The sequence below is a fragment of the Phacochoerus africanus genome, chromosome 6 (genome assembly GCF_016906955.1).
Source record: "Phacochoerus africanus isolate WHEZ1 chromosome 6, ROS_Pafr_v1, whole genome shotgun sequence".
Taxonomy (NCBI): domain Eukaryota; kingdom Metazoa; phylum Chordata; class Mammalia; order Artiodactyla; family Suidae; genus Phacochoerus; species Phacochoerus africanus.
Window position 1 is genome coordinate 62,170,935 of NC_062549.1, and position 60,948 is coordinate 62,231,882.

General features: G+C 41.8%; 3 protein-coding genes and 1 non-coding gene across 8 annotated transcripts in view; 1 reads left to right on the forward strand and 3 right to left on the reverse strand.

The window, feature by feature from the left end:
* LY96 (lymphocyte antigen 96) overlaps positions 1 to 23,129 on the reverse strand; it is a 24,399-nt gene extending 1,270 nt beyond the window's left edge. The window contains exons 1-5 of one of the 2 annotated variants that reach the window (XM_047783729.1): positions 22,843 to 23,129; positions 13,451 to 13,540; positions 11,979 to 12,107; positions 1,067 to 1,098; positions 926 to 949 (exon numbers count right to left, since the gene is read on the reverse strand). In XM_047783729.1, coding sequence (XP_047639685.1) covers positions 926 to 949; positions 1,067 to 1,098; positions 11,979 to 12,107; positions 13,451 to 13,540; positions 22,843 to 22,954 — 387 coding nt within the window. In that variant the 5' untranslated portion in view covers positions 22,955 to 23,129. The remainder of the gene's footprint in view (positions 1 to 925; positions 950 to 1,066; positions 1,099 to 11,978; positions 12,108 to 13,450; positions 13,541 to 22,842) is intronic. The other variant, XM_047783728.1, reaches the window with a different exon arrangement.
* Positions 2,008 to 2,115, reverse strand: LOC125130187 (U6 spliceosomal RNA). Its single transcript, XR_007135683.1, has one exon. It is a non-coding gene; the product is annotated as a U6 spliceosomal RNA (small nuclear RNA).
* Positions 23,130 to 31,312: 8,183 nt separating the features above from the next.
* TMEM70 (transmembrane protein 70) lies at positions 31,313 to 38,435 on the reverse strand. 2 transcript variants are annotated; one of them, XM_047783731.1, is made up of 3 exons: positions 38,150 to 38,435; positions 36,591 to 36,696; positions 31,313 to 32,055 (listed from the first exon to the last, which is right to left on the reverse strand). In XM_047783731.1, exons 1-3 carry the CDS (start codon positions 38,321 to 38,323, stop codon positions 31,598 to 31,600), a joined length of 738 nt encoding a protein of 245 aa, XP_047639687.1. In that variant the 5' UTR covers positions 38,324 to 38,435; the 3' UTR covers positions 31,313 to 31,597. The 2 variants fall into 2 exon arrangements, with proteins under 2 accessions (XP_047639687.1, XP_047639686.1); XM_047783730.1 differs by having other exon boundaries at positions 38,138 to 38,435.
* Positions 38,436 to 43,118: 4,683 nt separating this feature from the next.
* On the forward strand, positions 43,119 to 59,587 carry ELOC (elongin C). Of its 3 annotated transcripts, none has more exons than XM_047783733.1 (4): positions 43,119 to 43,312; positions 55,827 to 55,880; positions 56,225 to 56,368; positions 59,353 to 59,587. In XM_047783733.1, the coding sequence occupies exons 2-4, from the start codon at positions 55,877 to 55,879 to the stop codon at positions 59,541 to 59,543; spliced, it is 339 nt and encodes a 112-aa protein (XP_047639689.1). In that variant the 5' UTR covers positions 43,119 to 43,312; positions 55,827 to 55,876; the 3' UTR covers positions 59,544 to 59,587. The 3 variants fall into 3 exon arrangements, with proteins under 3 accessions (XP_047639689.1, XP_047639688.1, XP_047639690.1); XM_047783732.1 differs by lacking the exon at positions 43,119 to 43,312 and adding an exon at positions 43,396 to 43,488; XM_047783734.1 differs by lacking the exon at positions 43,119 to 43,312 and adding an exon at positions 43,785 to 44,006.
* Positions 59,588 to 60,948: the final 1,361 nt, after the last annotated feature.

Sequence of the window (60,948 nt, forward strand, 5' to 3'; positions counted from 1 at the left end):
TAAAGAATATGCATTATTAATGTTTATTTTAAAATAGTCCCCAAAAGTGAAATGTGTAAAATTTCATTGCTAGATATCTAGAATTACACATATCTAAAATTATATCATTATCATTCATGGTGGCAGTTACTTAGTTAAACACAGTGTTATATAATGTCTTTCACCCAAAGATCATTCAACATTTAACCAACTGAGCATTTGCATTACTTTTTTTTTTGGCCATGCCCACCACATATGAAAGTTCCCACAAGAGAACTCCAATTTTGCATTAATGTATGTTGGAAGAAAAAAATAAAAAAGGGTTTTCTTGGAGTTCCCATTGTGGCTCAGCAGATTAAGAACCCAACTAGTATCCATGAGGATGGGGGTTTGATCCCTGACCTCGATCAGTGGGTTAAGGATCGGCGTTGCCATGAGCTGCGGTGTAGCTCAAAGATTGTGGCTTGGATCTAGCACTGCTGTGGCTGCGGTGTAGGTCACAGACACGGTTTGGATCCTATGTTGCTGTGGTTGTGGCTTAGGCTGACAGCTGTAGTTCGGATTTGACAGTAGCCTGGGAACTTGCATATGCTGCAGGTGTGGCCCTAAGAGGTAAAAAAAAAGGGGGCTTTCTTTTGTGCAAGTTTTCTATTTTTCCGTATTTTACAGAAAGGAAAAATAGCAAAATATCCAAAGCCAAAAGAATCGAAAAAAACTTAAATATCTTAATCTTGAATCAATATTTTTAGAAGTTGTGAATTGCTTGTTTCAAATTCTTAGCACATCTGTTACTGCCAAAGGTTAAGAAAGTACAAAATGAGGGAGTTCCCGTCGTGGCGCAGTGGTTAACGAATCCGACTAGGAACCATGAGGTTGCAGGTTCGGTCCCTGCCCTTGCTAAGTGGGTTAACAATCCGGCGTTGCCGTGAGCTGTGGTGTAGGTTGCAGACGCGGCTCGGATCCCGCGTTGCTGTGGCTCTGGCGTAGGCCGGTGGCTACAGCTCCGATTCAACCCCTAGCCTGGGAACCTTCATATGCCGCGGGAGCGGCCCAAGAAATAGCAACAACAACAACAACAACAAAAGACAAAAAAAAAAAAAAAAAGTGTATTCACAGTCTCTGCAACAAAAATACAAAGTACAAAAAAATTATTGGCCAACAGTTAGGGGAATTTTTTCTTTCTTTTTTCTTTTACTTTTGGTAGCATGGAATGAACCCTTTATAATTTTACTGCCAGCAGAAGCAATCCCAAGCAAAATTGAAGAGAAATAATGAATCTTATACCCTGGTCACCATTCTCCTGTGGCTTCTTCAGCCAGCCCTTCTCAGCACAAGGTTACATCTCATCCTTTCATGGATACAAACTTGCAAGGCCCCCTGAATTCAGTAATGAATGAATGATGAACAAGCTAGTGCAAAAGGTAGAGGAGAGATTGAGGAGGCAGCCAAGATAGCAAAACTCCTTCCAATCCCCCCACTGAGAGGCCTAGGGAGATAGTCACTGTTGAAAGGCACTGGCCGTGGGCCTGGCCCTGCCGAAGCGGTGGAGCACAGAGTCAAGTGCAGAACAAAACCACACTCCACTGATCCAGTCAGAAACAACAAAGGCATGAACTTATAGGGTCAGGGATACAAAGACATAAATGTTTTCCATCTCTAGTAAAAGCAATAGAGACCAAAATCATTTTTAAAGGTATATAAATAGTCAAATGCCAAACTAGAATGGTTATTGTTCTCCAGACTGGCTAAAGATGATCCTAGCAAATGAATAGACTGTGTCTGCATGCATACCTTCTTTTCTCACAAATATGCATTTCCTTATTTCCTGCTGGGTACATTCTTTTTTTCTTTTTCTTTTTTTTTTAATAATTTTTTTTTATTTTCCCACTGTACAGCAAGGGGGTCAGGTTATCCTTACATGTATGCATTACAAATTACATTTTTTCCCCCACCCTTTCTTCTGTTGCAACATGAGCATCTAGACAAAGTTCTCAATGCTATTCAGTAGGATCTCCTTGTAAATCTATTAAAAATATGGAACGCTTCACGAATTTGCTGTGTCATCCTTGCGCAGGGGCCATGCTAATCTTCTCTGTATCGTTCCAATTTTAGTATATGTGCTGCCGAAGCGAGTACCCTGCTGGGTACATTCTTATTAGGAGTGCCAATACACTGACATGATCATTCTTGACCTTAGTAAAGTGATCATATGCTCATGATCTCAGGATCTTTTGATAGGGACAGAGTAAAGGGCCAAAGTAGGTGATTAAAGAGTTAATCCCACTAGAGGACTGTAAGTAGAAAAGAAAATGGGAGACCCCTGTGAGCTGAGGCTCACTCAAGAGAGCAGACTTGCTTGGAGTTTCCATTGTGGCTCACCAGGCTACGAACCCAACTAGTGTATCCATGAGGATGTGGGTTTGACCCCTGGCCTTGCTCAGTGGGTCGGGGATCCAGCATCGCCATGAGCTGTGGTGTAGGGTCGCAGATGAGGTTCAGATTCTGAGTTGCTGTGGCTGTGGTGTAGGCAAGTAGCTGTAGCTCCGATTCAACTCTTAGCCTAGGGACTTCCATATGCCTCAGGTTTGGCCCTAAAAAGCAAAAAAAAAAAAGAGAAAGAAAGAAAGAAAGCAGGCTTGCTTAGCAACAAAACCAAGCAACAGAAGCGTAAGACATGTTCTGAGCCATAAAACAATGGTGGAATAAGACCCATATCATGCCTAGCGAGGTTAATAAGTTAATGATTCCCTAGGACATACCAAAGGCAAAAAATATAAGAAAAGGTGACATTATACTAAAATCTGAGATGATGTACCATATTTTAGCTATATGTTACCGCCCTTTTGCTCATTTCCATTGTGCAATGACGGTCCCAGGTTGACCATGTAGGGACAAGAAAACTCCCTGCCTGACATGAAGGAGGAGCTGATGAGGGATAAGGAAGAAGGGGGTCTTCTCCTCCTCCCCACTTTTCCTTTAATAAAAAAAACTGTAACCCACTAAGTTCTCGGGGCACAGCACTCCCCACCCACCTGCTTGTATTTCTCCCAAGCATCCTACCTAATGAACTCCTTCCTTACCTGTCACTCTGCCTCTTGTTGAATTCTTTCTGCACCAAGAAGAACCTACACTTTACTAAAACCTAAGATGTGTTCTGTCAGGTTCACTTTCATTCAAAGCTAATCCAATTCAAACTTAACAGTTCAACAAATATTTCCTGAAAGCTTACTAAATGTACCAGAGACTGGGGAGACAAGGTTTGGTAGAACATCCTTTCCCTGGGCATATAGACATGCAAAAAACAAAACAAAACAAAAATTCCAAATAAAATGTGCAATGAAAAGATACAGTAAAGATAAGGACAATGGAGTTCCCATTGTGGCGCAGCGGAAACGAATCCGACCAGGAACCATGAGGTTACAGGTTCGATCCCTGGCCTCGCTCAGTGGGTTAAGGATCCAGCGTTGCCATGAGCTGTGGTGTAGGTCGCAGGTGCAGCTCAGATCTGGTGTTGCCGTGGCTCTGGCATAGGCTGGCAGCTAGAGCTCCGATTCAACCCCTAGCCTGGGAACCTCCATATGCTGCAGGTGCGGCCCTAAAAAAAAAATAGAAAAGAGGGAAAGGAAGGCCCAGGATATACAGGAGTTTTTTGCAAAAAACACCAGGTAGTTGGAACATCCAAAGACGGCTGTTCATTAAAAAAAAAACAGACATCTCAAGGTAATGAAATTGGCACTTTTCTCTGTATAGGAAGATGCAAGAGTTTGGATTCAGTGAAATCATTTCTTTGATATACACCTTAATTATCCTGGGCCAGTATTCTGTTTTCTCCACCCTGAATCCTCTCAGGCAGGGAGGGGTAGGGACAGGGGATGCAGTGGCTGATGGCTTGATGGTCACAACATCCCTCTGTTTACTGGTATGGCAGGTGACCTACTTTGTCCACAAGGGCTATGTAAGTTAATTCATGTAAGTGCTCAGAACAACGCCTTGGAACAGAGCACTCGTTAGCCGTTATTAAAACACTATTTATTATAACATTAAATGTTATTCCTTTCCAGACCTCCCTCCATTGGCATCTTGTGAGTAATAAAGATAATGTGATTAATAGTGTCATTGGCATTAATGCCATTTTTATTTTGACCGTGGGAACTATCATAAAGGATGGGAAGGAGGGCAGGTGGCAAGGGCCGGAGACAGGGGTGGGGGGGACATTCTAGGCGGCTGGAAAAAGAGGAGCAAAGGCAGAAAGAACATCAATGTGCCTTCTGTGCATGCCTGCAAGGGACTCAATGTTCTTAGAGCAAAAGGAGCGCTAAGAAGTAAGTTTGGGAGTTCCTGTCGTGGCTCAGTGGTTAACGAATCCGACTGGGAACCATGAGGTTGCGGGTTCAATCCCTGGCCTTGATCAGTGGGCTAAGGATCCGGCGTTGCCATGAGCTGTGCTGTAGGTTGCAGATGTGGCTCGGATCTGTCTTGCTGTGGCTCTGGCTTAGGCTGGCGGCTACAGCTCTAATTGGACCCCTAGCCTGGGAACCTCCATATGCCATGGGAGCAGCCCAAGAAAAGGCAAAAAGACAAAAAAAAAGTAAGTTCAAAGAAGTAAATGTGAATTGGCTTAGGTTCCACATGTAAGAGGATGGAGGTGATAGGAAGATATCCAAGGATGTAAAATGGTTGGGTTTTGTTTAGAGAGATGAGTCACATGACTGTACTGTAGCTGGGTTTAAGGGGGGCACTGAAAGTCAAGGAGACCAGTTAGAGCCCGGGAGGCAGTGATAGAAGTGGAGAAAAGAGGAAGGAAAGGCTTCTCGGGATCTGCATCTCAGGGACCCTCCCCTGTCATGCTCTAGTCTCATTATCCTGCTGCTTTCCCTGAGAGCACTCATCATAAGCTGAATCTTATTTCATTTCACCTTCCTCTTATTTCAAGACTTAACTCTCTTATTTCCTCAACTCCTCTACAAGCTCCATGAGAATAGGGCCCTCGCTTTGGTTGCTTCTGAATTTCCAGCTCCTGGTACCACCTGGTGCCTGCACACCTTGGCTCTAAGAACTGTAATTTGTAAGGCCAAGCACAAAATGAAAATGGGGGACCACTGATTCAAAAAGTAGGGGAAATATCCAGTAGAGAACTAAGATATAAAGTTTTTTCCTTTCTCTCTCTCATAGTCTCTCCTCCCACCCCACCTCTCTCTCTGGACTTGCTATATTTTTAAAACGTTCTTTCTTTCAATTTTATTGAGATATAAATTGACATATAGGAGCTCCCATGGTGGCTCAGTGGAAACAAATCTGACTAGTACCCATGAGGACACGGGTTCAATCCCTGGCCTTGCTCAGTGAGTTAAGGATCCAGCGTTGCCGTGAGCTGTGGTGTAGGCCAGCAGCTAGAGCTCCAATTTGACCCCCTAGCCTGGGAACCTCCATATTCTGCTGGTGTAGCCCTAAAAAGACAAAAAAAAAAAAAAAGAACTTTTAGGATCTATTCTCTTAGCAACTTTCAAATATACCACACAGCAGCACTAACTACAGTCACTGCCATGCTTTTTATTTGATATTTAACATATTCAAAATAAAACATAAATTTTAATTATTAGCATGAATTTCACCATTCTTTTTTCCATGGTACAATGCCAGTTTTAAACAAAAATGTCAGGGCATTTAACTCTGAGGTAGAATCACTGAAGTTTCACAGTTTATATTTTGTGGCTCGTCCCCAGAAGGTACCTGAAGCTGGTTGGAGGAAACTGACACAGCCAGACTAGGAAGGAGGAAGAGTAGGTCCCCCCAAGTGTGGAACAACCTGAGGGAATGTTCCCTGCCATAGGGCACAAGGTGAGCCTGGAAGTTCACAGGTACCAAGGGGCTGCTCCACAATGGCAAGGGACACCTGTGCAAAGTTTGGGCCTGACAGGGTCCCCCTCTCACATGCTATCAGATGCCCCAGAGGGGGTCAGAGAAGTCAAATCTGGCATCTTTCTTTCCCACAGGACTGCAGACCCACGAGTGACCCTCAAAGGTTTTGCAACCTCCATGCAATACCTCCACAAGCTACCTGTTGTGTGGGAGGCCATCTTGCCCCCACCTAGTCACACACTGAACAGTACCATGCTGCTGCCAGCCCAGGTGGGCTGGTCACTGCATACCCCACCCCTGACACTGCAGGATGCCCAGGCCTGACCCTGACCCTCCCTGCTGCAGATGTCCACCAGGGACAGAGGGCAGCAGGTTTCACTGGATGGGACTAGAGGGGAGAATGCCCCCCAGGACCCAAGATGCCAGCAGGAGAGTGAGCAGTAGGAAGCTAAGAACCCGTCCAGGGGAGGCGGGCACATGTCCTACTATCCCATCACACTCTGTGTACAAAACACACACTCAAAGATAAAATAACTAAGAATCTCAAGGCTGTGATCCCAGAATATGCACCCCCAAATGTGAAGCCCTTCTGAGTATGGGGCCCTGCTTGTGAAGCCAAAGCTGTCAACTTTTAGGAGGGAGGGAGGGAGATGGATGGGACTTGGGTTTGAAGAAGAAATCAAGAGTAACACCTAGATTTCTATTTGGGGAAGCTGTCCCAATGTTTCCCAGGTCAGGTGAGAAGAAACAGCTCTCAGCTTTTCTGCGGGATAGCCCTCTTTTTCAACTGTTTTGACTCTCTTTTCTCTCTCTCTCTCTCTCTCTCTCTCTCTCTCTCTCTCTCTCTCTCTCTCTTTGGTCTTTTTAGGGCCTCCAGCCTATGCCACAGCCACAGCCACATGAGATCCAAGATGCGTCTGCAACCTACACCACAGCTCACAGCAACACCAGATCCTTAACCCACTGAGCAAGGCCAGGGATTGAACCCGTATCTTCATGGATACTAGTTGGGTTCGTTACCGCTGAGCCACAACAGGAACTCCCTGTTTTGACTTTCTTGGAAAGCTCATGTTTTGCTAATATCTCCCATTCTCCCCTTATAGGAAGTTCACCTGAAGCCTCTTGAAGAAGCCAAGAGAGACACAAGGCAGAGTCAGGAAAGGAAGACAGAACCTCTGCTTAAGCCCTTCTCTGCTCTTCCCAAAAGGTATCCATGCAGCTCCCAGTGGTCCAGTCCAGTTCTCCTGGCAACTACACAGGATGCAGAAACCAAGTCTCAGGGGGTGCTACCGGTTACATAATGTCCCAAAAAGATAGTCAGGTCCTAACCCCCAGTACCTGTGAACATGGCCTTATTTGGAAATGGGATCTTTGCAGATGAGGTGATTAAAGTGGGCCCTAATTGCATATAACTGTGTCCTTATAAAAGGGGAAGTGGGACATGAGAAGGCTCAGGAAGAAGTGGCCATCTATGCAACAGTCTCCTGGGGCCCCCAGAGGCTACAGGAGAGACCTGGAGCCTTCAGAGAGGGCACAGCTGGATCTTGGACTTCCAGCTTCCAGAACTGTTAGACAACAAATTTCTGTTGTTGTTTTTCTTTTGTTTGTTTGTTTTGCTTTTTGGGGCTATACTCATGGCATATGGCAGTTCCCAGGCTACGGGTTGCATCGGAGCTTTAGCTGCCAGCCTACACCACAGCCATAGCAAGTCAGATCCGAGCTGTGTCTGCAAACTACTCTGGCAGGTCACAGCAATGCCAGATCCTTAACCCAATGAGTGAGGCCAGGGATCGACCCTGCGTCCTCATGGATGCTAGTTGTGTTCTTAACCCACTGAGCCATGATGGTAATTCCAATTTCTGTTGTCCTAAGCCACCCAGTTGGTGGTACTTTGTCACAGCAACCCTAGAACAAACCTGAAAACAGAACTAACAGACTTAATAAGTTTAAAACATTTTGGAAATATCCATTTATTATTCATAAGTGTGTTTTTGAAAGAAAAGAAGGGGTGTGTGTATGTAAGAAGTAGTACAATTATGGGCAATTTTTTTAATTTTTAAAAAATTTTTAAACTTTTTTTTTTCATTTTGTCAATTTTTGTTGAATGGGTAATTTAAATTTTACCTTTACTTTTCCATATTTTCTAAATATCATCTCCTAAAAATGTATGACCTGTATAACAATAAACAGGAAAATTATTTTAAATGAGTATGTTCCTTACTCATTTGATTCCCAAATTTTCAGGGGTCCATCGACAGTTTCAAAGCTTCTTAAATCAGAATGTCCTGACCTCTGGGCCCTGATGGACATGTTTATTGGAATGTTCCAAAATTGCCCTGGGGAGTTCCCATCGTGGCTCAGTGGTAATGAACCCAACTAGTATCCATGAGGACTCAGGATTGATCCCTGACCTCGCTCAGTGGGTTAAGGATCCTGAGTTGCCATGAGCTGTGGTGTAGGTTGCAGACAAGGCTCAGATCCCATGTTGCTATGGCTCTGGCATAGGCCAGCAGCTAAAGCTCCAACTGGACCCCTAACCTGGAAACGTCCATATGCCACGATTCTGCCCCTAGAAAGACAAAAAATAAAATAAAAATCTACTTCTTTTGGCACACCTCATTTCAGATAACGGCACTTCCATCCATCCAGTCAACGGCCCCGGAGAAGTTCCTGATTTATCTAATATCTGCCTGACACATCGAATCAGTCAGCATGTCCAGCCAGTTCTGTCTCCCAAGACATTCGCTTCCATCTCCTCTTTACTCCCAGGGCCATCATCTTTGTTCAGCCCTCATGGCCTCTCACTCAGCCTCCTTTCTATCCAAGTTTCTTGCCTCAGCCAACCCCCACCTCCGTCCGTAGGGACACTAGTTATCTGCAGAAACGGACATCTCAGTGGGTCATCCCTACCCACGAATGACAAGATGCAGGCCAATGTTTTATGCATGACTTACATGTTGGCTCCTGCTCCCTTCTGTAGGCTCATCTCTAGCAATTCCTCACAAGCACATTCTGCTCCAGCAACAAAAAAAAAAAAAAAAAAACTGTTCTCCAAATAAACCATACTCTTTCATGGCTAGGTATGTTTGCCTATGCTGTTTATTCTCCAGCGAGGGTCCTTTTCCCCTTGTTCTCTTATGTTCTAAGATTCAAGACTCTAATAAAATGCTCTCTGAAGCCTTATCAGAGTTCTCCTGTCCCAGTAAGTTGATAACTATGCAATGAAAACTAAGAACATATAATCTATTTGCATTTGTGACATTTCACTGTAACATTTCTTCCCACGACTATCTCTCCCAGAACCTTCTGGAGAGGGAGACCCTATCATTCAGCTTGGGATCACCACAAGTTAAATCATGATTTGTTCAAATTAAGTTCCACAGATGTTTACGGAAGGAAGGGCGAGAAGGAGGGTGGGAAGAAACAGGCAGGCTGGTTTGAGTCTGATACAACTCGAGAAACTAAAACTTGGAAAATTCATATAAATCTCAACATAATACCACAGAAAGTAAGTGAAATAATTGTTAAAACAGTTGTATGAGAGAAATGGACACTTTTTAAACAAGAGCAATCTGCCAAGAGGATTTCTTTCAAAGAGAAAGAAAACAGGATACAGCGGAGGAGGAGTTCTTAGGAGACAGGTGACTACTCTGTAACCAGAGCTCCAAATAACCAAGGGCTCATTACTGAACCATGGCAGGTATTTGTTTCCTTGATTATAAAAAATGACAGCACTGTCAAGTCAGGAACAAAAGAAGGGGCCTAATAGCCACATGAATATTTAATGTCTATTCACCATAACTCACAAATTCTTATGCTAAGTACCAAGCTTTTTCACACACATTCTCTAATTTAATCCTGAAGACCATGTGAAGCAGGTTTCACTGTTCCCATTTCACAGAAGAGGAAAATGAGGTTGATGAAGGTTAAATAACACGCCAAAGTCACACCGCTGGTCAGTGGAAAAACTGGGACACGGATTCAGGTCTTATGACTCTGAGCGTAGACTCTAAGGCAATGCCAGCTCCATGACTAGTAGGGGATGGCAGGCAAGTTTGAGATGAAAGATGGTAGGCTGGGAGACACATCTTGAAGTTGCCTTTGCAGAGCAAGCACACTGATTTACTTTAGAAACTATTTTTTAATGACTGCTAGAAAATGTATAATCAAATTGATGCACCTGTCAAAGTATAAGCCTTTCTGTTATGAATTTTCATATTACTCTCATTCCATTAATTCTTGACCCTTATTTTCAAATTTTGTCTCATCTATTTCTGTTAAGTTGCTTAAATTAATTAATGCATATAAACTACCTGAAATCTTTTTTAAAACAAGAGAGGGCACTGATTAATGGTAAATAATTATATGGGAAAACATTCAACTTCAATAGTAATAAAAAATGTTAATCAAAAAACAATTAGGGAGGAGTTCCCATTGTGGTGCAGTGGAAACAAATCCGATTAGTATCCATGAGCATGTGGGTTTGATCCCCGATCCCTGGCCTCGCTCAATGGGTCAGGGATTCAGTGTTGCCATGAGCTGTAGTGTAGATCACAGACATGGCTCGGATCCCGTGTTGCTGTGGCTGTGGCGTAGGCTGGCAGCTGTAGCTCTGATTCAACCCCTTGCCTGGGAACTTCCATATGCTGTGGGTGTGGCCCTAAAATAAAAAAATAAATAAATAAATTAGGGGAATTCCCTTGTGGCATAGCAGTTAAGGATCCAATATTGTCACTGCAGTGGCCTAGGTTGCTGCAGTAGCATGGGTTCAATCTTTGGCCCAGGAGCTTCTATATGCCACGAAAGTGGCCGAAAAAAATTAGGCATAAGTTTTTTACCCAGTAAAGTCTTTTTGGGTTTTTTTTGGCCATGCTCCCTGCATGTGGAAGTCCTTGGGCCAGGGATGGAACCTGCACCACAGCAGTGACCTCAGCCACTGCAATGACAATGCTGGAGCCTTGACTTGCTGCCATATGAGGAAACTCCCTTACAAAGTCTTTTTTTAGTCCTTTTTTTTTAAATGAAAATGCCCAGTGTTAACAAGACAGAGATTAAACTACTATACATATGCACTGCTGGTGGTACAATGTATAAATTGATACAATCCTTTAGAAAAGCAATTTGGCTTTATGTAAACAAAACCACAAATATTCAAACCATTTAAGCTCAGAAATCTCCCTGGGAGTTATATGCACTCCTTCTTCCAAATATAGGACTCTTCAAATCTAAAATATGATAAAATGTGTATAATACTACTTACAATAGTAAATACATCAGAAGGAAACTGTCCAATAAGAGAATGAAACCAGAGCACCCCACTAGGGACGACATTTCATTATGGAACGTCTATACTCTGATTTTCAAATCACATGGATTATTGGTCAAGGAATTAAATTAATTAATTTTTAAAAAGAAAGTAATTCTATAGTATACTTACAACTATAGTCATTATATACTATGTAGACTACAGTATATGTATATGTAAGTATACTATATTATATACCATGAATAGTATAGTATACTTACAACTACTAAACAATATGTACAAGTTTTAAAATGAGACGAAAATACTCCAAAATATCCTTAGAAGTATGATTCTGTGACTTTTTCATTTTATATTTCCCAATTTTTGGTAATGTGACAATATGATACATAGAATTTTCTAACTATTTAAAATGTTAGCTTAAAATTATTAAGGAAAAATTCATAGGTTTGCAATAAATGACCTTTAAGTCCCTAAACTTTGAAATTTTATGAGGCTGTGAATAATTCCAGGGTGGAAAAAAAGGAGAGAAAAGAATTGAAGGAATCAATGTAGCTGCAAAGAAAATCTACTGAGTTTTTATGAAAAATAATAAATTCAATGTTTATAAAGAGGGAACCATAACCAAGGATAAACATATGCTATTAATCTGAACAAGGTAAAATGCTAATATCCCTTCAAACTTACCCAAATGTCATCTTACTAATAACCCAGTAACATAAGCAAAAAATGTTTAAGCTGCTAAAAGAAAAACTTTGGATGGGAATAAAGAATTATATCAGAAAAGGAACTTCACATTTTCAATGTATTTAATTTTCAGAGCATTCTCATAAGGTATTACACTTGATTCTGAGAGTAATTTGACTTGAAGGCTTACCTCCCTTCAGAGCTCCGCAAAAAGAATAATCACCACCATATTCTCGGCAAATAACTTCTTTGCGCACTGGTAAAGTCATGGACTTAATAGATATATGGAGGTTGAGGTATAATTTTTGTATGTCTCTTCCTTTAAAAGAAAAAAATTTTATTAGCTCTACAAACAAGATATTCTTTTGTAAATAACCAGTAACATTTAGTGTATACTTAAAATATGCCCTGTGCTTTTCCTACGTTATTTCATTTAATCATCACAACTACCTTTAATTGTGGATATTGTTATTCTTGTTTTGCAGATGAGAAAACTGAAGTTCTGAGAGGGCTTACTGGTTGATTGCAATCAAATAGCAGGTTCCGGAGTTCCCATTGTGGCTCAGTGGTTAACGATTCCGACGAGCAATCATGAGGGTTCGATCCCTGGCCTTGCTCAGTGGGTTAAGGATCCGGTGTTGCCTTCAGCTGTGGTGTAGGTTGCAGACGTGGCTTGGATCCTGCATTGCTGTAGCTCTGGCGAAGGCCTGTGGCTACAGCTCCAATTAGACCTCTAGCCTGGGAACCTCCATATGCTATAGGTGCGGCCCTAGAAAACACAAAAATAAAATAAAGTAAAGTAAAGTAAAATAAAAAAAATAAAATAAATAGCAGGTTCCACAGTGAGAATTATGGGTGCTACGCCTAAAATACAGGAACCTGTATTTTTGTGAAAACTATCAAGTGAAGATGTGAAGTGTAGTGTCAGTTCCACTAGGAAATTCAAAAGAAAGGGAAGGGAAAGGAAGTGATGATAACCAACTCATGCCCACTTTTTAGTAGTTTTGATGAAAGATGCCTTAGAGAATGACATTGAACCCTTCAACTAAAAATAAAGTAAATGAACTATTTATTATTTCCTCATGATCTCCCTATTATCAGTGAACATGGAAAATTCCAGGAAGAAATGCATTTTGCTCAACTCTTTTAAGTAATTCTGTTGGCCCAGCTGGAAAAGACACATGATCTTTTTTATAATGAAAACAATTATTGTAACTACTAATTTACAGAAACTGTTTTCCTAATATGATCACTAAGATTCTCTGTAGCCATAATAAAAAGAAAAAAAAAATGTTTTTCCATGTTTCCCTTGAACTTGGCTATACTTAACAAAACTGCTACTCCTTCCTCAAAATCCTGTCCTTCCTTTGGTATCAGTGTACCACTAAAGAAAGAAAGAAAGAAAAAGAAGAATCTGAAAGAGAATGGACATGTGTCCATGTATAACTGAATCACTTTGTGGTATAGCAGAAATTATCACAAACTTGTAAATCAATTATACTTTGATAAAATTTAAATTGAAAAATTATAAGCAGCAAAAAAAGATTGTGAAGTTACATAGCAGCAGAAAACGAATATGCATACATTTAGAACACCATCATTTATCATGGAGATTTCTGTAACCCTTTTAATTGATCTACAAAAACAAAACTTTGGACTTACGTGCAATGTAGTAAAGATGCAATTTCCCCTTGGTTCCCTTAATTGTTACACAGGGCTCGACCTTTACTGAAATAGGGAATTTCAGGTCATCTAAAGGGAATAAAGAAAATGTCAATAAAATTATTATAAATCATTTACAATAAGTAAGAGTATTCTTAACATTAGCCCTTCCCCAAAAAACCTACCTTTGGCACTAAAATTTTATAACGAGAAAAATTGAGGGTAGTTAAAAATACCTCCCTCCCAGAGATGCAAAATACAATAACTGAAATAAAAAATTCACTTGAAGCAGCTAACAGCAGAATACAGGAGGCAGAAGAACAAATAAGTGAGGTGGAGGACAGATTAGTGGAAATTATGGATGCAGAACAGAAAAGAGAAAGAAGATTGAAAACAAATGAAGAGAGTCTCAGAGAACTCTGGAACAACATGAAATGCAACAACATCTGTATTATAGGGGTGCTAGAAGGAGCAGAGAGAGAGAATGGGACAGAAAAAATATTCCAAGAGATAATAGCCGAAAACTTCCCTAACATGGGAAAGGAACCACTCACTCAAATCCAGCAAGCACAATGAATACTATACAAAATAAACCCAAGGAGGAATACACTGAGATACATATTAATCAAACTAATCAAAATTAAAGACAAAGAGAAAATCTTGAAAGCAGCTAGGGAAAAGAAACAAGTAACATACAAGGGAACCCCAATAAGGTTATTGGCAGATTTTTCAGTAGAAACTCTACAGGCGAGAAGGGAGTAGCATGATAAACTTAACGTGATGAAAGGAAAAAACCTCCAACCAAGATTACTCTACCCAGCAGGCTCTCATTCAGATTTGAAGGAGAAAGCAAAACCTTCACAAATAAGCAAAAGTTGAGAGAATTCAGCAACACTAAACCAGCCTTACAACAAATACTAAAGGAACTTCTCTAGGCAGAAAAGGAAACAAAAAATCCACAAATGACAAGGCTCACCAGTAAAGGTATATATACAGTAAAGATACGAAATCATCCATGCACAATTATACCATCAAAATCAGAAATCATGAGAAGAGTGGGTACAAATGGAGGACACTGGAGATGAACTTGCAATTGAGAACAACAGCTTAAAACAATCTCATATACATATAGACTCATATCGAAATTTCAGAATGACTGCAAACCAAAAATCTACAATTGGATACACAAACAAGGAATCTCTGAAGAAGAAATATACCTCATATTAAATAAGTGCATAATCCACCATGAAGGGGGTCATTTGACATCATTCTTGGAATGCTGAAGTCTTCTTAGAACTGATTCTGATTTCCTCTCCATCAAAGAATTTGTGATAATTATAATTAAATAATGCAACAGTATGATTAAATAATACAGTTCTACAATTGTATTATTAATAACCATTTCTCTCCATGGTACAATGTAAAGTCTATAATGTCTTGTTTATCACATCACCTAGAATGGTGTAATGCCTATATTGAAGAATCAATAAGATGTAACAAATTGTGAGGACATATTTATATAGTTACACTGTTTTTTAACAAATTTATGCATTTTATATTTTACTTATTTTCAGAGGGTGTATTATTTTTGTTATTCTTACCAGTTAAGTTATTCTTTTTATTATGCTATATAAAATATTTAATGGTATATAAGGCTTTCTTCTTTATAAATTTTAGTTGCATAATATACACAATTTTAATATAATGCTAATTTTTAAAGAAAAATTGAAATGTAATAGATAATACTAAATAGTAAGGATGAAAGCCATACAAAATGGGATTAAGTATAGAATAAATTTCCTATTTGTCTCAGCATATTTTCTATTCCACTTCTCCAGAGGGAGCCACTTAATCTGTTTCTTAAGATCCATGATATAATAATCTATGTGAATGTAATTGTGTTTAAATATATGTATTTTATTTTGTAAAAAAAGTAAAAATTGAAAAAAAATATCTCCCTCCCAGGAGTTCCCTGTTGGTCTAGTGGTTAAGGACTCAGCATTTTCACTGCTGTGGCTTGGATCACTGCTGTGGTGAAGGTTCGATCCCTCACCTGGGAACTTCCGCATGCAGTGGGGTGTGGCCAAGAAAGAAAATCCCCCTCCCCAGAGGAGTGAAATCAGCCAAGTGGCAGAATAGGAGGCCCAATGGAATCCAACCAAAAGTTTCCTGCATCCAAGAGAATGTAAAACCTGACTCACTGAGTCAGTAAGGAGATTCAGAACACCCTCTCACTAGAGACACTGCTCCTGGCTTGGCTTAATTTGGAAGAGAGACCCTACACCTCAACTTCATTTAAAAGGGAAGAGATTGATCCAGGCATGCAAAGCCTCAAATTTTCCAACGGGATCTCCAAAGGATTAAAGAAATGGTCTAAACAGTCCTATAATTAGTAAGGGGATAGAATCAGTAATCAAAATTTTCCCAAAGAAGGGAGTTATGGCTCAGAAGTAACAAATCTGACTAGTATCTATGAGAAAGTAGGTTCAATCCCTGGCCTCACTCGGTGGGTTAAGGATCCGGCATTGCTGTGAACTGCGGTGTTGGTAGCAGACACAGCTTAGATCTGGCCTTGCCGTGGCTGTGGTGTAGGCCAGCAGTTACATCTCCAATTAGACCCCTAGCCTGGGAATTTCCATATGCCATGGGTGTAGCCCTAAAAAGACAAAAAAACAACAAAAAAAAAACAATTCCCGAAGAAAAGTCCAGGACCACATAGCTTCACAGATGAATTCTACCAAAGACTTAAATAAGAATTAACACAAATCCTTCTCAAACCCTTCCAAAAAAATGAAGAGGAGAACACACTTCCAAACATCTTATTAGGCTAGTATTACCCTGATACTAAAGCCAGACAAAGACACTACAAGAAAAGAAAACTATAGGCCAACATCCCTGATGAATTTAGATGCAAAAATCCTCATAAAATATTAGGAAACTGAATTTTTTTTTCTTTTTACAACCTCACCTGTGGCATATAGAAGTTCCTGGGCTAGGGGTCCAATTGGAGCTGCAGCTGCCGGCCTACACCACAACCACGGCAATGCCAGAACTGAGCCACATGTGGCACCCACATCACAGACTGCAGCAATGTCAGATGCTTAATTTACTGAGTGAGACCAGGGATCAAAACCCACATCCTCATGGAGACTCTGTTGGGTTCCTAACCTGCTGAGCCACAGTGGGAACTCTCTCAGAATCCTTCTTCGTTTTTGTTTTTTTGTCTTTTTGAGGCGGGGTCCACACCTGAGGCACGTGGAGGTTCCCAGGCTAGGGGTCTGATCGGAGCTATAGCCACTGGCCTATGCCAGAGCCACAGCAACAAGGGATCCAAGCCGCGTCTGCGACCTACACGAGAGCTCACGGCAACGCCAGATCCTTAACCCACTGAGCAAGGCCAGGGACCGAACCCGCAACCTCATGGTTCCTAGTCAGGTTCGTTAACCACTGAACCATGATAGGAACTCCTCTCAGAATCCTTCTTAACCCAGCATTGCAGATAACCGCAGTTGGCACTGGAAATGAAACCAGTGCTACTCTAAGTGCTGGCCTTTAGTGCTCTTGGTGGTTAACAGAGGAAGCCCTGGCTGGAGTTGAACCACCTCAGCTCTTTGTTTTGTCTCTTCGACAGAATTTCCATTTCGTAAATAGGCAGTTCCATCTGACAAGAATGCCCTTGTCCTCCTCAGTCTAGAAACTCCTTTTCTGCCTTCAAACTGTACCGAGAGATCAACAATTCTGTTAAATCTTCTTTGATTCTTCCATGCCTCCCCACCCCCACAACCATAAATTCACCATCATTCATAGTTCTTTTTTTTTTTTGTCTTTTTGCTATTTCTTTGGGCCGCTCCCACAGCATATGGAGGTTCCCAGGCTAGGGGTCGAATGGGAGCTGTAGCCACCGGCCTACGCCAGAGCCACAGCAACGCGGGATCCAAGCTGCGTCTGCAACCTGCACCACAGCTCATGGCAACGCCGGATCGTTAACCCACTGAGCAAGGCCAGGGACTGAACCCGCAACCTCATGGCTCCTAGTTGGATTTGTTAACCACTGAGCCACGACGGGAACTCCCATTCATAGTTCTTGATCACCCTTCAGTGTTCATTCAAAATGTGCACTGTGATGCTTTGCTTACATGTCAGGCTTCACACAAACAGCACAAGCCTTGAGGGCAGGAAGCAGGTCTCATTCATTTTTCACGTCTCTGGCACACAGTACACTGTAGATAACAAATGTGTGTTTATTCACTCCTACTTAGCACCAAATATGTGCCAAATGTTGCTCTAGGCACTAGAGAAACACTGAACAGGGCAGTCAAGGGCCCTGCTCTTGGTAAATGTACACCCAGGTAAAGAAATCAAACCAGGTCATGAGAGACGAGGGAGTGTACAGTGGGGATGGAGGAGTGGGGTGTGGCAGTGGGTAGACATAGCTTGACTGGGAGTTCCTGTCGTGGTTCAGTGGTTAACGAACCCGATTAACATCCATGAGGGCGTGGGTTCGATCCCTGGCCTCACTCAGTGGGTTAAGGATCTGGCGTTGCCTAGAGCTGTGATGTAGGTCGCAGATGTGGCTTGGATCCTGCGTTGCTGTGGCTGGGGTGTAGGCCAGCAGCTATAGCTCCAATCAGACCCCTGGCCTGGGAACCTCCATATGCCATGGGAGCGGCCCTAGAAAAGGAAAAAAGACAAAAAAAAAGATTTCTCAGGAATATCTGTTGTGGCTCAGCGATAACAAACCCAACTAGTATCTATGAGGATGCAGGTTAGATTCTTGGCCTCGCTCAGTAGGTTAAGGATCCAGCGTTGCCCGTGAGCTTCAGCATAGGTTGCAGACGTGCCTTGGATTTGGCGTTGACTGCAGCTGCGGTGTAGCCTGGCAGCTGCAGCTCTGATTCGACCCCTAGCCTGAGAATTTGCATATGTTGTCGGTTCGGCCCTAAAAAGCAAACAAAACAAAACAAATTTCTCTGGTCTCTATGGCGAGAACAGATTGTATGGGGGCAAGAAGTGAAGTGGAACAAGGACAATTTAAGAGTATGCTGCAGAGGCCAGAGACCAGATGAGGGTGACATGAGCAGTAAGCAGAGGACAGTGAGAAGTAGTTGGCTTTAGAATATATTCTGGGAATAATGAAAGCAGAATCATCCATAAGGTGATTGTGGGCGATCAGAGAAAGAGATAATTAAGGATACCCCTAGTTTTGGGGCTAAGGAATTAGATGAATGATAAGATGGAGAAGATTTAGGAAGAAATAGATTTGGAAAGGAGTCCAAGGCAAGAGCTCTGGCTTCAAATGGCCATTAGACTTCCCAGTGGCCATGCTGAGTTTGTAGAATAAACAACTGAATCCTGGTGTTATATCATTGTCCTTCCTACTACACATGCATGAGACAAAAGCCAGATGTTCCTTGAGGATTCCACTCTATCTCATGTAATGATTGCATTCTCAGTATTTCTCAGCATAACTAAACCTAAAGCCCATGAAAGACTTATTAAACTGAATTAAATTCAACTGACTTGACTAGGTTCCGGAGGGCAGGTAGGTCTTTGAATGGACGGCAAAAGGTTTGCATAAAACAGGAAGATGGACAAGAATATTTCAGAGAAGAGTAAGACTCTAAAGGCTGGTAAAGAGGCTGGTCTACTTGGCGCTGGGGGGACACTCCAGATGCCAAGACAAACACACTTAGCCAGGAAGACCACGCTGCAACCACCCATCCAATCAATCAACAAGTGCTGTCGACTCATTTTCAGAACACTTCCAGAGTCTGACCCCTCTCACCACCTCACTGCCACCCACCCCGGTCCAGGTCACCATTCTCTCGATCACCTGGATTGTTACAACAGCCTCCCAAAATGTTGCCCACTTCCACCTTTGCCACCGCCTTACAGATTATCATCAACAAGGGAGCCAGACAGAGCTTTTTTTTTTTCTTTTTGTTCTTTTAGGGCCACACCCACGGCACCTCCATATGCAAAAAGCTGCACCTGCGACCTACACCACAGCTCACAGCAACGCCGGATCCTTAACCCACTGAGCGAGGCCAGGGATCAAACCCGCAACTTCATGGTTCCTAATCAGATTCATTTCCACTGCACCATGACAGGAACTCCTTTTTTTTTTTTTTTTAAATAATGATTTTTATTTTTTCCATTATAGCTGGTTTACAGTGTTCTGTCAATGTTCTACTGTGTGGCAAGGTGACCCAGTTACACATATGTGTGCACATTCTTTTTTCTCACATTATCACACTCCATCATAAGTGACTAGACATAGTTCCCAGTGCTACACAGCAGGACGAGCTTTGCTCACAGTAAAAGATAGGTCCTCCTGAACCCCATCCCCTCCCCACTTCCTTCTATGATGTCGTCTTCTACCACGTCCCCTGCACTCACTCCATGGCAGCCATATTGGCCTCCTTGCCATCTCTCCATCACCAGCCATGTTCCCACCTCAAGGCCATCGTATTTGCTCTTTCCTCCACCTCTTCCCTTGGCTGTCGGCGAGGCTCACTCCCTCAACTCTTCTGGTCCTTGCTAAATGTCACCTTCTCAGAGAGGGCTTCCTTAGCCATCCTAGCTTTTTTTTTTAGGGCCACAGATGCAGCATATGGAAGTTCCCAGGAAACCAAACCAGCTGACCCTTGATCTTGGACCTCCAGCCTCCAGAACGATGAGAAATAAATTCCTATTGTTTAAGTCGCCTAGTCTGTAGTGTTTTGTTATGGCAGCCCTAGCACATGACTGTACTGTATGTGCCCGGTAGCCTGTCCAAATGGAAATCATCCTCACAGAAAGGACTGGAGCACCAACATCCTGACAGTAATATGGAGAGGAGTCAATGCTTCCCCACATGGTGTGTTTCCATCTCAGCCAGGATGGATTTTATTTTACTTTATTTTGTTGTTTAGGGACACATCCACGACATAGATGACCAGGCTAGGGGTCAAATTGGAGCTGCACCTGCCAGTCACAGCTAGAGCCACAGCAATGCCAGATCCAAGCCATGACTTTGAACTACACCACAGCTCACGGCCGCTGGATCCTTAACCCACTGAGCAAGGCCAGGGATCAAACCACATCCTCATGGATACTAGCTGGGTTCATAACTGCTGAGCCACAAAGAAAACCCCCAGGATGGATTCTTGAAGGCAGGGAAGAGATGCCTTGGTGGGGGGTGGGGGTGGGGGGGTGGATGGCAGCAAACAGAGTCTCACTGTAGCCCTGCACCCTACTTGCTCCCCATGGTCCCTACATCCATGGAGCAGCTGGAAAGGACCACAGAATTTCTCAGCATTTCAGAGAAACAAGTAAGATCCCTCCTCAATGATCATATCAAAAGACAAATTGGATTACTGTTACTAGAAGATTAAAAGCTAAATAATAATAGGGAGTGTTATATAAGTTAAAGCCAGAGGAGACACAGCACAGGGAAGGTGTGTGGGGAAAAAGACCAAGGGCAGGAGAGAAGAGGGCCAAGGGCACCAGAGCCTGGAAACGGGGAAAGGAACCTGACATTGGGGATGGAGAATCCTCAGGGGTAAGCTGAGAGGGAATTCAGCACAACCACATACAGGAAAAAGCCACCAGCACGAGTCTGGCCATACACCTAAGTCTTGTTTCACATCTGGCAGTTACCCTACTTTCCCAGAAGTAACTTCATATTAACATTTGTCACGGTTTGCAGGACTGTAAACACACACTCAAAAAATAAAATGAAATAAAACAGGAGCTCCCTTCATGGCTCAGGGGAAACAAATTTGACTCGCATCCATGAGGACCCAGGTTCGATCCCTGGCCTCGAAGAGTGGGTTAAGTGCCATGAGCTGTGGTAGGTTGCAGATGCAGCTGTGCGTAGGACAGTGGCAACAGCTCTAATTCGACCCCTAGCCCGGGAACCTCCATATGTCACGGGTGCGGACCTAAAAAGACAAAAATAAATAAGTAAATAAATAAATAAATCTGAAAATTGGGAGATGAAATGGGTTTCTTTATTACAGAACTTCTCAGAACACAAAGTACATTTGTAAATCTCCCCCAGACGATTAGACCATAAATCCTTGTTCCCCAGAGAGTCTCAAAGAACTAGTATTTTCCAAAGGATTCCATTAAACCTTCTTGATATCACTAGTGGATAAAAAAGACCAACCAATCCATGGAGAGCACCAAACCAAACAGGCAACCCCCAAGCAGATATTTGTAGAGAAAGAGGGCAACACAAAACAAGACAAAATAATAGTGATCCAACCAGTTAATAGCATTAGAATGTGGCTGATTTTTCTTTGTCTTTTTTTTTTTTTTGGCTGCATGCAAGGCATGTGGAAGTTCCCAGGCCAGGGATCAAACTCATGTCACAGCAGTCACTCAAGCCACTGCAGTGACAAACCAGGATCCTAAACTCATTGCACCAAAGGGAAGTCTTGATTTTTTTTTTGTCTTTTTGCCATTTCTTGGGCCGCTCCTGCGGCATATGGAGATTCCCAGGCTAGGGGTCCAATCGGAGCTGTAGCCGCCAGCCTAAGCCAGAGCCACAGCAGCGCAGTATCCGAGCCGCATCTGCGAACTACACCACAGCTCACGGCAACACCGGATCGTTAACCCACTGAGCAAGGGCAGGGATTGAACCCGCAACCTCATGGTTCCTAGTCGGATTCGTCAATCACTGCGCCACAATGGGAACTCCGATTTTTTTTTTTTTTAAATAATCAGTATTAGTATTTCTCTGTGGCTCTGTGCCACAAAGAGAGAAAAATCTGCTTCAAAACAATCCACGTAAAAAAGGTTCAGAAATCACTTTCAGGAGTTCCTGTCTTGGCTCAGCAGAAATGAATCTGACTAGTATCCACTAGGACACAGGTTTGATCCCTGGCCTCGCTCAGTGGTTAAGGATCTAAATGACAGAATCAGGCTTACATCTAATCAGGGAGGCAATTCCAAGAGTCTTCAAAAACCACAGGCTGAAACACTTACAGAGCCCCTGTTACATGCCCAACATTGTGCTGGGAAAAAAAAACAAAAAACAAACAAACAAAAAAACACAGCCCGGAGCAATAATCAATTCTGGGAAGCAGCTAGGACCCTTCTACCTTCTCAAGAAGAACCAGTCAGCCTTACAGCTGAGGCAAAATGAGTCCGAAGCAGGCAGTTCTACCAAAACTGCAAAGAATTTGAAACAGACGCACTTGGAGGTCAAGTACAACGAAGTTCAGACTCGTGAGGTCTGTAAAGGATCAAGAAAATCCACCCAGGGCAGTAACTAGACATCGTTTTTGCTGCCAGCAGCTGGAACAGGCAGTCATTTCCTGTGTCCCGCCCGGCAACAGCAGAAGGTTTTTGTGAAAACGTACCCTGAAAACAGTTCTTCGTCCCTGCTTTGCCCTTTTACTTACCACAGTAGTTGTACCAAAGACTTGCATCAGAGGAATTGCAGATCCACATTTTCTCCCTAGGTTCAGTAAATATGGAAGAAAACAAGGTGGAAAACAGCATAAATGGAAACATGCTTCGATATCTCCAAAATGTTAAAAATGTAAGGAGAATCAGTAACTAATCATCAGACTCTTCCCTTTTAATAAGCAGAAAAGATTTAACTTAGTCATCAGTCACATGATTTCTGAGTCGCTACCCGACTGTTCCTCTTTTGAGTGTGTGTGCATGTGTGTGTTGAATATTTGAGCACTTCCTGCAAGAGGAGAGGAAAATGATTTGTAATGTACTCTTCAAACACGTGATACAAAGGCGAGCACAGCGCTTTAAAAACAAAACCAGGTACTTCCCAGTCACTACTAACAAAACCAGTTTGTGGGTCTTTTTTAGAAGCTTAAAAAACCAGCATGCCCTGCAGCAGCTTGGATGGACCTAGAGAAATCATAAGATATCAGTTATATGTGGAATCTCATTTTTAAAATGATACAAGTGAACCTATTTACAAAAAAGAAACAGATTTCAAAAATCAATTTATGGTTACCAAAGGGGAAATGTGGGTGGGAGGGGGTAAATTAGGAGTTTGGGATTAACAGATACACACTACTATATTCAAAATAGATAACCAACAAGGACCTACTGCATAGCTCAGGAAACTCTACTCAATATCCTGTAATAAGCTATATGGGAAAAAGAATGAATATACCCATATGTATAACTAAATCACTTTGCTATACCCCTGAAACTAAAACAACATTGTAAAACAACTATATTCCAAAAAAAAAATCCCCAAAAACATTAGCACTCTTTATCCCTCTGAATTGCTGTTCTCTCCCACAAGTTTTTGTTTGTTTGTTTTTTGTTTTTATGTCTGTTTAGGATTGCACCTACAGCGTATGGAAGTTCCCAGGCTAGGGGTCAAATCAGAGCTGCAGTTGCCAACCTATGCCACAGCCACAGCCAACACCAGATCCCAGCCGAGTCTGCAACCTACAACACGGCTTGTGGCAACACTGGATCCTTAACTCACTGAGCGGGGCCAGGGATCAAACTTGTATCCTCATGGATACGAGTTGGGTTCATTACCACTGAGCCACAACGGGAACTTTCTCCTCCACAAGTTTGTTATACAACAATTCTCTGGACCCAGAGAGCAGGACCTGTAGATCTGAACTGAACAGTCTCGTGCTATTTCTGCTCAGAGAAAGTTTCAGCCAAAGGATGGAGCTCAGCTGGAGGAGACTCTAAGCACAGGACACTAGCTGTGGTTCTGTAATTGCGGGCGGGGGTCCCACCAGGCGTGAGATTCACTCACTTTAGCAAACCACAGGTCCAGGGGCTACTTTGAGCTCTAGTAATGAAATGGTCATTATTTTGTGAGTGGAAATATTTCACTGTTATTTCACTCTGTTCTAGAAAAACAGATAGCCCTTTAGATGCTTTGCTACCTGAAATCCTTTATAGGACGAGGTTTGGGATTTGTAGCCAAAAATGGCATGGAGTTCAAGCTCTAAACATCTACAAGTTTAGAGGAAAATAATATTTGTAAAAGGTTTGACTGAAGATCCGTACTACTTCACCATTTTTTTAAAAGGTGAAAATCTATCGGGGGGTGGGAGAATCTGGGGAAATGGGGGGTTTCTCGATGGGAGTGAGTTTCAGCAAAATGAAAAACTTTTAGAGAGCTGTTGCATACCAATGTAAATATAATTAAAACTCCCGAATTGTACACTTGGTTAAGATGGTAAATTTTATGTTATATATTTTTACCACAATTTAAAAAAATATTTTAGGAGAGTTCTTGATGTGGCTCAACAAGTTACGAACTAGACTAGTATCCATGAGAACGCAAGTTCAATCCCTGGCCTCCTTCAGTGGGTTATGGATCCAGTGTTGCCTGAGCTATGGTCTAGGTTGCAGGTACAGCTTGGACCCCATGTTGCTGTGGCTGTGGGGTAGGCCGGCAGCTGCAGCTTATATTAGGCCACTAGCCTGGGAACTTCCACAGGTACGGCCTTAAAATATATATATATATATATATATATATGTATATATATATATATTTAGGAGTGACTGCTGTGGCCCAGTGGTTTAAGAATCTGATGCAGCAGTTTGGGTCACTGCAGAGGTGTGGATTTAATCCCCAGACCAGTGCTTTGGGTTAAAAGATCCAGCCTTGCCACAGCTGTAGCTCAAATTCAATCCCTTCCATATGGGGGACTTCCATATGCTGTGGGTGTAGCCATTATATATATATATATTACGGCAAAAAAAGGAGGAAAACTCCATGAGTGCTCCTAGTAATCTCAAAATACCAATTCTCACTAAAAGGAGCAAAGACTCTAGAGAAATTGCTGCTTCCAGGTCGGAGGCAGAAAAGATGAGCCTAGAACATCTGCTCACACTGAATTACCAATCTGAAGACAGTCCCATTGACCAAAGGTGGGTTTCCTATTGCTGCTTTAACAGATAACCACAAACTTAGTGCCTTAAGACAATACAAATGTAAGATACAGTTCTGGAGGTCAGAAATCTGAAATCAGTTTCAATGGGCTAAAATCAAGCACAGCTGGGTTTTCCAGAGACTAGGAGAAGAATCCATTGCCCTTTTCATTCCTTCATCTTCAAGGTCCAGCACTCCAATCTCTGCTTCCATTATCACATCCTCTCCTCTGATCTCCTGCCTCCCTCTTATAAGGATCCTGTGATTACACTGGAACCATTTAGATAATACAGAACAATCTCCCTCTAATTCAAGATCTGCCTGTAAAATCCCTTTTGCTATTTAATGTGACATTCACAGATTTCAGACATGAACATTCCAGGAAACCATTATTCAGCCTACACGTAGACTATTCTGAACATTTATTTATTTATTTATTTTGTCTTTTGTCTTTTGTTGTTGTTGTTGCTATTTCTTGGGCCACTCCCGCGGCATATGGGGGTTCCCAGGCTAGGGGTTGAATCGGAGCTATAGCCACCGGCCTACGCCAGAGCCACAGCAACGCGGGATCCGAGCCGCGTCTGCAACCTACACCACAGCTCACGGCAACGCCGGATCGTTAACCCACTGAGCAAGGGCAGGGACCGAACCCGCAACCTCATGGTTCCTAGTCGGATTCGTTAACCACTGAGCCACGACGGGAACTCCCCTATTCTGAACATTTATAAGAGAGTAACTGCAATGAATTGAAATACATCAAATATATTCCAATCCATGAGCTCATTTTTTTTTTTAACTTGAAAGAGCCTAGGTTTATTTTTTTTACTCAATGAATTTTATTACATTGATAGTTGTACAACAATCATCACAACCCAGTTTTATTCATAGTATTTTTTAAGTCTAATCATCAGATAACGCTAGGAAACCAACTCTATTTTGAAAACTGTCAAAGGGAAAGAATCAAGCATTCATCACGACTTTTCTATAGAAACTGAACTAGTGGTAACCAAATAGTACTAGTAAAGTTCCCCTTGCCTTCCTGTACTCTTTTCTCTACTTTTGGAAATATTTCGACTAATATATGAAAAAAGAATAATAGAACGTAACCATTTTTTTGTTGTTGTCTTTTGTCTTTTTAGGGCCGCACCTGCGGCATATGGAGGTTCCCAGGCTAGGGGTCCATTCAGAGCCGTAGCTGCCGGCCTACACCACAGCCACAGCAACGCAGGATCCGAGCCATGTTTGCGACCTACACCCCAGCTCATGGCAACGCCGGATCCTTAACCCACTAAGCAAGGCCAGGGATCGAACCCACAACCTCATGGTTCCTAGTCGGATTGTTTCTGCTTCGCCACAACAGGAACTCCAGACATAGCCATTTTTCAATACCTAATGAATTAGTGGACTGAGATGCTAACAACAGTTGCTAACATCATAAAGTGAGACAGGTGCTTCTTGATGGATGAACACTGGAGTAGCCGCCCTCTAGGGTGGCTTTCAATGGTCCTTACTTCTTGGTATACAAATCCCTGTATAATCCCTTCCAAAAGCGAATAAAGGTCACTGTGTCACTAAGAAAATATTGCAAATGACAAAATGAAATTTCCAAGGTAGATCATAAATGACATTGTGCCCTCTACGTTGCTCTCCTGGATCAATTGTTCTGGGGAAAACAAGCAGCTCTAAAAAAAAACAAAAAAAAGATTCATGTGGTAAGAAATCAAGACTCCTCCTGAAAGGCCAGACCACTGGTCCCTTTACACCATCCCATGGAAATGTAAGTGGTGGGGCAGCAGGAAGTCGAGGCAGAGCCCTGGCGGGGAAGAAGACGAGATTCAGAGTCAGACCTGTACATTCAAATCCTGGTGTTGCTGTTTGTGACCTGAGACTCTGGTGATTGAATTAAGCTTCCTGAGCCTCATTTTTTTCCCCTTGGCACCTTGCAAAGTGACTGGTAGCTCAATGAAACAGTACACATATCTTGGGTATTTCTGAGCAGGAAGGAAACTTACCGCCATTGGAAGAAACACATTCAGTTCCAGTGGGTTCAGTTAGAGGTTGATGGTCTGGAGTTCCCATCGTGGCTCAGTGGAAAGGAATCTGACTAGTATTCACGAGGATGTAGGTTTGATCCCTGGCCTTGCTCAGTGGGTTAAAGATCCAGTGCTACTGTGAGCTGTGGTATAGTTCACAGACAAGGGCTAGATCTGGCATTGCTGTGGCTGTGGTGTAAGCTGACAGCTGCAGCTCCAATTCTACCCCTAGCCTAGGAATTTCCATATGCTACAGGTGCAGCCATTTAAAAAAAAAAAAAAGAGTAAAAAAAGAAGTCAATGGTCCTACTATATAGCACAGCAAACTGTATCCAGTCTCTTGGGATAGACTGTGATGGAAGACAATATAAGTATAATATAAGTTTTATATATATATATATATAAAGTATATAAGTATAATATAAGTTTTATATATATATATATAAAACTGGGTCACTTTGCTGTACAGCAGAAATTGGCACAACATTTTAAGTCAACTAACCTTTAATAAAAAATTTTTTAAAAGAACCAAGGTCAGCACCAAGTTGTCAGTCACGTAAGTGACCCATCTTGGAAGCAGTTCCTCCTTGGAAGCCCAGCCTTCAAGGGACTGGAGCACCAGCCAATATCCTGACTGCAATCCCGTCAGAGAACCTATGTCAGACCCACTCAGCTAAGCCATTCCCAAACACCTGACCAACAGACACTGTGCAACATGATGTTTGTTGATATTTTAAACCTCTAAGTTTTAGGGGTAGTTTGTCATGCAACAATAGATAACTGATACAAACAGCATCAACTATGAATCAGTCTAGTCCAAAATACTCAAACCTCAATCTGATGAAGCCTCAAGCCCCACTACCAATTTATAGGAACTACAGTAGACAGAGAAGCACGTTAAACTACTCCTTGGGGATACAATCAGAAAATTGAGACAATGAAAACATGCATAGGACAAAAAAACTGTTTCTTCAACAGATAATTTGCAAAGGGAGGAAAAAAACGAAAAGTGAAAGAAATAGAGAGGCCCATAGATTAGAAAAGTCTTAAAAGAGATTTCAAAAATAGGTGTAAATAAGGTGGGAACTTAGATCTTCATCCAAACAAAATGTGGGGGGGGGACATTATGAAACAATTGGAGATTTGAACAAACTGGATATTTGATAACACTGGGGGTGGGGCAGCTTAGGTATTATAATGACATTGCTATTTTTTTTTAAGTCTTTACTTACAGAATCACACAATTAAATATTTAAGAAAGAAATGTCATGACTGGGATTTGCTTCCAAATAAAAGTAGAGGGGAAGCGGCTGGGGTCTAGATGAAAACAACATTGACCACAAATTGGTGAGTGTTGAATCTGGAGAATGGTCATGTTGTTCCGAAAAAATCAGAAGATATTAACAAATGCATCCAAACTAAGGCTGTCATTCAAACCTAAGGACCCTTTTCTTACTTTTGCTTCCAAAAGATGCAGTCTCTCAGTATCATGAAATCTGCATTGAAGGAAAGGATTACATCATATCAACGCAGGGCATATTATTTCATGTAACCCAGATGTCATGCAGGATCATTCTGCTTTTTGAGATGCAAATAAAACAGACTCAATATCCTCCCCATAGATAGTGCCCAGTCTGTCCAGTGTCCACTCTGCCCAGGGAGAGGGTAGTGAAATGCTGTGGAGGGGCATACATGTATTTCTCCTTACCTTGGTCTGAGTTGTCTGCAGACTTATTTCAGTGACGAATCGTCATGGCATTCTATGCATGTTGATCCTTTTCTACATCTTGGTCTCACTCCAGATCATGCCCTTGAGAAGCCATCTTTGTCAGTGTTTTATGCCTTTTTTTCCTTTTCCCTATACAATCAAGTTGTCTTCTGACGAACATTTCTAAGACTAATAAAAAAATAGGTTTTTCACTCCACTACACAGGTAACAAAATGGTTACATGGACACAGGACATTTAAAGAAATATATGATGTACCCAAAGCAAGTTATGAAAAAAATAGACTCTGAGAGAAATCTTTAAAATCATCACCTAACATCATTAGTGAATATTTGATAATGAGTATTTGATTATAGCACAACCTTTTAATAGAAAGATATGTCTCATTAACTGCTAAGATAGCAGCAGGTATATATCCAGGTGACAGGACAGAAGAGCAGGCAGGCAGAGGCCCAAGATGAGTTCAGAGGTGGCACCAGCTTCTTTATCTGAGAATAGAGCCCATCCTTTACTAGGACCATAAGCTGGCTGGTACTAGCATAGGGCAGGCTCTAGGACTAGAAAGATGAGCACTTTCCTACCGTAAGCTGTCTCCTATAAGCTTCTAGGAGCTTCGGACTTACATGATCTTTTCCCCCAAGACTTAGTGATGACTGTGCTGCTTCCTAACTCACCTCCCTTACACACGTAATTTTTACCGCATGGTAAAAATTAGATTTACCCTGAGGGTAGGTGGTAGGAAATCTCAGGCAGCTCCATACAGACTGGATGTTTTGTTTGACTGGCAAACTAACACAGTAACTGGCACAATACGGGCACTTAATCACTTTCTACTTATCTAAACAACATGATCCGAGGCTTTTTGCTCCTGGCTGAAAATCCTGCATAAGGATCGACTTTCTTTCTACAAACGAGGTAAAAATCTTTAGGAGTTCCCACCGTGGTGCAGTGGTTAACGAATCTGACTAGGAACCATGAGGTTCTGGGTTCGATTCCTGGCCTTGCTCAGTGGGTTAAGGATCTGGTGTTGCTGTGAGATGCGGTGTAGGCCGGTGGCTGCAGCTCCCATTTAGACCCCTAGCCTGGGAACCTCCACATCCTGTGGGAGTGGCCCTAGAAAAGGTAAAAAGACAAAAAAAAAAGAGGTAAAAATCTTTAAATGCCAACACTTGATAGTTAGCATGGAGACAGCTTTTTTTTTTTTTAGGGCCACACCCATGGAGGTTCCCAGGCTAGGGGTCGAATTGGAGCTACAGCTGCCAGCCTACACCACAGCCATGCAACATCAGATCTGAGCCACATCTGTGACCTACACCACAGATCACGGCAACGCCAGATCCTTAATCCACTGAGCAAGGCCAGGGATCAAACCTGCAACCTCACCGTTCCTAGTTGGATTTGTTTCTGCTGTGCCACAACAGAACTCCGGAGACAAGCTTTTTTAATAAAAGGCATTACCTTCTATTTAGCACATGCAGTTCTACTGTGACAGGGTATATATCAAAGGAGTGCACATGGAGGTACAAAAGGAGCCAATGAAGACACTACCTAGGTCACCATTGCCCCTGTAGCTAACCACACTCCACTGGACCTAGAGATCCTGGATGCTAGTCAGATTCGTTTCCACCGAGCCACAATGGGAACTCCTGGACCTGGAGATCCTTATCATGGGCAACCACAGCAGAGAAGATAGGCATTCTAAACCAAAAACAGATTAACACTGCTTCCCAGAATCTATGAATTTTTAAAGAGCTTTTCATGTGGGAAAAGGTAGTACTATATCCTTAGAAAAGTCCAAATAGACAGGAAAAATAGCTCTTCCATTTGCTTCTGACATCCAATCCCCAGCTGAGGCAGTAACACTTATACATAAAAGTATCCATGCACATGGCAGCATAAAAATCCATCTTCAGGAGTTCCCGTCGTGGCGCAGTGGTTAACGAGTCCGACTAGGAACCATGAGGTTGCGGGTTCGGTCCCTGCCCTTGCTCAGTGGGTTAACAATCCGGCGTTGCCGTGAGCTGTGGTGTAGGTTGCAGACGCGGCTCGGATCCCGAGTTGCTGTGGCTCTGGCGTAGGCCGGTGGCTACAGCTCCGATTGGACCCCTAGCCTGGGAATCTCCATATGCCGAGGGAGCGGCCCAAGAAATAGCAACAACAACAAAAAAGACAAAAGACAAAAAAAAAACCCATCTTCATACTTTAACACAAATGGTAGAATATCACATTTTGTTTTTCAAATATTTTATTATAAAGGAAGATAATTCTTTGAAAATTAAAAGTTGTTTGATAAAGTTCCAAATTATTATTTCTGGCTGTGCCTGTGGCATGTGGAAGCTCCCAGGCCAAGGATCAAACCCGAGTTGCTGAACTGACATCACCGGATCCTCAGCCCACTGCACCACAAGAGCATGCCCAAGTTATTTTTAACAGTCACTAACAGAAATCAAAAGTAAAAGCAATGTAATTACACATTGAACATAAATAACATCTGAGTATATACACAAAAACAACAGATTCATTTGTCTTCTTTAAGCTGTTTCTTTTCACTGTCTTCTTCCATATCAAAAGTGAATGGTTTGTCATAGCCCATTAGATGGTCATAGTCTTTAGGGTTTGGAAAGAGCGCTGGATTAACCAACAGTGATTTTGTTTTAGCGTAAAATGTGGTAAACACATGTGTGCTGTTCGGAACCTTCACATCGTTCTGGTGAAACACTGTACTTTTTTCTGAAAGGACAACACTGTAAGTGATGGCTTTGTAAGTGTCTGTTGTGGCCTCATGGTACAACCGAATGACATAGCCTTTTGTAAGAAAGTGAAGCAGTGCTGGAGTGATCACTGTAAAGCTTCCTATGATGCCATAAAATAAGATCTGCAAAGGCAGATTTCCAAACAGCATATTATTTTGTGCAAAAATGTATGGTAGAAACACAAGGCTGATCACACTGGTAGAGTAAGAGAAACACTTCACACCTAAATGGGAAAAAAAAAAATGGGAGACGATTAACACTTTTAATGTTTACAAAAGATTCAATCTATCCAATTAATTCTTCCACCTTTCTTCCTACCATATCATCATTAAAACAATAAAACTGAAACACACACATAGTGCTCTATTTTAAGCACTTTACATGTTTTATTCATGAAATCTACAAAAAAGACCTATGAGATAGATGTGTAATTATCATCCCCATCACCCCCATTTAAAAGATGAGAAAATATAAGGCACCTGCTCAGTGTCACATAGATACCAAGTAGATGTGTTGGGATTCAAATCTAGGCAATCTGACTCTAGAGTCCAGGCTGTTGGCCATTACAATGCACTGCTTGCCTCTCTGGGTAGGAAATCTACTTTTGGGTTAGCTGGCTTTATTTATTTATTTATTTATTTATTTATTTATTTTTGTCTTTTTGCCTTTTCTAGGGCCACTTCCATGGCATGTGGAGGTTCCCAGGCTAGGGGTCGAATCGGAGCTGTAGCCATCGGCCTACGCCAGAGCCACAGCAATGCGGGATCCGGGCCGCGTCTGCAACCTACACCACAGCTCACAGCAACGCTGGATCCTTAACCCAATGAGCAAGGCCAGGGACCGAACCCACAACCTCATGGTTCCTAGTCGGATTTGTTAACCACTGCACCACAACAGGAACTCCAGGGTTAGCTGGCTTCTACTTCAGTGCCCAGTAAGATTTAATATTACTTAAAAATTCTTATGGATACTATAAAAGTTAATTCAGCCAGCAGATAATCAAATAAAACTTTCCATTAACAAATACTTCCACGTGTCTAACATAAATCACCCAAATATAGGACTAACTTTATCAGAATAAGTGCGAATTAAAAAATAAGAGCACTGCAGCCTGAGTTCAGTCACTGAGATCTCACATCAAGCTGCTATAAAATAACACCAGTGGTTAAGAAAAATATGGGAAAGGTAACTGACTTCTTTTCCAAGGAAAGACATTCAATCAAGTTAAAATCGGGAGATATTTTTACTTATCACATTAAATGATTAAAACTCAGTGACTTCTGAACTGCATACTTAAAAATGGTCAAAATGAGAGTTCCCATTGTGGCTCAGCAGAAATGAACCCAAAGAACCCAATAGAATCCATGAGGATGTGGGTCAATTCCTTGTCCCTCTCCGTGGGTTAGGGATTAGGCATTGCCACAAGCTGTGGTGTAGGTCCCAGACACGGCTCAAATCCTGAGTTGCTGTGGCTGTGGTGTAGGCCAGCAGCTGCAGCTCTGATTCAACCCCTAGCCTGGGAACTTTCATATGCTGCAGGTGCCACCCGCAAAAGAAAACAACAACAACAAAAAAGATAAATTTTGTTGTCTATTTTACCACAACAAATAAATGACTTAAAATGGAAACTTTCTTCATTTGAATGTATAATTTTAAAATGATCAAATACCATCTGTTTGGAAAACAGACAAGATAAGATCCTAGATGAGTTGATTACAAAGTTAATTTGGAAAAATAGATGAGAGGAAAAAAGTCAGGGGGAGAGGGAATTAAATACTAAAACAAAAGACTCAATTAAAATAGTGCGGTACTGATTCACAAATAAACAGATCAATGGAACAAAATGGAAAATCTAGAAACAAACCTAATTGCATATGAAAATGTAGTACAGACTAAAGATGTAATTTTTTTTTTGCTTTTTAGGGCTGCACCCACAGCATATGGAGGTTCCCAGGCTAGGGGTCGAATTGTAGCTACAGCTGCTGGCTACACCGCAGCTCATGGCAACACTAGATCCTTAACCCACTGGGAGAGGCCAGGGATCAAACCCAAAACCTCATGGTTCCTAGTCGGATTCCTTTCCACTGCGCCACAAAGGGAACTCCTAAAGATGTAATCTAAAACAAGTAGTGCTGAGACAACTATCTTACACCAGGGAAATTCCAAATAATCCTAAATTTAAATGTATAAAATAAGATATAAGAAAATATCAGTGAAGTTCCTGTATAATCTAAGAATAGGGAAACTTTTCTAATTATGACTCAAAATACAGAGGCACTCAAGGGGAAAGTCAATAAATTTGATCACATTGTTAAAATGCACCATAAATACCATAAACAAAGAGACAAGGAAAATATTTGCATCTTCTGCCACAAAGGTTATTATATAAAAGGTTTCTAATATACGAGAAGAAAAAGACCAAAAACCCAATAAACAAGCATGCAAGAAATATAAGCAGACAGTTCAATGAAACAAAAATGCACCATGGTCCCTTTAACAGATGACGCTAAACTCAATAAGAAACATGCAATGAAAACCACAGTGAGATACTATTTTTCCCCAAATTGGAAAGAACCAAAAATCTGACATCCTACACTGTTGGTGAGGCTGTAACAAAGCACTCTCATACACTGCTGTTGGTTGAAGGCTTAATTATCTTGCATCAATAATTTAAAAATAATTCCTCCTTCCCACAGGTAGTTACTATGACATCGGTACACGTGGGAGTCAATGGGGACCAAGCTGCTTTCTATACAAAAGCCTCCTTAGCCCTTCCAACTACCACTTTGTTCCCCATTACTCTTTGCACACTAGAGTAGACTGAATAGTGTCCCTCCCAAAAATTCATGTCAACCCAGAACTTGAGAACGTGACCTTATTTGGAAACAGGGTCTTTGCAGACAGTGAAAGTTGAAATGAGATCGTGCTGGATTAGGGTGGGCCCTACATCCAATGAGAGTGTCCTTAAAAGGACACCACAGGACAAGTAGAAACACAGAAAAGGCCGTGTGAAGCAAGAGGCAGGGAGTGGAGTTATGCAGTTACAAGCCAAGGAACACAAAGGACTTCTGGAGCCACCAGAAGCTGATGCCTAAAGCCTCAATTTCAGACTTCTAGCCTTCAGAACTGTGAGAAGAAATTTTCGTTGTTTTAAGCCACCAAATTTGTGGGAACATATTGCAAGAGCCCTAGGAAACTAATACAAATAATTCACTTTGCCTGGATTGAAGTAATTGCTATTTTCTAAACATATTCTGGGCTTCCTCAGCTTCAGGCCTTTGCTTGCACTACTTCCATGCCAGGGACGCCCTTCTTTCACACCTCTTCATGTTCAAACTCCACTTCATCGTGAAATGAGAACGCTATGACATCATAAATTATTGTTGCTGAATTAACAAGAACTGTCAACTAGAAGCCCCTTCAAACGTCTTTTTAAATTACTATTTATTTTTATTTTTTATTTTTGTCTTTTTGACATTTCTAGGGCCGCTTCTGCGGCATATGGAGGTTCCCAGGCTAGAGGTCTAATCGGAGCTGTAGCCACCGGCCTATGCCAGAGCCACAGCAACGCTGGATCTGAGCCGCGTCTGCAACCTACACCACAGCTCACGGCAACGCCGGATCGTTAACCCACTGAGCAAGGGCAGGGATTGAACCCGCAACCTCATGGTTCCTAGTCGGATTCCTAACCACTGAGCCACGACGGGAACTCCCTAAACTTGTAGCTTTTAATACACTGTCTTTTCCTTCTCCATGATTAACTATCGCTTGGAAAAGCCACTATGTAAACGTGTTTGTTGAAAATTCTAAGATGACTTTAAAAATATAAGATTAATATACCTTTGAATTATAAAAGTATTACATACTCATTTTAACTGCCAAATCTAAAAACATATAGAGTAAATGTCTACTTACCCAAAATACTAAGAGATATTAGTCCACGATTTTCTGTTTTTTTGTGGTTTTTTTGCTGCTTTTTAGGGCGGCATATCAAAGTTCCCAGGCTAGGGGTTGAATCAGAGCTACAACTGCCAGCCTACACTACAGCCACAGCAACACAGGAGCCAAGCCGAATCTGTGACCTACAACTACACCAGATCCTCAACCCACTGAGTGAGGCCAGGGATCAAACTTGCATCCTCATGGATACTAGTCAGATTAGTTTCTACTGCGCCACGATGGGAACTCCTGCATATTTAAACGTTACATAAATATACACTTTTTGTTCTAGTGTCTTGTTAAACATCCCAAGAGGTGACCAAAGAATGGAATCTGGAGTGCCCAGCCATAACATCACAAAGTCGTTGTTCCAAAACCTTTTGGAGAGCTCCATCATGACTCAGTGGAAACGAATTAGACTAGTATCCATGAGGATGCAGGTTTGATTCCTGGCCTCACTCAGTGGGTTAAGGATCCAGCGCTGCGGTGAGCTGTGCTGTAGGTCACAGACTCGGCTTGGATCTGGCGTTGCTGTGGCTGTGGTGTAGGCTGACAACTGCAGTGCCCATCTAACCCTAGCTCGGGAATCTCCATGTGCCACGGGTGTGGCCCTACAAAGCAAAAACAAACGAACAAAGAAAAAAACTTTAAAAAATCTCCTAAAAATGCAAAAGTCTCAACCTCTAAATCTTTTAGCAACAAGCCACAAGAAAAAAATTATAACTTTTCCTGCACTTACAAGGTGCTAAAAACTTACGTTAAGAGCCTTTTTTACAATTAAGGGGGAGGTGGGGAATATCCTCACTTGTGATTACCCACCAAACACTGTTCGGGCCAGATTCCCAGTATAAATCAGCCTTCCATCTTCTGGGTTTTCAAGCTGTGTGTGTAAACATCGAACACATCTTTCCCAACAAACAGGTATCTATTGAAACAGACCACAATAATGTAAGTACATAATAATTGTATTTTAGACCAACTTTTAATTTTTTAAGCTTATTTTTGTTAAATATAATAAAGAGTAAAAGAGAACTTATCATATGAGGTGACTTAGGAATTTCTCCAACTAATTCAGACCTAAAGAAATCAAACTAAGTAATAACTGCTTTCCTTAATTCCATTCACAAGTAGACACTAGAATGTAAAGACCTAGGTTTGCATCTCAGCTAGAAGTTTTTTAGATTAAGTGTAAACTTAAACAAATACAAGGTTAACGGAACAGTTTCTTCTATTCCTCATCACTCTTGTTCTACTGTCCCAAGATTTAAATGCATTTGCTTTTTCAAAAAAATAATTTTAATTACTTAAGTCGAGCACTGCAAATTTAGATTGTTTAAAGTCCAGATCGGAGTTCCCGTCATGATGCAGTAGAATGAATCCGACTAGGAACTGTGAGGTTGTAGGTTCGATCCCTGGCCTCGCTCAGTGGGTTGAGGATCTGGCATTGCTGTGAGCTGTGGTGTAGGTCACAGATGCGGCTTGGATCTGGTGTTGCTGTAGCTCTTGCCTAGGCCGGTGGCTTAGACTCCTAGCCTGGGAACCTCCATATGCTGCGGGTGTGGCCCTAAAAAAGCAAAAAAAAAAAAAAAAAGTCCAGCTCATTTTTAATACTTCTATTTGTACTAGAGGTATTTTTTTAAATGACTTTTCCCCAAAGACCTTGTATCCATTCCTTGTTTCTTGAAAATATTTTACTTAAAAATCAAATTTCACGGGAACAAAGAGTTCCCTGAACCTCTGAAAATGACTTTCACAACATATACTCTTCAAATGTTAAAGCCATGCCTAATTCCTTTACGTTTAAATGTAATTAGATTCCAATTCCCGTGTTGGCCTTTCATTCAAGTTTCAATCATGTTTGCTAATCCCCTAATGTTTTACAGGGCAGGATTAGGAGACGATTTACCCAGATTAAAATGAGGATATCGTCTCCATTCCTTTTTTTCCAGGTGGCAAAAAAATTCCTTAAAAAAGGAGCCACCTAATTAAAAAAAAAAAACGAAAAACAAACAAACAAACAAAAACAGAACAAACTCAAAGTCAGGATCTCCGAATTTTTTCAGTTCAGTCTGCCACGCTCACGCTCACGGTTAGGAAGAAACAGTCCTACAAACCCATTGTATTTGCAACCACCTAGAAAGTGAATGTTAACAGCCCAAAAAAATAACCACTCTCCAACAAACACTGCAGACTCGGGGGTGTCGTGAACCCCGAGACCACCGCCTGTGCCCGAGGCCCATGACTGCTACTGTCGGACAGGAGCCACGGAGCAGGCCGGGCAGAAGCTGTGGGAGAGCTGTGATCCCCAGGTCCGATGCTACTCCACCCCCACCCCACTCCGGTCCGCAAGCCCTCGGACCGCCGACCTGCGCTCGCACCCGACACGGCAGAAGCGACGCGGCTCCCCACAGCCCCGAAGAGCGGCTGCAAGAGGCCGCCCGCGAGACGGCCGCCCTGGGGATTCGGAGCATGGTGGCCGCCCACGGCACCGTCCTCTTCCCGCCGAGGCGCAATCCGGCAGCCCACGGGCCGCCCAACGCCAGAAACAGCATCCCGTGAGTGATAACACACTGCGGACCACACTGCTGCGGCAACCGGATACCCCGGTGCGCGGTCCCTCACACGACCAAGGCGTGGACGAGCCGCGCATGCGCGGCTCGCAGCAGGCACGCAGGGCTCACCAGCAGCCCGCGCATGCGCAGAATGTGCGGCCCGCCTGCAGCCATCCGGTCTCTCGCACTACTTCTCCGAGTGAACCCGCCCCCCGCGCAGCAGGAGTTAGCAAACACCCAGCCTGCGCGCCGCTTCCCTAGTATGAGTCTGGCGCTCTTTTTAACTGGAAGGACTGAGGGCTGAGCCACGCACGAAAGACAAAGCCTGGAAGCCAGGGTTAAATCTTTCCTTTTCGTGGGCCTCATTTTCTAAAAAAACTATTTCCTTTGCGGAAAGTGATTCTAATCTATTGGCACAGAGGAATAATATATCATTCATTTGAACGAAAATCAATGGTAATTTAATCCAACCAATGGTTTAGTAGAAAATAAGTGGAACTCGTTCATGTAATGTTGATACTTGTCAAATTTGTCATCGGAAATCATTTTCATCCGTATATACATTCGTTCGTCATTTGTTATAAAGGCATTGGGCCCCTCGCCTATTGTCAGGATTAAACTGGAAGCAGAGGATACAAAGACACTCGATAATACTGGGAATCCAATATTACACAGTGCTTACATAGTGAAGGAAACACCTAAAAATAAGCTAAAATATAATGCTGTAATATAATTGAAATATACCAATTCAAAATGCTGCAGAAGCCCAAAAGATAAAATGATTAAGTTGGCCTCAATGTCCAAAGGCTTCAGGTTCAACTGAATCTTGAGAGCTGAGCATCCAGCTTGTAAATACAGTTTACTATTACTGATTACTATTTAAGAACAGTTTTTGACTCAAAATATTATTTGCATAGGAGAGAAACAAATAGTCCAAAATAATATTCAACTTTGCAAATCTAAATCCTGTTTTTTTCTTAGTATCCAGAAGGGTAAAATTACACCACTTCTTTATGGATAACTTCTCTTTCAAGTTATCGCCCTCTTACTTTTTAAAAATTCGTTTTAGTGTTACTCATGTTACAAACAACATCAATTATCCTTTACTGTATGGATATGAATTGAAATTGGTCTGTTCATATAAACGGTTTTTTTTTTTTTTAATTAGTTTTAAAAAGATAAACAGGAGTTCCCATTGTGGCTCAGCAGTAGCAAAACCTACTAGTAATCATGAGGATGCAGGTTTGATCTCTGGCCTTGCTCAGTGGGTTAAGGATCTGGCATTGCCATAAGCTGTGGTGTAGGTCAAGGATGCGGCTCAGATCCCACATTGCTGTGGCTGTGGCACAAGCTGGCAGCTACAGCTCCAATTCAACCCCTAGCCTGGGAACCTCCATGTGCCACAGGTGCAGCCCTAAAAAAAAAGAAGAAAGAAAAAAAAATACAAAAAGAATTGACTTTGGCTTAGGTTTCATTTGCTCACTAAACTATGAAGGCATCAGAGCCATCTCAGTCTAATGGCCTTGTATGAATACGCCAAAAATATGCTATGAAAGCAATTTTTTTTTTTTTTTGGTCTTTTCTAGGGCCGCTCCCGTGGCATATGGAGGTTCCCAGGCAGGGGTCTAATCGGGAGCCACGGCTCACGGCAACGCCAGATCCTTAACCCACTGAGCAAGGCCAGGGATCGAACCTAAAACCTCATGGTTCCTAGTCGGATTTGTTAACCACTGGGCCATGACAGGAACTCTGAAAGCCTGAATTTTTATCTTCTATTAAGCTTAGTTTCTTCCTACACAAACTGTAAGCAAATGAAAATAATAACATTTGGTCTACCTGTCAAGGTTACTAAATAGCTAAAATGAGATCATATTCTGAGAACTGTGCTATTGAATTACATGGAATTGTTACTCATGCTTATTAAACAATTTCCTAATTCTAGTAATTTAGAGACCTTTATTGAATAGAAACTATTGCATGTTGTTTTATAATGATACTAAGGTTGTTAGAAGCCTTCCTTGATTCCCCATTCACATCATCTGACAGGTTCCCTTGAAAAATAGAGGGTGGGCCCTAAAAAGAAAAAGAAAATAGAGGGTGGGAGCTCCTGCTGTGGCCCATTGGGTTTAAAATCCAACTGCAACGGCTTGCATAGTTGCTTTGGAGGTGCAGGTTTGATCCCCTGCTCGCTGCAGTGGTTTAAAAGATCTGGCATTCCCACAGCTGCGGCATAGTTCACAGCTGTGTCTCAGATTCAATCCCTGGCCCAGGGACTTCCACATACCTTGGGTGTGGCCATAAAAAAATACAATAAATAAAATAAAATAAAAATAAAAATGGAGGTTGATGACAAAGTTTCCTGGTAGCTCAGCAGGTTAAGGATCCTGTGTTGTCACTGCTGTGGCTCCGGTTTGAAACCTTGCCCAGAAACTTCTGCCAAAAAAAAGAAAAAATGGAGACTGGTGGAAAAATTGAGAATGGGTATCACTTCCAGAAACAGACCCACAGACATAGAAAAGAAACTTATGGTTACCAAAGGGGAAGGAGGAAAGGAGGGATAAATTAGGAGTTTAGGATTAACAGATATACCCTAATATAAAAAACAGGTAAACAACATCGACCTACTCTATTGCACATGGAACTATATTCGAAATCCTGTAATAATCTACAATGGAAAAGAATGTGAAAAAGAATATATATACACACATAGCTGAGTCAATCTGGTATACAACCGGAAACTAACACAACATTGTAAATCAACTATAATTAACAAGAGTTCCCACTGTGGCTAGCAGGTTAAGGATCCAGGCTTGTCTCTGCACTAGCTTGGCCCAGTGGGTTAAAGATGTGGTTGAAGCTGCAGTTTGGATTCCTTGGCCCAGGAATTTCCATAGCCTCAGGTATGGCCAAAATTTTTGGTCATAGCAAAAAAGTCATCTAGACTACATTCTAACCCTAAATCTGGGATTAGCTAGCCTCAGTATCCTCACCTGGAAAATTCTATCATTAAGCAATTACCATAGTGATCTTTTAAGAAGGCAATAATGCAGAGAAGAAAAGGGGAAGTTATAAGGAGAGAAAACAACACTTCTGAATAAAGGAGTAAAGGTATAATTGAAAAAGAGCCCAAAGGAGTTCCCCTCGTGGTGCAGTGGAAATGAATCCGACTAGGAACCATGAGGTTGTGGGTTCACTCAGTGGGTTAAGGATTTGGTGTTTCCGTGAGCTGTGGTGTAGGTCACAGACGTGGCTCGGATCCGGTGTTGCTATGGCTGTGGCATAGGCTGGCAGGTGTAGCTCTGATTGGACCCCTAGCCTGAGAACCTCCACATGCAGTGAGTGCGGCCTTAAAAGACAAAAGACAAAAAAAAAAGAAAAAAGAAAATGAGCCCACAGCCTCCTCTTCTCCCCACCAAACTCTATTCTGAGCTACTATCATAATCTAAAAAACTGTTTAATAATTTTTACAAAAGCTTTGAATACTTTTTATCTGCCCAATTTTTGGTCTTTCAGGCCAAAAGCGTTAATTGGGTCAATAAACTTTGGATTGCCTATATCTGTTTTCCTTTTGCGGACACTGTTACACAACAGTCCTAGTTGAGCAACTTGTAATGGTGAGAGTCTTGGCCCTACATTCCTTTCGTGCCACAGTCTGGTAAACAGAGGGTGAACTTTATTTAGCTGTTTCACCCTTCCTGGAAGGGTGCCTGAATTTCACCACGGGAAAGCAAGTAGAGACGGCTCTGACTTAAAGTGGTTCAACCTACGATTTTTCGACTTGATGATAGTATGAAAACTACACATACTTAGTAGGAACCACACATAGTTTTGAATTTTCATCTTTTCTTGGGTTACCCATATGCAGTATGATACTCTCTCCCTCCATGTTGAAGGTCCTAATCGGCCACCCAGTCAAGAGGGTAAAAAATACCTTTACAACCCTTCTGTTTTTCCTTTTCAGTACAATAATCAATAAGTTACATGAGAGAATCAACACTGTTATAAAAAAGCTTTGCATTAAATGATTTTTGCCTAACTGTAAATTAATGTAAGCATTCTAACCACGTTCTAAGGTAGGCTAGGCTGAACTATGTTGGTTATGTTAGGCCTGTTAAATGCATTTTCCACTTACAATATTTTCAACTTCCCATGGGCTTATCAAGACATAATCCCATCTGAAGTTGAGCTAAAATCTGTAAAGAGAATAGGCGAATGGGGGTTGAGGGGAGAGCGCACCGCCCAGAGAGCGCGAGGAAGGAGAAGCAGAGGGGGCGTGGAGTGACAAAGCTGGTGTCAGAGTAACTTCAGAATCCAGAAGCTGAGCACCCCGGTGGCTGAGAGGTGGACAGGGGGTGGGGGAAAGGCCCCAGAGCGGGGGTGGAGGGCGTGGTTAGTTTTCGGTAAACACTGAAAGATACCGGGAAGAGAGGAAATGAGGCCAGCGATTTCGGGAGCTGTTGAGATGCTCTTCAACAAGCTCTGCAACTTTTCAGAAAAGAGCGAAGCTGTTCCATAAAGAACACGATCTTGTTAGGAGAGAAACCACACTCCCACTCTGCAACCTTTCCTCTAAAGGTAGTCTCCGACCTCCAGGCGCAGCCCCAATGAGAAGCTGGGACAACCTCCAAAATAACTAAGAGCAAAACTCAGCGTGAGAAACTACAAGTCCCAGGATGCAGTGCTGCCTCGGCCAATCACGACAGTACCCTCCAGGGAAACTACAAATCCCGGGATGCAGTGCTGCCTCAGCCCCCCCCCCCCTCCCCCCCCTCCCCTCTCCTACCACCTCCTTGAGGATGCTCTAACCCTCCGCAATCAGATCGGGGTCGGTGCTGCATGCTGGGAATCAGAATACCCAGAATAGGATTGGTTGAGACTTGCCGAGGACCTCCGTCCTTCCAGGCTGGCCTGGGGGTGAAGGGAGGGGGCGCTGCACACTTCCTGTGGACGCCGGCAAGCGACGGACTCAGTGCGTCCCTGCCTCGCCAGGTACTAATCTCCCGCGCGTTGTAGAAAGCGTCCGTGACCCAGCGGAAGTGATTCCTCTAACTGCCCCGGAACCCACGGCGGCAGGCGGCTGGGGGTGGGGGGGTGGCCCTGGTGTAGGGGCTGTGGCGGTGCGCGGGGACCCGGTGCGGTGGCTGCGGTGGCTGCGGGGCTGACGAGTGAGTCTCGGGCTGGGGTGGGACCGGAGCTCCGGGTTCGCGTGGGGGACAAGGGAAGCTCGTACTGGGCTCGCTTGCAACCTCACTTCCCACCTCTTCCCATTTGGGCGGGGAAGGAACGGAAGCTCTTAACCTCCCCCTGGCGTCTTCAGCTCCTGGTTTGGGGGAGGGGAGAGGAGGGCGGCGGGACCTTTCCTGGCGCAGATCCGTGGGCTTGGAAAAGAGGGAAAAGGAGGGGCGGCGGCCGGCGAGACTGGGCCTCCTCGGGGTTGTGAGCGGGGAGGGTAGAGTGAGGAGCATGGCAGCCCTGTCGCTTTTCCTTTTTGCTTTCCCCGGGTGCACTCAAGATTTCGTCCTTTTCTTGGAGTCAGCTCCTAGTCACAGGAGAGGGGCCTTCGCTCTTTGCAGCTGCGGGACCCCGAGAAGTTCATCTTCTGGGCAACTTGTCGGGTGATCTCAGCCTGACGTGGTGATTTGGGGCTGTCGTGCATCTGCCTCCCAGGCTCATCTGAAAGACGGTATCTCGTGTAAAGTACAGTGGCCATTAAGTTACTCTGATGGAACTAGTTCGAGTTTTCAGTGCGAGCATTTCTACTCTGCATCGCCTTCAGTATAAGAAACAACCGAAATCCTTTTAGGGTTTTAAAACCTAATTTTCACACTGCCAAATTTGCTTTTTGATCCCTGACTAATTTCCTTTTTCGTTTAGCGGACTAAAATGATACATCTCTAATCTCGTTGATGTTATAAATGTAATATAATTCATAATACAATACACGGTTCACACGTGGATTCATTCATTGTGGAGACACAGTGGCAAGGAGACAACTATGGTTCCTTGTCACCTTGGTTATTAATTACTTATTGCCAGTGACAGTTTGGGATTCATGTTTAATTTTTAAATGACTGTTCTTTTTTCCGTTAAGTATGAGATAACATAGTAATTCTCTACCATTCCAAAATATACATGGATAAATTTATTTTAAATGGAGGATGCTGATTTCATTACCTTATGGTAATTCTGTAATGTAATTAGGCAGTTGTTTGTAGTCAGAAGTTACAGTCAGTCCTATGTATCAGGTTCTAAAGTAATAGTTTTAAATTTTATTGAAGTATAGTTGATTTACGATGTGTTAATTTCTGCTCTACCGCAAAGTGATTCAGTTATAGTTTCCCTCTGCTAATCCCAAACTCCCAACCCCTCCACCTTGGCAACTGCAAGTCTGTTCTCTATGTCTGTGAGTCTGTTTAGTTCTAAAGTAATATTTATACTTTATAAATTGCTTGTTTGTGATTTTTTGGTAGATTTTTCAGTACTTGAAAATAATCTGGGAAATCTTTGTATTTACGTTGATATGTGTTAATGCATTTTAGCTAGCCCGTCCTAAATGTTTACTGTTTCATTATTAAATAAGATCAGAAAAAGGCCACCCAGTAATGCTTGAAATTTCAAGGCTTGGTGACTAAGAAAACAATAGTGCCATTCACTCAAATATTTACTGAGCATCTTATATGTGCTAGGCACTCTATGCGCCTACCCTCATGGAGTTTGAAGAAACAGGCTATATGTTAAGTAAGAAAATATTTAGTTTCAGGTGGCGTAAGTGTGAAATGACTGTAGCGAGATTAGAGTTAGATTAAGTTAGAGTGACTAGGGTGGGGGTGTCGAATTCTGAAAGGGAGAGGGAGGGAGACCTACCTCTTTGAGGAGTTGATATTTTGCCTGGAGTCCAAAATAATGAAGATCTGAAGGAAGAGCTTTTAAGAGAGCAGTAACCGCAAATGCCTAGACCTTAAGGGGGAATGAACCTAACCTATTAGGCTGCTTAGAAGGCCAGTGTGGCTAAAGCATAATGAAAGAAGAGTGATGGGAGATGAGATCAGAGTGGGTAGCAAAGACTAAATAAGATAGTTCTTGTTCTGTCCCGTAATGAGAAGCCATTCGAGGATTTTGTGCAAGGGAGTAACATTTGGTTTATGCTTTTGATGACTAGCTGCTGAGTGGCCAATTGACTGATTTGGAGGAAAGTGGAAAAACCAGCTCCTGAGGAACCTTGTAGTTCAGTTGAGATGGTGGCTTGAACTAGAGCTGTAGAGTTGGAACTTAGTGAGACGTGGTCTGAGCTAGAATGTCATTTGAAGACTGAGCCAAATAGGTCTTCTTACCTTCACTCCAGCACAGAAGAATTTGGAGGACTCAACTGTTTTGCTGGGGAGCATCTGCCTGAACAGTAGTATCATTTCCTGAAATGAGGAAGACTGGAAGGAGCACACCGGTTTCTGAGGAATAAAGCAGGCATTCTGCATAGAGTGTACTGAGTTGGATGGCTTTTACAGCTCAGAAAATGTACAGTAGGCAAGTGGGATATCCACTACTGTTGCTCAGGGGAGAAGTCTGGCCAGAGACAGTCATATTTTGTAGGTGATATTTAAAACTATGCACCAGAGGACATCAAGGAAAGAGTATTAATGCAGAAGAGGGCAGGTAGCTAGGAGCATTCGAGTCAGAAGAGGAGCAAAGATGGGTGGAAGCAGAAGAGCCAGGAGGGTGTGGCATCTAATGTGAAGGAAAGAGGGTGGGTGGGGTCAACTGTAAAACCCTAAGAATAAGGTGAAGATTAAAAATTGACCCAGTGACCTAGTAAAGTAGTTGAAATTTGACAAGAGGGCTTTGAATGGACTAGTGAGCTAAAAAGCCTGGGTTACGGAGAAGTGGATCACAATGATGATTTCCAGCATTTTGATGCATTGGTGGGAATAGTGGCAGGACAAAGTCTTTGGATCACTGTGCTTAAGTGGGGACATTGGCCTTGGATAGGAAGGATGATTTTTCTTCAACTTTTGAAACAGGACGGTGGACAGAGTATCTGGTATATGGATGCAGGTAGGAAGAAGATGGAAACAAGGCAGTTGAGGTGCTTTACTTCTGTTTTATCGGTAAAATGAAGGGTAGGGAGGAGAGGGGTGTTGGAGGTTTAGGAGAAACTGTACATTTTCTAAGAGTAGGAAGGCCAGTTCGCTAGGTAGGAAAGAGGGTCACTAAGGCATCAAGTGCCTGTTTAAAGTATGTAGCCATAATTTTAAAATTGAGACCAGTCACAATGGTTGTGACTTTGCTTCAGCCAATTCAGCTCGGTCGAGGCCTGAGTGAAGTGGAGAATCGGGTTTGGCCAGGATTGGGGTTGGGGTGGGTAGCTCCCCAGAGGTGAGGGCAGGGAGTTCAGGGTCTGAGGGCTGTGAGGCATGCATGTGCCAATCCTGAGGAACTCTTCACAGTGGGATGAAGCAAGGGCAGAATTTGTTATTTGTAGCCCATCATTTAAAGGTTCTTTTTATTATATAGTGGATAGAATCCATAATTAGATACACACTGTATAGTGAAGTATTTCTTCATTCTTTTTAAACCACAACAAAGGAGTTTGGAGATCATTGTACAGGGGTGAGGGAGAGAAGACAGATGCAGTGGGAACCTAGCACTCTGGTGCTCCAAGTTTTGTACTGTGTGGGAGTGACTGCTTGATGAAGAGGGAAATTGGGAGTTAGGGCATTTGTTGTAGAGGAAGTGCATTTCAAATGGGTTTGATCATGGCATGATAAAGCTGGAAGGGACTTGAGACACAATGTAGTCCAGTTTCCTCATTTGGGAGATAAAGAACAAAAGTCTTATCACTTAACCTATCTGGGTCTCAAGATAGAAATGCAGAGAGTAGAAATTAAAATATGGACTTCCAGTGATGCTGAGTTACTTTGCTAAAAGAATTAAGACTGCCCACACAAGAGTGAGGTACTATAGGAACATTCTTCTTCTAAGTTGATGAGCCAGAATGAGATTTGTGTGTGTGTGTGTGAGTGTGTTTGTTTTAGGGCCCCACCTTCAGCATATGAAGGTTCCCAGGCCAGGGGTCAAGTCCATTCAAAATGGTGTGACCTACGCCACAGCCATAGCACAACTGGATCCTTAACCCACTGAGTAAGGCCAAGGATCCAACCTGTGTCCTCACGGATGCTAGTCAGATTCGTTTCCACGATGGAATATTTTGATGGCTTATTGCAAATAGGAATTGTGTGACTTTTGTCAATTTGTTATTCAATGGCCAGTGCATCTCTTCTTGCCTGTTCAGATAGGCCTGAACATTAGATAATATTTGGTTAATATAATTCACTTTGTTTTCCAAATTAATAATATTCTTACATATAATTAAATAATCAGGCTGACTGACCATCGTCTCCTTCATGAGCAGTTTGGTTCCACACACTTACTTGTTTATTTTATTTTATTTTATTTGTCTTTTGTCTTTTTTAGGGCCACACTCACAGCATATGGAGGTTCCCAGGCTAGGGGTCTAATTAGAGCTGTTGCTGCTAGCCTATGCCAGAGCCACAGCAACACCACCAAGCCACGTCTGCAACCTATACCACAGCTCACGGCAACACCGGATCCTTAACCCACTGAGCAAGGCCAGGGATCGAACCCACAACCTCACGGTTCCTATTTGGATTCGTTTCCACTGCACCAAGACGGGAACTTCCATTACTCATTTATTTTTAAAAATCAGTTTTAGGAGTTCCCTCATGGCTCTGCAGGTTAAGATCCAGCATTGTTCTTGCTGTGGCTCTGGTTATAGCTTTGGTGCAGGTTCAGTCCCTAGCCAGGGAACTTCCACATACCATGGGTACGCCCCCCCACCCTTCCAAATTCAAAATCATTTTTAAATCACAGCTTTCCAGGAGTTCCTGTTGGTGGCACAGTGGTAACCAACCCAAGTAGTATCCATGAGGATGTGGGTATAATCCCTGGCCTCACTCGGTGGTTAAGGATCAGGCATTGCTGTGAGCTGTGCTGTAGGTTGCAGACACAGCTCACATCCCATGTGGCTGTGGCTGTGGCCATGGCTGTGTCCTAGGCCAGCAGCTGCATCTTCGATTCGACCCCTAGCCTGGAAATTTCCATATGCTGTGGGGGCAGCCCTAAAAAGAAAAGCTTCTGGTCATGTATACTTTCAAACATTTTTGTGCTTTTTTAATATAAATTTTATTGGAATATAGGTGACTTAGGATGTTGTGATGATTTCTGGTATACAGCAAAGTGAATTAGGCTTATGTGTACATTTATATTTATATATGCATACATTCTTTTTCAGATTCTTTCCCAATTTAGGCCTTCATAGACAATTGAATAGACTTTCCCCCAAGCTATATAGTAGGTCCTTGTCACCGAATGCCTTTTTAATTCATTTATTTATTTTGCTTTTTAGGTCCACACCTGTGGCATATGGAGGTTCCCAGGCCAGGGGTCAAATTGGAGCTGCAACTGCCAGCCTACACCACAGCCACAGCAACGTGGGATCCAAGCCGTGTCTGCAACCTACACCACAGCTCACGGCAACGCTGGGTCCTGAATGCCCTGAGCAAGGCCAGAGATCGAACCCGCAACCTCATGGTTCCTAGTCGGATTTGTTAACCACTGAGCCATGACGGGAACTCCTAAATGCATTTTTTTTTAATTGAAGTATAATTGACCTGAAACACTATGTTAGTTTCAGGTGCATAGCACAGTGATTCAGTACTTGTATATATTACAAAATGATCACTGCAGTAAGTTTGGTACCATCTGTTACTGTACAAAGATAGTAAAATATTGAGTCTACTCCCCATGCTTTACATTGATCCCCATGATTCATTTGTTTTGTAACTGGAAGTTTGTGCCTCCTAATCTCCCTTGCCTGTGTTGCTCATTCCCCGCCCCCCTCCCCTGTGGCAACCACTGGTTTGTTCTGTATCTGTGAATCTGGTTCTCTTTTGTCATGTTTGCTCATTTATCTTTTTTAGATTCCACATATAAGTGAAATCATGTGGTATTTTTTTTTCACTGTCTGATTTATTTCACTTACCATAATACCCATGCTGTCACAAATGTCAAGATTTTGTTCTTTTTTATGGGTGAGTAATATTCTGTTATATAAGTGACAGTGTGTGTGTGTGTGTGTGTGTGTGTGTTACATCATTATCCATTCATCTATTGATAGGCATTTAGGTTGTTTCTATCTCTCTCTCTCTCTCTTTTTTTTTTTTTGGCCACACTGTGGCATGCGGAAGTTCCTGAGCCAGGGATCAGATCCGACCTGCAACTGCAACTTGTGCCATAGCTGCTGTGGCAACACCAGATCCTTAACCCACTGCAGCCAGCTGAGGATCAAACCCACACCTCAGCAGCGACCTGGGCTGCTGTGCAGAAACAATACCCCATCCCTAACTCTCTGTGCCACAGCAGGAACTCCCTAACTTATCTTGACTATTATAAATAATACCTCCATGAACTTAGGGGTGCTTGTATCTTTCTGAATTAGTGTTTTTGTTTTCTTCAGAAAAAGTATGCAGAAGTGGAATGCTACATCTGTAATAGTGCTATTTTCAATTTTTGAGGAACTTCCATGCTGTTTTCCATAGTGGCTGCAACAATTTACAGTCCCACCAACATCCTCAGGGATCTGAGCCAGAGCTGTGACCTACGCCACAGCTGCAGCAACACTGGATCCTTAATCTACTGCACCTGGCTGGGGTTAAACCAGTGCCTCCACAGAGACAAGCCAAATCATTAACCTACTACACCATCGTGGGAACTCTCTCTCTCTTTTTTTTTTTTAAGGGCCGCACCTGTGGCATATGGAAGTTCCCAGGTTAGGGGTCAAATCTGAGGTGTAGCTGCCGGCCTACTCCAGAGCCACAGCAACACTGGAAATGAGCTGCATCTGCAACCTACACCATAGCTCACAGCAATGCTGGGACCTTAACCCACTGAGCGAGGCCAGGGATCCAACCCACATCCTCAGGGATACTAGTCCAGTTCATTTCCACTGAGCCACAACGGGAACTCCTATTTGTTGTCTTTTTGACAGTAGCCATTCTGACAGTCTGAGGTGTATCTCGTTTCAATTTGCGTTTTCCTGGTGATTGATGATGTTGAGCATCTTTTCATGTATCTGTTGGCCATCTGTGTGCCCTGGGGAAAGTGTCTGTTCAGGTCCTCTACTCATTCTTTAATTGGGTTTGGGTTTTTTTGGTGTTATATATTTAGGGTTCTAACCCCTTATCGTACATATTGTTTACAGGCATTTCCTAGCATTCACTAATTTTGTTGATAGTTTCATTTGCTATGTAAAGGCTTTTTATTTAGTTTGAGATAGTCCCATTTGTTCCCTTGCCTGAGGAGACATGACCCAAAAATACTGCTAAGAATATCAGAGAATGTACTGCCTATGTTTTCTTCGAGGAGTTTTATGATTTCAGGTATAACATTTAAATCTTTGATCCTTTTTTTGAGTTTATTTTTGTATCAGGTGTAAGAAAGTAGTTCCATTTGATTCTTTTGCATGTAGCTGACCAGTTTTCCCAACAGCATTTATTGAAGAGGCTTTTTCCTATTGGATGTTCTTTTTTTATTTTTATTTTTTACACTTTTTTTTTTCCTTTTGTCTTTTTAGGGCCGCACTGGTGGCATATGGAGGTTCCCAGGCTAGAGGTCTAATCAGAGGGTAGCTGCTGGCCTACACCACAGCCACAGCCACACGGGATCTGAGCTGCATCTGCGACCTACACCACAGCTCATGGCAACACTGGATCCTTAACCCACTGAGCGTGGCCAGGGATCGAACCTGCAACCTCATGGTTCCTAGTCAGATTCATTCCTGCTGTGCCGCAATGGGAACTACCCCATTGGATATTCTTGCCTCTTGTATTATAGACCATGTAAGTGTGGGCCAATTTCTGGGCTCTCTGTTCTGTGCCATTGATCTATGTGACTGTTTTTACATGCTGTTTGGATTAGTGTAGCTTGTAGTATAGTTTGAGATCAGGGAACGTGACACCTTCAGGTCTGGCCTTTCTCAGAATTGTTTTGGCTCTTCAAGGTTATTTTTATCCTTTTTTTCCTGAAGAAATCATGAGATGAATGTCAGAAGCCCCTTATTTTACATTAATGGCATCAGACTGTACCTACTTTCCTAATCTACTTTTTAAAAAATTAACAGTCTAGGGGAGTTCTCCTCATGGTGCAGTGGAAACGAATCCGACTAGCATCCATGAGAATGCAGGTTCCATCCCTGGCCTCACTCGGTGGATTAAGGATCTGGTGTTGCTGTGAGCTGTGGTGTAGGTCGCAGACACGGCTCAGATCTGGCATTGTTGTAGCTGTGGCATAGGCCAGCAGCTACAGCTCTGATTGGACCCATACCCTGGGAACCCCCATGTGCCAAGGGTGCAGCCCTAAAAAAGGGGGGGGGAGGGGGAAGAAATAGTAAAAAATTAAGTTTATTTGGGTGATATTTCCATGTTATTGCATGCATAGATTTTACTTATTCCTCTTTGCTGCTTTACATTATTTTCTAAGTATAAATATACAGGGTTTTTTTTGTTTAGTATCATTCATTTCCCCTCTCCTCCAGCACTTGATTCTTAGCAGGTGTTAATGTTTTAGTTTTTGTTTTCAGTATTACCATTAGATTAAGCATTTTTATATAGATCTGTGAGCTATTTGTGTTTTTTCTTCTATTTTTCCAGAATTCGCTGGGGGGTTTTTACATTTGGTTCTTTAATCTGTAGTGTTGTGAGTGATGTCAGTTAGACATCGAACCTGATTTTTTCTGGGTAAATAGCCAATGTAAAAAAGGCAAAAAGATAGAAAAAATAGATTTGCAGCTGTTGCTCTCATCTACTTAGATCATCCAAGTAAGTCAACTGAAAAACTACTAGAAAACTAGTAAGAGAGATCTGTGAAAATGATGGAATACAAGATCAACTTACCTAATTTAAAAGGTTTAAAACACCAGCAGTAACCTTTCCGAAAGTGTAATAGGAAAACAGATCCCGTTCATAATCTGTGAAGTACCTAAAAGTAAACCCAACAAGAAATGTGTAATAAAAAAGTAGGGACTTACCCAACCTTTAGCAAAAACATATTTGTCACACAGTCGTAATGAAAACTGGGGATGTTGGTCAGGTATAAACAGATGGAACAGAATACAGTCTAGAAGCCCAGGTAATGATAAAATGTATGATAAAGGTAACATTTCAGATCAAAAGGGATGGGTTGTTCAAAGATCTTTTCAGTGTTAATGATACTAGGTTAAAAACTGATTTCAGTGTAGACACTAGGCTTACCTTGAATTTCTAACTATTTGTTACCAAAAAATTATAAAATAATAATGTTTATATATAACACTGTGAAAGCACGATGACATTGGGTCTGTTCATGTCTTCTGCCTAGAACTGTTCTAACCAACTGTTCAATCACTGCCTAGTTCATATTTCCAGAACCCAGCTCAATTATGGAATAGATGTTCAAATGTTTACACTGAGGTGTTTGGTTTTTTATTGTTTTTTTGTTTGTTTGTTTATTTGTTTGTTTTTGCTTTTTTAGGGCGGAACCTGCAGCATGTGGAAGTTCCCAGGCCAGGGCTTGAATTGGAGCCACAGCTGCTGCCAGCCACAGCCACAGCAACGTGGGATCTAAGCTACATCTGTGACCTACACCGCATCTCACGGCAACACCAGATCCTTAACCCACTGAGCAAGGCTGGGGATTGAACCTGCATCCTCATGGATACCTGTTGGTTTCAGTTCTGCTGAGCCACAACGAGAACTCCTACACTGAGATTATTGCATAACCCCAAATTTAGATTGGTGTAAGTTATTTGAGAGTTAAGACCAAATTTAACCATATTTTTAACTTCTCCCTAAGAATCAGGATTTACTCTTAACAGTTAATGTTGACTTACTCTTTCTTTTGTTAGTGGTGGGGCGTTCCCTCCCCCACCCAACCCTTTAACCCTTGTATAAATGATACAATTGATTTACTATATTAAGAAGTCAGTAGAAAAACCGTTGCTACCCAAAGGGCTTCTAAGGTGTGACTTTTCATGGTTGCTTAGTTACTGCTAGTTAAATAAACATCCTAGATGTTTTGCTCTGGACATTTTCCAGAGCAGTTAGCATTTGAAATTCTTCTGGCTTTTCTAGCATTTTTCCCTTTTTTTGTTTTTTAGAAGAATGAGTACAAAACAGTAAGAACAGAAGAAAATAATAATGACTGATGCTTATTTTTGCTTTTTTTAATAATGACTGATACATTTTTTAATTGCCTACTATTATTACCATAAAATGAAATAGTACTGTTTTTAAATCTTAGATAACTGTCTTAAGGAGTTATATCAGCACCTCTCAGTGGTAGTGAAAAGAAGTTTTTACAGGAGCCAGATTATTACCATGCTGGTGTGGAGTAATGGAAAGGAGTATGGGCTCTAAGCAAACCTCCCAAGGTTTAAATTCACATTTACCACTTAAGCTGTAGAAACCTTGAGCAGGTACCTGCCTCTTCATGTTTCCTCATCTCTAAAATGGGAATGATAATTTCCCTGTGGAAGTGTTGTTTTAAAATAGAATAATGTATGTAAGATGTTTAGTGCAGTGTTGGCCCTTATTCGGCGTTCATTGTTGGCGATGTTACATTGCCCCGCTGCCTTGCTCTCACATTAGACTTACTACTTTAAGGTTTCCCTCTGTGCTTAGGAAGTATCCTAATCCTAGACTAACAGATTTAATTTTTACTACTACTCCATCACTGCCTGGAGCAAATCATTCAGCCTCTTTATACATCAACGATCCTTTTTTTTTTTTTTGCCTTTTTGGGCCATACCCGCAGCACATGGAAGTTCCCAGGCTAGGAGTCGAATCAGAGCTGTATTTGCCAACCTACACCATAGCCACAGCACCACGGGATCCAAGCCATGTCTGTGACCTGCACCACAGCTCACGGCAACGCCAGATCCTTAACCTACTGAGCAAGGCTAGGGATTGAACCTGCGTCCTCATGGATCCTAGTCAGGCTCGTTAACCACTGAGCCACAAAGGCAACTCCATGATAACATTTTTTTAAGGTGAGGGATTACATAGGCTAATTGGTCAGGAATTTCTTAGAGAACAGGATAATTTGAATATGCTGCTTTTCTGATAATGACGTTAAAAATAGTATTGGTATAAGTAAAATCCTCCTTTGAAGAAATGCTATTGAAATACAAATATTGGCATTTCCATTGTGGCTCAGCAGGTTATGAACCCAACTAGTATCCATGAGGATGTGGGTTTGATCTCTGCCCTCAGTGGGTTAAGGATCTGGTGTTGCCGTGAGCTGTGATGAAGTTTGCAGAATTGGCTTGAATCCCGAGGTGTTGTGGCTGTGGAGTAGGCTGGCAGCTGCAGTTCCAGTTCAACCCCTATATGCCACAGGTACAACCCTGAAAAGCCAAAGAAAGAAAAACGAGGGAGTGAAGGAAGGAAAGACAAATTACTGAAAACATGAACTCTTTTCCTTTAGCAATGATTGATTTTGTAAAATTTAAGATTTTTCAAAAATTAAAATGTTTACCACTTTATTGTTAAATCTCAGAACTTTAGTGGCCTCTATGCAGAAGGGATGGAACCGTAAAGTTTATTATAGATGTGCACACTTACTTACAAGATGGGGGCAGCAAGCCTTATGTTTTTTATGCTCATGAAAGCTACTTCATGTCCTTGGATTTTTCATGTCATTCATTTAGCAAATACTTGCTTTGGTATCTGTCAGTATCTAGTAGATAAAGTATACAAAGATGATTAAAGCCAAGGGTCTCCAAGTTCACTTCAGCTCCTAAGGAACAACATCTGTATTTTTGGTTTTTTGTTTGTTTGTTTATTTGTTTGTCTTTTTGCCTTTTCTAGGGCTGCTCCTGCGGCATGTGGAGGTTCCCAGGCTAGGGGTTGAGTCAGAGCTGTAACTGCCGGCCTACACCGGAGCCACAGCAACTTGGGGTCTGAACCGCGTCTGCGACCTACACCACTGCCGGATCCTTAACCCACTGAGCAAGGCCAGGGATCAAACCCGCAACCTCATGCTTTCTAGTCAGATTCGTTAACCACTGAGCCATGATGGGAACTCCCAACATCTCTATTTTTGAATTGTTTTTATTTTTTGGCCATGCCCACGGCATACAGAAGTTCCTGAGCCAGGTATCAAACCAGGGCCATAGCAATGACCCAAGCTACAGCAATGACAATGCTGATTCTTTAATGACCTGTGGGGGGGGGGGGTGCAAATCTGTATTTAGACTTCACTGACCTGGAGATGATCATCTTGTCTCAGATGTTCAGAAACTTGATACTGTTCCATATTGTGGTGGCTGGGAAACCCTTGCATAGCAGAGAGAGCAAGTGTCCTTGCACTTGTAACACCAAGGACATATTAAATAATAGGGGTGAAAACATGTTTTTCTAGCAGTAATCTCAATATAGCATTGTTGTATTTTTAGGAAGCTACTAAAGTTCCTGTGGACGCAAAGTAGAATTTCATAAGAACATAATGGGTAAGTTATATAAAACTAATTCTGTAGTTAAATTAGTCGAAGGTGGTTTTTGTTTTTAAAGACCTTCAAAGTTAGCGAATGCAGGTAAGAAAATAGAGTGAAATTTGTTGTTTAAATCAACAGACTATGTATTTCTGAAAGGCAAGATTGCTAACACTACTGTGCTAGATTTACTTTGTGATTGCTAGGGCATAATTGTACCTTAAGAAATTAGTAAGGCTACCCCAGCAGACATATAAAATGGTTTGGCTTGCAAAAAAATACTAGAAGTATAAATTTAAATAATTGATAATAATTCTTATTTTTGTGATTCAAAAATCCTTTTACTACTTACTTTACTTTAGATGGAGAAGAGAAAACCTATGGTGGCTGTGAGGGCCCTGATGCCATGTATGTCAAATTGATATCTTCAGATGGTCATGAATTTATTGTAAAAAGAGAACACGCGCTAACATCAGGAACAATAAAAGCCATGTTGAGTGGCCCTGGTAGGTACATTTCTTTTTTTCCTCTTAACATATTTTCACTTTTTATTTATTTATTTTGCTTTTTCAGGGCTGCACCCTTGACATGTGGAGGTTCCCAGGCTAGAGGTCCAGTCGAGCTACAGCTGCTGGCTTACACCACAGCCACAGCAATGCAGGATCCGAGCCGAGTCTGCGATTTACACCACAGCTCACAGCAATGCTGGATCCTTAACCCAGTGAACGAGGCCAGGGATCAAACCCATAACCTCATGGTTCCTAGTCAGATTCGTTTTCACTGCGCCATGACAGGAACTCCTGTTTTCACTTTTAATGTTTGATCTAGTGTTTTAAAACTGAATTAAATCACTCATGGTATTAAAAGAAAGACAGATAACCGTTCTAATATGAATTACTGAAGGATTACGTTGCATTGGGGAAAAAATAGTTTCTGCTATTTCCTGTTTTCAGTTATTTACCATAGTTTCAGTAAAACCAAATTGAGTATTTTATAATAGGGATCATTTCCCTGTGTTAGTTTCCATGGTCACTTTCTTCATCACAGGACTCTGGTAATTTGTGCTCCTGGTTAAAAAGTATTACATAAAGTTTTTCTTCTGTAGAAGTTAAGTGCCTCCCAAATATCCTTTTTTTTCTTTTTCTTTTTTTTTTTTTTTTGGCCAGGCTCTAGCCATGTAGAAGTTCCCAAGGCAGGGATTGAACCTTCGCCACATCAGTGACCATGAACTGCTGCAGTGGCAACAACAGGTCCTTAACCTGCTGTACCACAAGGGAACTCTTCCTGAATCATCATCTTTTTTTTCTAGGATCTCATTGCTTATCCATTCCAAATGCAATGCAATAGTTTGCTTCTATTAACCCCCAAATTCCCTGTCCATTCCAATCCCTGCCCCCGACCCCCTTGGCAACCACAAGCCTGTTCTCTAAGTCCATGAGTTTCTTTTCATGGAAAGGTTCATTTGTGCCATATATTAGATTCTCGATATAAGTGACATCACATGGTATTTGTTTTTCTCTTTCTGACTTCATTTAATATGAGAGTCTCTAATTCCATCCATGTTGCTGCAAACGGCATTATTTTGTTCTTTTTTATGGCTGAGTAGTATTCTATTGTGTATATATACCACATTTTCTTAATCCATTCATCTGTTGATGGACATTTAGGTTGTTTCCATGTCTTGGCTATTGTGAATAATGCTGCAGTGAACATATGGGTGCATATGTCTTTTTTTTTTTTCTCTTTGTTTTATTTTTATTATTGTTTTTTTTTAATTGTTACTTCCCCAATACAATTTTTTTTCCTACTGTACAGCATGGTGACCCAGTTACACATGTACACATTCTATTTTCTCATATTATCATACTCCATCATAAGTGACTGGACTTAGTTCCCAGTGCTACACAGCAGGATCTCATTGCTAATCTATTCCAAAGCGAAGAGTTTGCATCTATTAACTCCAAGCTCCTAATCCACCCCACTCCCTCCCCCTCAGCACATGTGTCTTTTTGAATGAAAGTTGTCTGAATAAATGCCCAAGAGTGGGATTGCTGGATCATATGGTAGTTTCTATATTTAGTTTTCTGAGGTACCTCTCCACAGTGGTTGTACCAATTTATATTCCCCCCAAGACTGTAGGAGGGTACCCTTTTCTCCACACCCTTTTCAGGATTTGTTATTTATTTATTTATTTTGCTAGATATCATTTGATTCAATTTTTTTTTCCTGTTGTACAGCATGGGGACCAAGTTACACATACATGTATACAGTCTTTTTCCTTCCATTGTTCTGTTGCGATATATGTTATTTGTTGCCTTGTTAATGATAGCCATTCTGACTGCTGTGAGGAGGTACCTCCAGTTTAATTGATTTACATGCAGCTGTCCAGTTTTCCCAGCACCACTTAATGAAAAGACTGTCTTTTTCCCATTTTATATTCATGGCTTCTTTGTCGAAGAATCCTTAAACTGCTCACCACAAGGGAACCCCTCCTGAATCATCTTCTTTTTTGTTCTCCTTAATTTTTTTTTTTTTCTGTCCTTTCTAGGGCTGCACCCGAGACATCTGGAGGTTCCCAGGCTAGGGGTCTAATCGGAGCTGTAGCCGCCGGCCTATGCCAGAGCCACAGCAATGCTGGATCTGAGCCACATCTGTGACCTACACCACAGCTGACGGCAACACCGGATCCTCAACCCACTGAGCAAGGCCAGGGATTGAATCCACAACTTCATGGTTCTTAGATTCATTAACCACTGAGCCACTACAGGAACTCCTGTTCTCCTGATTCTTAATGAAGAGGTTTTTTTTTTTAATATTTCAGTGGGAAAGTTAGAGCTAGATATTTCATTTAATGATAGTTGGGTTCATTTTTGCATTAATTATAAATTTGCAAGGGCTGCCATAACAAAGTACAGTTGACTGGGTGATTTAAACAGAAATTCATGGAGTTCCTGTCGTGGCTCAGTGGTTAATGAACCCAACTAGCATCCATGAGGACAAAGTAGGTTCAATCCCTGCCCTCACCTTGAACTGTGGTGTAGGTCGCAGATGCAGCTCAGATCCCACATTACTCTGGCTATGGTGTAGGCCGGCAGCTACAGCTCTGATTGTACCCCTAGCCAGGGAACCTCTATATGCCATGGGTATGGCCCCCAAAAGACAAAAAATAAATAAACAGAAATTTATTTTCTCACAATTGTGAAGAGATTTGGTTTCCTCTGAGGCCTCTCTCTCTGCCTTTTAGATGACTGTCTTCTCCCTGTGTCTTCATATTGTCTTAGCTCTGTGTATCTGCAACCTAGTCTCCTATTCTGATAAGGATACCAGTCATCTTGGATTAGGACCCACCCTAATAATCCCATTTTGCCTTAATTACCTCTCTCCAAATATAGTCACATTCCAAAGTACTAGGAATTTAGGTCTTAAACATATGAATTTCGGAGGAACACAGTTCAGCCCATATATGACAAACATTCCTTTTCTTTTTCAGGTCAGTTTGCTGAGAATGAAACTAATGAAGTCAATTTTAGAGAGATCCCTTCACATGTGCTATCAAAAGTGTGCATGTATTTTACCTACAAGGTTCGCTACACTAACAGCTCCACGGAGATTCCTGAATTCCCAATTGCACCTGAAATTGCACTGGAACTGCTGATGGCTGCGAACTTCCTAGATTGTTAAATAAAATAAATTATAATAAACTGTTAACTTTTTTCAGTATTTAATACCTGTAGTTCAGTTAGTAATTTTTTCATATATAGCATGTTGCCTGTGTGCAATTGAACTTTAAAGTTCGTTGCAAAGCAGATTATCTTCTGTTCTTTTGCATAGCAATCAGAGTTGAAATTTGTTTGCTACATCAACAAATTAAGGACATTTTCACAAACTGAGAAATAAACAAATATGCCAATTCGTAGGTGGTTTTGCCTTATCCTTTGGATGTGATTTTTAAAATTAGAGCAGTGGTGATACAGTAAATGTTGAAACTTAGGCATAAATTGAACACGTTCTACAGGTAAATAATGGGGCTACATATTTTTATGTTTTTAGTGTTTTTTTAAAAACCTATTCTGATATTATAGTTGTCATTAGTGTTACTAGAGTTATGCAATTGCATATAATTGCAAATAACTGCATTATAAACATGTTTATAACTTAGCCAAAATACTGATTTTTATAACGTCAAAGACATAAGAGTTGAAATTTCTTATGTGTCTTTTGATAAACTGCAGCATTGTTTAAGTGTATCTTGTCTTTTTGTTTATTGCTACAATTTAAGAAATTTATTTAAAATCAATTTTGGATGATTACTAGGTACAGCTTTTGGAGCAATGACTTTTGAACTCTAGCCACATGGTTAACGAGTGAACTACATGACTTTGGTTTCATGTGCAATCCAAAGTACTGTACTTTCATGGACTATAAAGTTTCCTTTGCAATATTCATTCTTACATAGTCCCTTGTGGTGATTACACTTCTCATTATTTAAATGTTTGAAAAGGTTCACTATGAATTTTATCTAGATCCTAAGCGCAAGACTTTCTGAACTATTGCAGTCTTCCTCCATCCACCTGAAATGTTATAAGATAGGAAACATGTGGAGAGATGCAGTGCAAATCTTATAATGCACTTTGATATAGTATATTAATTATCTTCTATTAATTAAAGTATGTCCCAATAAATATGATATCCATAATCTGGGTCTTCTACCAAAAATCAAACTTAGAAAGAGGTCATTCAGGTTATACCAAGACAAGAAAAGTTTGAGGAACTTTCGCAGAGCATCTCTGCTTAGGCATGGGGAAAAGAAGCACTAGAGTTGTGTTCATTATTATCTATCTTAAGAGTAAAACAAAGCTGTTATTATAGGGTCTATTAGTTTAAGTCTTCAGCTTACTTCTACAAGACTGGTTTAATATGGACCAGTTTTTTCTGGAACCTACAAAAACCATAAACAACTAAGATCTATGAAATAATTTTTCCTCTTAGAAGACCTAACATTGTACTTTCCAGCTTATTGAAAGTAATTAAATATGTGTTAATTGCGTATATTTTAGTAACTTCCTAAGACATACTGGTACATATT

Bases quoted from the DNA above. Each gene is read 5' to 3' on its own strand.
- ELOC (XM_047783733.1), top strand. The intron at 56,369-59,352 runs GTAGGTACATTT...TTTCTTTTTCAG, and splicing joins AGCCATGTTGAGTGGCCCTG to GTCAGTTTGCTGAGAATGAA.
- TMEM70 (XM_047783730.1), bottom strand. From the start codon at position 38,323: ATGCTGTTTCTGGCGTTGGGCGGCCCGTGGGCTGCCGGATTGCGCCTC. The intron at 36,697-38,137 runs GTCGGCGGTCCG...CTGTTTCAATAG, and splicing joins CGTGTCGGGTGCGAGCGCAG to ATACCTGTTTGTTGGGAAAG. The intron at 32,056-36,590 runs GTGGGTAATCAC...TTTCCCATTTAG, and splicing joins TCTGGCCCGAACAGTGTTTG to GTGTGAAGTGTTTCTCTTAC.